The sequence below is a fragment of the Solanum lycopersicum genome, chromosome 12, assembly GCF_036512215.1.
Source record: "Solanum lycopersicum chromosome 12, SLM_r2.1".
Classification (NCBI taxonomy): domain Eukaryota; kingdom Viridiplantae; phylum Streptophyta; class Magnoliopsida; order Solanales; family Solanaceae; genus Solanum; species Solanum lycopersicum.
The window spans coordinates 42,216,108-42,288,196 of record NC_090811.1 but is presented as its reverse complement, the minus strand read 5'-3'; the positions used below and the strand labels follow the sequence as shown (position 1 = coordinate 42,288,196).

At 35.0% G+C, this 72,089-nt stretch overlaps 3 protein-coding genes across 11 annotated transcripts; 1 reads left to right on the top strand and 2 right to left on the bottom strand.

Annotated features, from left to right (window-relative positions):
• Window positions 1–21,037: 21,037 nt before the first annotated feature.
• LOC138340738 (uncharacterized) lies at window positions 21,038–22,708 on the bottom strand. The gene is made up of 2 exons (XM_069292762.1): window positions 21,600–22,708; window positions 21,038–21,249 (listed from the first exon to the last, which is right to left on the bottom strand). The coding sequence occupies exons 1-2, from the start codon at window positions 22,558–22,560 to the stop codon at window positions 21,215–21,217; spliced, it is 996 nt and encodes a 331-aa protein (XP_069148863.1). The 5' UTR covers window positions 22,561–22,708; the 3' UTR covers window positions 21,038–21,214.
• Window positions 22,709–23,453: 745 nt separating this feature from the next.
• LOC101055567 (calmodulin-binding transcription factor SR2) lies at window positions 23,454–48,355 on the bottom strand. 9 transcript variants are annotated; one of them, XR_738803.4, is made up of 14 exons: window positions 48,128–48,310; window positions 43,009–43,134; window positions 42,717–42,832; window positions 42,393–42,481; window positions 42,110–42,155; window positions 41,302–41,737; window positions 40,412–40,542; window positions 39,951–40,041; window positions 39,599–39,819; window positions 38,344–39,029; window positions 31,492–32,077; window positions 30,975–31,265; window positions 27,172–27,308; window positions 23,454–23,817 (listed from the first exon to the last, which is right to left on the bottom strand). XR_738803.4 is itself a non-coding variant. In XM_069291809.1 (14 exons), exons 2-14 carry the CDS (start codon window positions 48,138–48,140, stop codon window positions 23,728–23,730), a joined length of 2,922 nt encoding a protein of 973 aa, XP_069147910.1. In that variant the 5' UTR covers window positions 48,141–48,230; window positions 48,310–48,355; the 3' UTR covers window positions 23,454–23,727.
• A 10,857-nt stretch (window positions 48,356–59,212) lies between these two features.
• Window positions 59,213–60,260, top strand: LOC104645046 (uncharacterized). The gene is made up of 2 exons (XM_010316058.2): window positions 59,213–59,860; window positions 60,096–60,260. Exons 1-2 carry the CDS (start codon window positions 59,213–59,215, stop codon window positions 60,258–60,260), a joined length of 813 nt encoding a protein of 270 aa, XP_010314360.2.
• The last annotated feature ends 11,829 nt before the right edge of the window (window positions 60,261–72,089 follow it).

Genomic DNA, 72,089 nt, shown 5'->3' with positions numbered 1-72,089 from the left:
AAAGCGTAACCCTAAGGAGAAATCACTATTGCCAAATTCATAGAGGCAATTAGGATGCTGAGTCAAGTTGTTGAAAATCAAGTTGGTAAGCAAAGAGGAGCTCGACAGAAAAGGGGCAGACACTTGAAGGATTCATAGTTCTTGAGAATGAGTCCCCCAAATTTCACTGGTCGAGCACTACTGAGGATCCAGAAAACTTCACTAAGGAACTGAAAAGGTGTTAGAAGTGACGCATGTTGCTCTCAACTCAATGGTATTGCTTGAACTTGGTTCGATCAGTAGAAAGAGGGTAGAGATAACGATGCACCACCTTTTTAGGTCTTGCTTTGAGGAGGCCTTTTTGGGGCATTTCTTTCCCCAAAAATTGAAAGAGGTCAAGGCACGTGAGTTCCTCACACTTAAGCAAGATTCTCTCAGTGTGCATGATTATGGATTGAAGTTCACCCAACTATCTCTTTATGCTCCGAATATGGTTAAGGACATGAAGAGTATGATGAATTTGTTTGTTGTTGCATTGGGTCGTTCTTCAAGCAAAGAGGGACGGGAATCAATGCTTACTGAGGACATGGACATTTCGTGATTGATGATCTATGTGAAGTAGGTAGAGGAGGAAAAGCTAAGAGACAGAGAGGAGTTCAAGAATAAGAGATCTAAGACACGAAATGAGTTCGGGCAGTATAAGAGTAATGTCAATTGGTCATCTTTCCAACAGAAACAGAAGGGTCCTTCTCCATCATCTGCTAGTGCAACTGCACCTAAGAACAAACGTGAGTACTATGGTAAGAATTTCATAGTTAAACCTTCATATTCACAAGTTAGTGTGTCGCAATAGGTAGTAAGCCTCCTCCATAAGCCAAGTGTCATATAAAATACTCTGGTGTTTGCCGTGAGGGCTCCACATGTTGTTTCAAGTGCAGTCAGGCCGGGCATTAAATGAGAGAGTGTACAAAGAATGAGCAAGGAGTGGTAATGGGGGAAATATAGCTAGTCTTTATTCAGTTGCTCCACCAGACAGGGTTGCACCTTGAGAAGCTACATCCAGTACTGACGGGGAAACAAATCATTTGTATTCTCTCAACAAGATTAGCCAGATGTTGTCACTAGTCTGATTAGTCCTTGGCTTTACTGCTTATGCATTGCTAGACCCAGCAGCGTGTTTTTCTTTTGTAACTCAATATGTTTCCATGAAGTTTGATATTATTCTTGAGCAACTTGGTGAACCATTCTGTGTTTCTACACCAGTTGGTAAGTCCATTCTAGTAGAGAGAGTTGATCGCGATTGTCTCATTTCTATCAATTACAAAAGTACTACTGCTGATTTAATTGACTTAGACATGGTAGACATTGATGTAATTCGTGGTATGGACTGACTTCATGTCTGTTATGCCTTAACTGATTTTAGAACTCGAGTATTGAAGTTTTAGTTTCCAAATGTTCCAGTCTTACAGTGGAAAAGCAATCCAGTAGTACCTAAGGACTTTCATTTTGTACCTTAAGGTGAGGAAGTTAGTTTCTAAGGGGTGTGTCTATCACTTAGTTCGAGTTAATGACTCAAGTGTTAATATACCTCCTAGTCAATCAGTTCCATTTGTAAAAAAGTTTCCAAGGGTTTTTCTGTATTATCTACTAAGAGTCCCTCCTGAGAGAGAAATAGACTTCGATATTGACCTCATTCCAAATATTCATCCTATATCTATTCCGCCATATAGAATTGTACCAGCAGAGTTGAAAGAGTTGAAAGATCTGATAGATAAGGGCTTCATTTGACCAAGTGTCTCACCTTGGGGAGCTCCAGTCATATTTGTGAGAAAGAAAAATGGTTCCCTAAGGATGTGTATATATTACCGCCAATTTAATAAGGTTACCATTAAGAATAAATATCCTTTTCCAAGGATTAATAATCTTTTTGACTGGCTTCAGGGTGCTTCATGCTCCTCAAAAATTGATCTTTGATTAGGCTACCATCAATTAAGAGGGAATATGACATTCCAAAGACAGCTTTCAGAACAAGATATGGGCATTATGAGTTTTTGGTCATGTATTTTAGGTTAACCAACGAACCAACAACATTAATGACCCTTATGAATAAAATTTTCAAACCTTATTTAGATATTCTTGTTGTCGTCTTCATTGATGACATACTAATCTATTCAAGGAATGAAGAAAAGCATGCTAGTAATCTCAGAATAGTTCTTTAGACTTTGAAGGATAGTGAGTTGTATGCTAGGTTCTCTAAGTGTGAGTTTGTACTGATTATGTGGCATTCCTGGGTTACATAGTCTCTGGTGATGGTATTAGAGTGGATAACTAGAAAATTGAGGCAGTGCAGAATAAGCCTAGACATACATCTCCAATGATATTTGGAGTTTCTTGGGTTGGCTACCTACTTTAGGATATTTGTAAAAGGTTTTTCGTCTATTTCATCTTTTTTGTTTGTGGTGTATTTTATGCATCTAGAGTAGGTTTGAGTTGTTTTTTAATGCAGAATGAAAAAGTTATAGCTTAGGCCTCTAGACAGTTGAAAGTGCAAGAGAAGAATTATCAACCCATGATCTAGAGTTGGTTGTTGTAGTTTTTGCCTTGAAGATATGGCATCACTATCTGTATGGTGTTCATGTTGATGTCTTCAATGATCATAATATCCTACAATATGTGTTCACTCATAAAGAGCTTAATCTCAAACAAAGAAGTAGAATTTTCAAGGATTATGACATGAGAATTCCTTAAAACCTAGGTAAGGCTACTTTGGTTCATGATGCCTTAAACGGGTTTTCTATGGGTATTACCACCCATATTGAGGAAGAGAATAATGAACTAGAAAAAGATGTGCATAGGCTTGCATGATTAAGAGTCCAACTCATGGATTCCACAAACGAGGAATAGTGGTGACAAATGGGGTTGAATCTTCTTTAGATCAGAAGTGAAAAAAAAGCAAGACTAAGACCCATTTTTTCTTGAATTGAAATCAAATGTTCATATACAAAGAGTATTAGATTTTGAACAAGGGGAAGATGTTGTATTGAGATATCAAGGTAGATTTTGTGTACCTATGGTGGATAGACTTAAAGAGAGGGTCATGGAGGAAACTCATAGCTCTAGATATTCCATTCATTCGGGTGCCACAATAATGTAGTGTGATTTGAGAGAAGTATATTGGTGGAATGGTACAAAGAAGGGCATTGCTAAATTTGTTTCCAAGTGCCCAAATTGCCAACAAGTTAAAGTAGAGCACCAAAGGCCTCGAGGTTTGGCTCTGAATATAATACTTCCAGAATGGAAATAGGAGATGGTTAATATGGATTTCATCACGGTTTACCCATATCTCACAAGCAGCGTGATTATATTTGGGTGATTGTCGATAAAATGACAAAATCAGCTCACTTCTTGCCAGTAAAGAATACTCATTCGGCAGAGGATTATGCTAAGATGTACATTCAAGAGGTGGTAAGACTTCATGGAGTTTCTGTCTCCATTATTTCAGATAAAGGTGTACAATCTACTGCATAGTTCTGGAAATCTTTTCAGAAATGTTTAGGTTCAAATGTGAATTCAAACTCTAAAGAATATGTTGAGGTCATATATAAATGACTTCAAAAGGAATTAGGATGATCACCTAGCTCTCATTATATTTACATACAACATACCGATACCACTCTAGCATCCAAGTGACTCCTTATGAACTTGTTTATGGGAGAAGATGTATATCTCATATTGGATGGTTTAAAGTTGTTGAAGCAGGATTGGTAGGACAAGATTTAGTTCACCAAGCTATGGATAAGGTGAAGGTGATTACATAGAGATAGAAAATTGCACAAACTCGTCTAAATACTACACTAATATTAGGAGGAGGTTGTTTGAGTTCGAAGTAGATGATTGGGGTATCAAAAATTTTTACCCATGAAAGGTATTATGAGGTTTGGTAAGAAGGGGAAGCTCAGTACCTCGTATATTGGACCTTATTGCATAGCCAAGAGGACTGACAGTGTAGTTTATGAATTAGAGCTACCCCAAGATTTAACAAAATTACATCCGTTATTTCACATCTCTATGTTGATGAACTGCATGAGTGATCCTTCATTGATCATTCCAACTGAAAATATTATATTAATGATTGTCTATCTTATGAAGAGATTCCGGTTAAGATCTTAGATTGCCAAGTTTGCAAGTTGAGAACAAAAGAGGTAGCATCAGTCAAGGTCCTTTGGAGGAACCAATTTATTGAAGAAGCTACTTGGGAAGCTGAAAAGGACATGAATAAGATATATCCACATCTCTTTGAATCTGGAGAAATTTCATACCAAGGTAATAATTTTCTTCTTAGTACTCTTTAAGTTATGAGTAAGCATGTTATTGTTTCACTTGATTGTTAGGTGTTTGAACTTAATGTTACAACCCTTAGCCTAGTGTGAATACCTTAATTCGAGGAAGAATGTTCCCAAGAGGAAAATATTGCAACATCTCGTAACTAGAAATAACGAGAAAGGAGTTTAAAATCTCAAAAATTTATCTAAGCTAGGAAAGTGAATTTTGGTCATCTTCAAACGACCATAACTCCTAACTCTGGATGACTTAGGGTTTGTTCCGATATGGTTTTAAATCCCTTGGAATAACTCCATCGATTTTGTGCGATTCCAAGTTTGAACGAGTGAATTATGTCTTTTTGAAGTTGGGTTGTTGGATTAAATAAGTGCCCAATTCTTGGATATTAAAGGGTATTTAAGTATTTTCACTACCCTATTAGTTTCATACATTTTTATGAGTTTAAGAAGGGTCAAGAAAGAATTTATTAAATTTTAGAAGTTGAGAATTTTTACGCTAGGGCTAAGGAGAAAGTAGAAGGGAAGAGAAGAAGGAGAAGAGAAAGATTCGCCACAATCGTCAAATCAACTTGTGGATTTCACTAAGGGTGATCCCTAAAAAGGTATGTGGGTCAATCTCAACAATGGGTTCATTCACCCACGTGCTAAGCACGTATGATTCAGCGTTTTTTCATTCTAAAATAAATTGATTTTGAATGTTCTTGAATGTGGTTTCTTGAAATGCTTTTGTTCTTGAACATGAGTTGAGATTTAGACTTCTTTTATGATCTAAGTGTTTTTCTTGAACTTATTGGGTTAGATCCTTGTATATATGACGTGGGTACCTTAAATCTAAGTGAATTTGAGAAAAGAAATTGAAAAAGAATGATTTAACAAGTTTAGAAATTCATCGGGCATCACCTAGGCAAAGGTAGGCGCAGCACACCCCATCTGCGCCAGAGAGCCTGAGGTGGGTTTCCATCTTTGTGCCTCAGTCAACTAGGGTTGGCGCGTTCGGGGAATTAACATTTTTCGCCTAGTTTTTTAATTCAGTCTAAATAAAACTTTCTAAAGTGTTTTAACACTTCCTAACGATTATAACTATTCTAAATGACTTCTAATCATACAGAAATCATCCAAAAACATGAATTACAACCTTGAATCCATAACTTAAAATTCATGGAAAGTTTAGAGTCAAGTCTACAAAGTTCTTAGAGTCCTTTCAAGAAATATTTTACAAATGCTTTATAAACTTTATTTTCATACTTAAAGATCAGGTTGAGCAAAGAGTATAAATAAGAACAACAAGTTCATATCAACTTCTAGAAGTCTTTCAAAAACGTTTTAATGTCATTTTAAGATTAAAGTTTGAGTCAATTCAAAGTAAAGTGAAATCTTTTCTTCAAAGCAGTATATGGAGACTAAGTATTCCCAATGTAGTGAAAAAAATGTTTTTCACATTTAACGAATTGAAACTGAAATTTCCAAAGAGCCTTTAGGCTAGTTTTCAATAAAAGAGCAATAGCTTTCTAAATGAAGCACGGAAACTATGATTTCCAAGATAACCTCTAAGCTATGTTTTTGAAAATTTATCTCAAATCAGAAAACCAGTATGTTTTAATAACATAAGAGCCAGTATATTTTGGGATTAGTATTGAGCACCGATAGATGGGGGAGAGTTTAGACAACTCAGAGCCTCCATAAGACATATAGACACCATGGGTAGAACAGGGTCATACATTTTAGATGAACCCTTTTCACAGTATACTAGTTGATCCATTAGACAATTCAGATCTTATACCTTTGGCCGAGTATAGAATGCGCTGGCAACGTGAGGTAGATCGTTGTATAATCACTATAGCTTTTAAGTGATCGTTGTCAGTTAGAGAAACTCCCACAAAAGTTAAATGTATTTATATACATATATAATTTTATTATATTTTGACATACATGTTAGATTTAATTGTATCCTTGTATACATTTAGAGTTTACAACATGTTTTCAAATAGCTTTTCTTCATATTTGTTATGACCCTCAAAATGAAATAGGATGAACTAGACACTCACGTGAGTTTTATGAGTTAATAACTTATTAAAATAATGAAGAATACCCTTTTTATTCAGTTTCAAAAAGTTTGTATGTCAAACATCAAGGGACGACCAAGACGTTTGAAAACTATTCTTTTATGTGTTGGTGTGTTCTAGTAGGTTGTTCGTGTTTTGATGTGTTGTTTGGAGTCTAAAATCAGTGGAGGTGACCCTAGTGTCTTAATAATCGTGTTTAGAGTCAAAAAATATGGGTACAACTCCTCAAGGACCAACCACAGGGTCCTTCAGCGTGCAAGTAGTAGCTTGAGGGAGGCAATCCACGTTGCAGACATGCTCCAAGTAGGAAAAAAAATGTGCATCCGCGTCGTTGAACCTTCTGTCCGAAAATTAATTTTCAAAGTCATCAGGGAATCCCTCCGCGTGGTGGACAGGTTTAACAATGATGATTTTGCAATAAAAGTCAAGTTGGACGCTATTTTAAGGGTCCAACTAGTGTAGGGGCGTTTTGGGTACTTTGAGGATTTATTATAAGCGGTTTTTCTACCTATTAAAGGTTATTTAAAGAATATTTAAACTTAGAAACCCCAAATTAGAATTCATTCTTCAAAAATTAAATACTTCGATCCCAAAATAGATTCTCTCAAAACTCCATTGGAGGACAAGCTCAAGATCAAGCTAGGAGATGGGTTTTCAACTGATTTGTTTCTTCAGTTTTTGTGAGTATTCAATCTATAAGGTATGGTGCCTCTTGATTCATTAATAACCTTTCATGCAAGGAGTTCTACCAAAGATTTTCAAGAGTTATTCAAAGACCAAAATTCCCAATTTTTAATCAAAACATGGTTTCCTTGTCAAACGATTTTCTAAGTCATTATACTGATGAATTAAGGTTTAATAAAGGTTTTCAAGATGTCTTTTTAATGAAATTCCTCTAAGAACTCATGATCTCCTTAAACTCTCAATCTAGCCTATAAAGTGGATTTTGTGATCTTGATTGGATGTTAATTGAATTAAGCTTATATTGATATGTATTATTGAATGTTATTTTTATCATTAGCTATTGATTAAGAATTTTTGAGAATTGATATATGTTGATCATGTCATAGAGTATTAGTAAGTTGACTTAACTTTTTGTCTATAGTATTTGAATGGTTGTCGTATGGTTTGATCCACTTATGGTGGAGGTATTACTTCTTGTCTATCTATACATGTTGTGATCATTGACTTGAGGGTAATATATGTAAAGTGATTTCTTATTATGATTATTATGAGTATTAAGGTGTGCAATGAAGGTTATGTATGTGGTCCTCAATGTTAGTATCATGATTAATGTATATTGATAATGTGAAGTATAAGATGAATGAGAATGCTAGGGTAAGGTATGTTCTACATGATTGGTTATCTTAAGTACTACTGTGGAATGAACCTACTATGTGAGCCCTATATGAATGTGTGATCTTATACATGCTAGGATTTGCCTATTCAATGTTGAATGTGATTATGTCTCAAAAGTGTGGGTGTATGGTCTAGAATCCCTAAAGGCTTTATATGTAATTTTTTCATAACTTGGGGATATAGTAAATGTGGAATACCTTAAAGTGAAGTTCCCTTAATGATAATGTTGTTTCTATTATGCCATTACGATGACCAATATGTACACACACTTCCCAAATCGGTGACCCCCTAAACTTGGAATGAACTTTCACTTGGGCATCTCAACTGGTGGGTTTTCATTTTGAACACCTAACGTAGGGTCCCTGTGTGTCACTTAAACACTTTTTTCACTAACATATATAGACCATAGGTGCGTGCAGCACAACCCGTTCTACGTGGATTAAGTTACCAATTATATTATGCCAGTGTTAAACTTATTTACACGTAATTTTAATTAAAATTACTAGACAAATTAAATCATATAAAAGAAAAAGGAAAATCAATTCATCTTTCCATAATGTTCATTCAATTTCCTTCGTAGTTTCTCCATTTCTCCTTCTTCTCCAACGAAAACCCTAGGTCAATGACTCTTCCTTTGCATGTTTTGCATTTTTTTCCTTCAATTTATTTTTAGTAATGACCATTGTTGTATTTTGTGTCAACATTTGAAGGTTTAAGGTTGTATTGACGAGGTATCGGGCTGTATGACATAAGTTGACGAGGTACTGCGATGTCACCATTTTGTCTTTTACTTCTATTTTTTCATTGTAGAAGGTGTATTTTGTTGTTGATTCTGCTTTATTCCCATTTTTAATCTAGGTTTTGGTCTTAGTAGTGCTGATAAAGTAAGGGGCTTTTTGGGCATTTCTTTTTGTTGGGGGTGGGTCTCCTTGTTGGGATATGAACAACTATATTTTAACATGTTTTCATCATGGGGGTGTGTTGTTTCAAACCCTTAATGTACTTACCAACGAGAAGTAGATGTATATGGTGTCGTCGTAGATAAAGACTATTTTAGTCTTGTCGAGTTTCTTTCCTACACTAAAGAACTTGGGTACACAAATGTTAAGGAATCTTTCTTTGAAGATGGTGATGAATTAGTTTAAGTTACTTCTGATACTCAACTACTATAATTTCTGAAAGACTTGGTAGATGGTGATGAGTTTCATGTGTATGTGGTCCATGAAGTTGATGAATTAGAAGAAGAATTACCTGCTCCCCGTTCTCTTTTACCATGGTGAAACTGTTGATGAATCTATGGGTATTAATGTTGAGGGGAGTGTGGACAATGATTCAAATTTGAATGGAGGTGATACAAATCATAAGGAAGCTGAATTAGATCTGCATAGAAGTGATTCAGATGTAGATGATATTCTAGATGAAGATGATTCAGATGTTTATGAAGAACTGAGATCCCTTAGGGCTGAAAGGAGAAACAAAAGAAATCCTAATCTTAGGAAGAAAAAACATAGGAAGACAAAAACAGTAACTGGAGAAGTGTCAATAAGTGAGGTAGGTGTAGATAGAGGCTTTGAAGATATTGGAGTCAACAACAAAGATAAATAAGTTGGCAGATTTGGAGGGGATGAAAAGTACATTGATAGCTCATAATGTGATAGTGATGATAGCATTGATATCCTAGATGTAGAAGTTGTTGGAGGTGTTTATCTACAAGGTAGAAGAAAGAGCAAAAAGGTCAGGTATGATGATGAATGTCGTGTTGCTATTTTTGAACTTGGAATAGTTTTTGAGAATGTTAAGGAATTTTTAAATGCTCTAGCTAAATATGTTGTTGAAAAAAATTAACAGATTAAGTTCAGGCCTAATGAAGCTCATAGCGCGAGCTAAATGTAAATTCCAAGAAAAATGCAAATGGTTGTGCTATGGTGCTATTGATAGGGATTCTGGTAACTTTATGATTTAAAATTACCATCCTATACACAAATGTTTACCATAAGAACAAAATGTGTACAATTAAGTTCCTAGCAAACTAATTCAAGGATGAAATAACTAAACAACCATCTTTGAAGATTTGGGAAATACAAGAATTATGCAGGGAGGAGTTAGGACTGCATGTGGGTAAAATAATTTGTTACAAGGCAAAAATGATTATTCTTAGATAAAACTTGGGTGACTCGAATATGGAATTTGCAAGGTTATGTGATTATGTTGAAGTTATAAAATAAACCAATCCTGGTGGTTCTGTTTGGATAAGAATGGATAGGAAAATTGTACCAGGAAAACATTTATTTGTGTAGTTCTATGTATGCTTAGATGCATTGAAGAAGGGGTGGAAGGAAGAATGTAGAAGAATAATAGGATTTGATGGATGTTTCCTAAAGGGAGCTTGTAAGGGTGAACTTCTTGTAGCAGTTGGCAGGAATTGAAGCAATCAGATGTTTCCTATAGCTTGGTCAATTGTGGACAAAGAGACTAAACACAGTTGGAGCTTCTTTATCAACTGCTTGAAAGATGACTTGCAGTTGGGCACTGTACAGGGTCTTACTGGTAATGTTAGATATACAAAAGGTAATAAATTGTCTATTACTTTTATAATTGTAGATTTGTAAAATATGTTTTCTTTCTTGAATTATATTTAATTGTATTTGTAGGGTCTTCAAGGAGCTGTTGCTGAACTGCTGCCAAAATGTTGAAGTTAGAATGTGTGATAGACACATCTGGTCTAACTGGAGTAAAATATGGAAGGGGGAGAAAAGGAGAAAACAATTTTGGAGATGTTCGAAGGCAACTTTTAAAGTTAAGTACACTGAGGAGCTTTACAAACTGAGAAAACTTGGTAATGAAATTATTAATGAAGATCTATTACATTATCCAAGAGTATCATGGGTTAGAACTTTCTTTCAAGAGCACACCAAATGTGATGCAGTTGAAAATTACATGTCTGAAACCTTTAACTCATGGATATAATCTTGTAGACACAAATCTATAATAACCATTTTGGAGGAAATTAGGAGAAAATTAATGACTAGAACTGTGGATATGGTTAACTTCGCTGACACCTGGATATGTGATATTGCACCTATGGCTAGACTTATGTTACTGATGAATAAGGAAAACTATAGTGCATGCAAGGTGCTTTGGAATGCTTATGTTGGGTTTGAGGTTGGAGAAGGGTAGTATAGGCATACAATCAACTTGAGTAATAAAGTTTGTAGCTATATAACTTGGTAGTTGAGAGGCATTCCATGCCAACATGATATTTCTGCATTGTACCACATATGTTAGGAACCTGAACCACTTGTGGAGAATTGGTATAGGAAGGATACATTCTTAATGGCTTATAGTCATTTCATTCAACAATTTCCAAATATGAAGATGTGGCCTGAAACTAACAATCCAAGGATTGAGCCACCTGAGCCTAAACAAATTCCTGGTAGACCTCCAAGAAATAGAAGAAAGAGTACAGATCAAACCAAGAAAAAAGTATGGAAGGATGTCCAAACAAGGGGTGAAAATTACTTGTTCCCAGTGTAAACAACCAGGCCACAACAAGAAATATTGCAAGGTAAAATAATTAATTATTTGTTTGTGCCATTTTAGAAGTCTTGTTGAATAATATGAACATACTTTATGTTTTATATTTAGGTTGGTGTTCATACTTCACAACCAGCTAGCCATAATTTATACTTCACTGCTGCTCAAAGTTCACAACGAAGTAGCCACCCTGATAAAACAAGCTCCTATCAACCTGGACCAACAACATCAAACAATCGTGCTTCTTTAACAACAGTTTGTGACGATACCAGTAGAGTTAAAAGGGGAAGGGAAACTGCAAAAACAAGCCAAACACCACTGGTTGGGGATAAAAGTATTCCTGTTACAAGAGGAATAACAAGTCAACTACCTCCAAGGACAAGACAAACTGCTAGACAAAAAACAGGAAACTTTGGAACTGGAGAAGATTCTTCAAGAGGGGGACCAAAGAGGCAAACTAAAGGTGGATAAATTAATGTTGTATTTGGAATTTACACAAGTGCAAGTGGAACCCAAATAAACGTAAGTGTGTCACTAGCTGTCTCTTAAATGAATGAAAATTTATATATTAATTTTGATTTGTTCTTCAAAAATAGCCTGGGACTTCAAGTCAAAGAATTCTACCAACAGGTTCAAGTTACAAGGATGCAAGTATAACGGGTATAGATTGTGGCTTTAATCCTAGAGTCTTAAGATGGAAAAAGAAGGATGTTGTCACCACTTCCAAATTGCAGCAAATGACAAATAAAAAGAAGAAGTAACACCAATTGTCGTATGTTTTTGGAGTATGCTAGCTTTATTTTGGTACTAGTAAACACTTTTGTGAAGGTTGTATGTATCTTTTGTTTGCGCTAGCTTTATTTTGGGACCTTATTTTGGTACACTTTTTTGGGTTGTATCCTTGAATATTATATAGCATAATGCTAACTTTTAGCTCATTATGGAGCATTCAATATAACTTCTACGTATTGTGTAATTTGGATGATACATTGTGACAATTATGATAATTGTTTATAGCTTATGCATTTGCTTTTGATACTACAGTAATAAAAAGATCAGAATACTAATATAACTTAGAATTTCAATGGATTCAAAAAGACAATTACATAAAAAAATTTACAACAACAACAGCATCTAAAATACTACTACATCGAACACCGTTTGGCTCATCAAAATAGTACTAGATCGAACACCTCAAGAATATTAACAATTAGGCTTCATTTTCCATATTCCAAACATAACCAACCCAGTAGTTACGACACCAATAATAAAAAATATTTCTTGCTCGCTTTAACTTTTCATCAGAAGCATCGACTTTCTTCAACAATCCCCACATTACCTTGTTTGCTTGTGGAGGATGTCGATCTTCATACCAAAGAAAATAGTCACAACCACCCATTTTCTATAAAACCAAACAAACAGAATTAGACGTAAATGAATTGATCGTCTAATTGACCTGAAAAATGTAAGGGAAACAAGAATTTTACTTTTGAAAAACCTACAAGTCAAAAACCTTTGCCCTAGATTTAATTGGGTCCATGAAGTCTTTAGTAATGCGTCATTACCACACCTAAAATTTTGACCTTCATCCACAGATGCCATGGAAGAATTAAAGAAGCTTGACATGAAAGGCTGAAGAAGAGAGAAATTGAAAAAAAGGAAGAAATTGGAAAAGAAGAGAAATTGGGGTTTAAATTAGGGTATAATTGGAATAACATCAATATAAATAAATGATGTGGAGTAATATTACGGTTGGGGACTCCACATCAGATAAAATTTCATGTTTACGCACCTAGCATGAGTGAAATTCACGCGGCAATCCAGTTGTGCAAAAAGTGTTTAAGTGACACATAGGGACCCTAAGTTAGGTGTTTAAAATGAAAACCCACCAGTTGAGTTGCCCAAGTGAAAGTTCGTGCCAAGTTTTGGGGGCCACCGATGGGTTACCTCTTATGAATATGATATGTTTATGGTGTCAATTTGAAGAATGATTCTCATATGCACCTTTAAATCTTATTATACTTGAAAAGTATATAAATATCAAGGTATGAACATGTGTTGCATAAAGGTGTTTATGTTAAAGAATTTCTCACATATGTACAAACACATGAATATATGAATGACTAAGGTTAATGATAAGCTAGTGAAAGAGAGTCTCTTGAAAGGATTCCTCAATTGTACTCTAAGCTAGACTATGTTATGAATATGGTATGATAATGTGAAGGGTCATTCTCACATAATGTAGGTTCTATGATGAAAGATCATTCTCACATTAGAAACCTTTGAGCTATTTGATATATGAGGGATTAAGTCCCTAAAGCCTACTTTATGATCTAATGTTAAATAATAGATTAAAGATGTTTTAAAAGGGAGTTTGATCTTAGCACAGATTAAACATGAATAATGAGAGTTTGGTGGTCTCATGTCTACTTTCCACAAGAGAACCCTCACATTTAGAAAGTCTGGTTCCCAATATAGATGTTGTCTCATGAGATGAAAACCTCCACGTCTAGAAAGTTTTGGTTTCTAATAGCAATCTCCTTGTTCCTTAACTGCGTGCCCCCATAGGTCTTAGCTTAGTGAATCCACTTAGATAGCTATTATGTATGTAGGTGCTACCTTGTAAATTGGTACCCCCTCTTTTCGGTGTGGTGGTAGAACACCGGATTTCATGTAGCTCACATGTTATATACCGGTTAAGGAAATGTCTCCCTAAATTAAAGAAAATGAACTAAGATAAGAAGGTGAGCTATAGTCATGACTTCTTGAAGAGTTACTTAGTGCAGGTAGGACAATGGACATTACTTACGCATCGCACAAGTGGACTTTAAGGGAAGCTATGATTAGGTTTTTTTATGTAATAAGGATTATGGTTTATGTATGTTGATATTAATGCATGTTAAAGTTGCATTTACTTATGCCAAGACATGAATTGTGATTATGAATATGAATTACACTTATGACTTCTTATGGTTTTGTCTAAGATGATATGAACGAATGAGCTATTATATGACTATTAATGAAGTTTGTTGGTCTTATGTCTATTGTTAAATGAAGATGTCGTGACTTGGTGAATGTGATGTGCCTAGTCTAGGGTGGCTTCCTAGGAACACTTGGTGTGAGTAATATTAAGGGATACTACTTGCACATTGCACTAGTGTGACTTTGGGGTTGTCTTAGGTGACATGACTTGGAAACTTGTCTTATGTGGTCTATGTTATACCTATTGTATCAACGTTTATAAAGTTTCTCTAAAATGACATGACGCGTGGTTTCTAACTAAAATGACATGATGCATGGTCATCATACAAAATGTAGGTTGAGGTGACTCGAGGATCTTTCCTTGAATAAAGGGCTTGGATTGCTATTCCAAATCTTGAGTGTGTCCTTGGAGATTCGGACTCTTATATTAGAAGTTTCTTTTAATTCATGTATTAGTCAGATAATAGTTTCTTTTGAATTGTAAGGGTCGTGTCCCTATTGTGTTGAAGTCATTTTTAAGATTGGTTAAAGAGGCTTAGTCTTCCACTTGCTTATTAAAGTTTTAAATGATATGACTTTTTAGTCTTCTTTTTTCAAATAAAATTTTTTTAAATGCTTCATTATTTTATGTTTATGCGATGAAAGTATGCTAAGAGCTTGTATAAGACCTCCGAGAGGTCGAATACGTCGAATTACGACTAGGGGTGCTCCCGGGTCGTTATAATATTGCACTTGATTTAAAAAATTTTATATCGAAATGAGTCAATTATATGGAGTTATATTATTCACGAGTTGAGCAGAGCAAAGGTAAGTTTTCCTGCTTACTCTTTTCAAGCTTAAGTTGTTTTAGAATTCCAACTCGCATACTCGTACATTCAATGTACTTATGTCAGTTGGCTTATGTCGTATCATGATGCAGACGCAGGTAACGAGGATCGGTATCCGCAACACCGTTGATCCAGTTGAGCAATCCAGTGTCAGTTGGTAAGTCTCCTTGCATCTCGGAGGATGCCTTTTATTGTTTTTTTTCCAGTATTTTCTTTATAAGTATGTTTTGGGGTCTGCCCCAATATTCATTTCAGTTTAGGAAAGCTTCATAGATAGACAATCAAATGTTAGTCCTTTAGTCTTTCCATGTCTTTTTATTTGTTAAGACTTGGCTTGCCACTTTTTTCTAGATGTATGCTTAAACATTTACAACATTCTCAGTTAGTATGTCTTATCAGTTCATTTAAGTTTGATCATTATAGTTATTGATTATTATCTTCCGCTGTGTTAAGCAAGCCAAACCAAGGGTCCGCTCGATGCCAATAATGGTCTTTTGAGTGTTCCACACCTAGTGTGTAGGCTAGGGCGTGAGAGAGTATCACATCGATTTTTTGAAGTTTGTAATGCCTCTCAATTAATATCAATGTTATTCCATAACCCAAATATAAATTATTAGTGATTCTTTATTATTACATGAATTTTAATTTTTTTTAATATAAATATACAATTGCTATACTTAGGAAGAATCAACGTAAAATAAAAATATTAGTTTTATACATATAGGAAAATAATGATTATAAAGGTATTTTTTTCAAAAATGACTTTTGAATGTAATTTTTATTATAAATAATATGATTAGAACTAAACAAAATATATTGACCTATAGAGATCAGTATTATATATAAATTTAATGAAAAATTAAATAATACCGAGTTCTAAAACAATTTATTTAAATTAATTTATTTTTTATTTTACATAAGATTGAAAACAATTAAATAAATGTACAATATTGAATTCTTCTAGTCATTATATAAACATTTTAATGAAGTTTAATTATATGAATTTTAATTTTACCGACTTCTAAAGGTCGATATTATGATATATTTAAGTTTTTTACATCACAACAAAACTGTCCCCCAGAGGGTGGTTTAATTATATATATATATATATATATATATATATATATATATATATATATATATATATATATATATATATATATATATATATATATATATATTTAAAATGTGATAAAATGAAATAATATTATTTAAAATTAAATTCAAGACCAACTATAGGAGATCATTTTTTATTTAATTCATTTCTTTCTTGTAAAATTTTCCACCCCTAGAGGTCGGTATATTGTTTTCTTGCATCTTTTGTGTATAAATACCGACTTCTTGAAGTCTGTTTTCATAAATTTTTTTATTTGTTATACTAATTGTTATTAGAAATCAGTAAATTTTAAGTTGGTATTACCTATTCTTTTTAGTAGTGGAAAAAGATGAAAAATAGTCATGAGCTAAATCCCAAAAAGCATTTGGAGTTGAGTGGGGCGGCAAACAAGTTGATTTCAAAAGTTTTTACTTTTGTGTATAGGCCACATGTGCATTGTATGTTTGTCTGGGATAAATTATATTAGCATGAATCATTCATTCATATATCATCATCATCTTCTTTACTATCAGTGTTTATGAGAATCTCTAGTTCGTTCTCCTTTTAGTGTTAGCACTTATGTTCCTCTCTTATTTATAGTCTCTTTTTAAGCTGGATTGGCCTATGGTGCCTATTAAGTACCAACGTTTCGGTACTCATGTTGCACTTCTACATCTTTTTCTGATGCAACAAGCTATATGAGCCACCTTTGTTGATTTCACATTTCTTGAGGTCATTGTTGTTGGATCATGGTGAACTATTAGACATATCTTTTGTATATAATCCTTTTTTGTACTTAAGACACTTTTGTACTAGGGACACCAGTTCTAGAGGTGGGTTCGTTATATATATGTCTTCTCTATTGGCTCTTTGGCCTTTATTTATATATTTTATATAATTATGTACACATTACTTCTAGTTTTATTTATCACATGTTATTTTATTATTGTTACTATTTAAAGTTATCAAATTTGTATTCTTCCTATTAAATTAAATATAAATCTATATATCCATAAAGGAAGGATGCTTAAAAATAACATTATTAAAAAATAATATTATTTAAGACCACTTCTCTTAAATTTCTCTCCAAACTCCTACCTTGACTGAAACTTAGGCAACTCACACCGATCTACACGCAGATTTAAATTATTTTTCTTATTATTTTAGTTAGAATTTAATTTTACAAAATTAATAGATAAAATATGTAATAATAATCATTTTTAGTGACACCCAATAAATATATGGTAATTATTTAGCTAATAGTTAGTTATTCTTTGTATTTAATCTTTACCCTTTTAAAAAAAACATCAAATTTTTATTGTTACCGTAGCTTTTTACCTGTTTTAAAAATTCAATTATTTTGCTTAAAAGACAAAAAGAAGAATTTTTAAACTATAATATTGGATTATTTGTAGTTATTTAGACTTAAACATAGTTGCTTAATTAGAAGCACTTTTCATTGTTAAAAATTGTTTTTGCTTTAAAACACTCAAAATAAAGTAATTTAAACATGGTTTAAGATATTAAAAGATGCTATTAAAATAAAGTAATTTAAACATCGTAAAATAAATTCAAAAAAAGGATAAAGATAACTTAGAGTGATGAAATCGTCAATACAAGATGATGAAGCCAGCAATTCAAGCTGGAAGCTGGAAGCTAATCTCATTCCTCCATTAATGGAGGTTGAGCTTCTGATAGTGTGAAGGAAGAAGAGGGAATTTTCTGTATTGGAATGCATACGTAAAACAGTACATTAGATGTGTATATATACACATCAATGAGTAGTAACTAATCAAAAACAGAAATACAAAACATGTGATCTATAACTAACTACCCATGTGAAATATAACTAACTATAACTAACTACTTGAAAGTTGAGTAATGACTAACTAACTAACTAACAAATTGATAACTAACTCACACTAAACAAGTTAGTTTTATCACCCCCCCTCAAGTTGGAAGTGAGCCTTTCACAGACAACTTGTTCATCAGATGAGAATGTTTAACACCAGTCAATGCCTTAGTGAAAACATCAGCTAGCTGGGATTCTGTTGAGACATATTGGAGTGTAATCAATCCTTCTTGGAGCTTTGTCCTGACAAAATGGCAATCAACTTCTATGTGTTTGGTTCGTTCATGAAATACTGGATTCTTAGCAATGTGTACTGCTGCTTGGCTGTCACAAAATACTTGTATAGGCAAAGGTATTGTTATTGAGAGTTCACCAAGTAGTCTTTCTAGCCACACTACTTCTCCTACTACCTGTCTTATGGCCCTGTATTCTGCTTCTGCTGAAGATAATGACACTGTAGGCTGTTTCTTGGACTTCCAACTGATAGGGCTATCTCCCATGAGGACCAAATAACCACTCACTGACTTCCTTGAATCAAGACAAGAGGCCCAATCTGAGTCACAGTAGGCACTGATGGTGATATCAGGTTTATTACTGATAAAAACTCCCAATGTAGGATCATTTTGTAGGTATCTGAGTACATGGTAAGCTGCCTTTAAATGAGGTTCTCTAGGAGACTGCATGAATTGACTGAGATGTTGGACACTATATGCTATATCCATTCTTGTATTAGCAAGAAAATTAAGCTTGCCTACTAATTTTCTGTAGTAAGTAGGATCTGGTAGTAACTTCCCTTCTGTAAGTCTTAGTTTCTCAGTAGGATCTAATGGTGAAGTAGTAGCCTTGTAGTTTATAGACTCAAATTCCTTCAAGAGATCAAGAGTAAACTTCCTTTGTAAAACAAGGACACCATCCTGCTTGTACAGTATCTCCAATCCAAGAAAGTAATGCAGCCTTCCTAAATCTTTTATTCTAAATTTCTCATGCAAGAAGAGTTTCAAAGATTCAATGTCCTTCATATCAGTACCAGTCAAGATAATGTCATCAACATATACAGCCACAAATACTAAGGAGTGACCATTTTTCTTGTAAAATAGTGAGTAATCACTGTCTGAATCAGTATAACCCTTTGAGCAAAGACTATCAGCTAGTTTCTCATACCACTGTCTACTAGCTTGTTTCAGACCATATAAGGACTTCTTCAATTTGCATACCATATCATTGCTGTCCACTACCATTCCTGGAGGTAAAGCCATGTATACTTCTTCATTCAAATCACCATATAGGAAGGCATTATTTACATCCAATTGATACAAGTCCCAGCCCTTCTTAACTGCTAATGAGATTAGTGTTCTGACTGTAGTCATCTTTACCACAGTGAGAAGATTTCATTATAGTGTATTCCTGCTTGTTGAGTGTATCCTTTTACCACCAGTCTAGCTTTGAACCTCTCTATGCTTCCATCTACCTTATGTTTAATCTTATACACCCATTTACATCCAATAACATTCTTTTCTTTTGGCAACTTAACTAGCTCCCAAGTATTATTAGTGTGCAGTGCATCAAACTCTTGTTTGATTGCTGCTTGCCAGGCTGGATTCAAGCTTGCCTCTTCATAAGATGTAGGCTCAATATCATGTGAAACATTATGGATCAACTGCTGACTTTCAGAACATAGTGTAGAGAAGCATATATGATCAGGATGATTTGTGAAAGATGTGAGTGAATGTTGAGAATCAGTGACATTATTTATAGGTGAAGAGGAGTGTAGTTTAGGTAATGAATAGCTATAGTCTTTTAAGTAGTTTGGAGGATGACATGATCTAGTTGTCCTTCTAGGTGTAAGAACAGATGCATTTGGTCCAGTAGGTGCTGTGACAGGTATATTTGGCTCAGTAGAAGGTGTTGTAGATTCTGTTACAGGTATATTTTCAGGTATGGAAACTTGATCATAAGTGACTTCATCCAGTGTGTGTTGACTCAACATCTCATCATCAATAAAGGTATTTGTTTTACTAGACATACAAGGCAACTTATCAGAGTGATGAACAAAACATTGCAATATGAAGTCAAAATTAGAACCAGCAGGAGTAATGACAAAAGGAAGAATATTTTCATAGAAAGAGACATCTCTAGACACATGAATCCTCTTGGTAGCCAAGTTTAAGACCTTGTACCCTTTTGTGTTAAAGGGATATCCAACAAAAATATGAGGTACAGTTCTAGGCTCAAACTTATCCTTATGAGTTTTTAAAGTAGTTGGAAAACAAAGACATCCAAAATTTTTAAGATGTGAGTAGAAAGGTTTCTTCTGATACAACAGTTCATATGGAGACTTCCCTTAAAGTAGTTTAGTGGGCAATCAATTAACCAAATAAGTGGCAGTTAATACACACTCTCCCCAATACCTCATAGGTATTTTTGATTGAAATAACAGTGCCCTTGCTGTCTCAAGAAGGTACTTGTGTTTCCTCTCTACTACCCCATTTTGTTGTGGTGTGTAGGGACAAGATTTCTGGTGTATTATGCCTTTTTCTTGGAAGAAACATGTTGCCTCAGTACTAGAAAATTCTAATCCATTATCAGACCTGATAGTTTTCAATCTAGTGTGGAACTGATTTTCTATTAGGGATATGAAGGCTTTTATAGTACAAAGAGCATTGCTTTTACACCTAATAAGTTGTGTCCAAGTAGCTCTACTGTAATAGTCTACCATAGTCAAGAAATAGTGATATCCATCACGTGTTGGTACATTATAGGGTCCCCACAAATCAACATGCAACAACTCAAATATTGAACTGGTCATAGTAACACTTTCTGGAAATGGCATTCTAGTTTGTCTAGCCATTGGACAAATTGTACAAGTGAAAGGTTGTTTGTTGGAAAACTTTAGAGGTATGGTAGATATGCTCTTCATTTTCACAAATGGTACATGTCCTAGCCTAGCATGCCATAAGAATTCATTGTCTGGATTGAAAGAAAAATGAGCAGCTGAGTTAGAAATCTTACCAGTGGAACAAACCTTTTCATTGATTGTATGAGAATGTTTTGTATTGGGTAGTGATGGTGCTTTACAGTAGTTCATAAAGGAAACAGATTGAAACTTCTGTTGGGAACCAGTATCATCATTTACAGATGGAATGTGACACTTTGAACAAAAAAGATACAAACCACTCCTTGCTTTACCAAGTGCCAGAGGGCTCTTCAGAGAAGGGCCCTGCAGTAAACAAGAACTATTGTTAAAACTGACTATCCCTCTGAGTTGGTTAGCTAAACAATAGACTGATATTAGATTGAACTTGAAGCTAGGTATATACAATACTTTATACAGAGTTAATGTTGAATTCAAACACACATCACCAATTTCAGTCACTTTAACCTTGTATCCATTTGGTAAAGTGATTAAGAAGGGATAAGGTAGAGGCTTAAGGTTTATGAGATTGTGTTTTGTGTAGGTCATATGGTGAGATGCTCCTGAGTCAATGATCCAAGAGCCAACAGTTAATCTTTCACATTTACATGACATATCACATATCTTACTTATAGGAGAATGACAAGCAAGTATACCTGCTAGACTTGCAGCTCCACTTGACACATTGTTTGAATATTCAAACTCATTTCCAAGCAAATTGAGCAATTGCTCATATTGACTCTTTGATAGATTCACTGGCATTTGTTTTCCCTGCTCAAAACTCTCTTCACATTTGTAACTATCAGCCTCAGAGGTATGTACATTTGCTGCAGATCCTCTTCCTCTTCCTCTTGGATTTCTTGTGTTGGTTGGATAGCCATGAAGTTTGTAGCATCTATCTTTGACATGTCCAGTTCGTTTACAATACTCACAGAACATATTTGATCTGTTACCAGCATTAGAGTTTCCCCTATAGGCATTAGTGTTGTTGAAATTTCCAGCATTGTTATTGTTAAAACTGCCAGTGTTGTTGTAACTTCCATTTCCCCTACCTATGCCTCCTTTATAAGAACTAGAATTTGTTGAATTACTTTGAGACAACACAGATGCATTAAGTGAAGTGGACTCCAAAGCCATATGATTTGAAGGCTTCATTTCTCTCTGCCTCTCTTCCTGTGACAGGATAACAAATGCCTGTGCCATTGTAGGCAAAGTAGACATCATGAGGATGTTCCCTCGCACAGCAGTGTACATCTCATTTAAGCCCATCAAGAAGTGTATAAGTCTTCTGTCCTGCTCGGCTTTATACAGTTTTATCTTTCCTCCACAAGTACACACACAACTACATTGTGAATTCACATCAATTGCACTCATTTCCTCCCACAATTTCTTCATCTTTGTATAATAACCTGTGATGTCTAGACTGCCTTGCATCAAATCATTTATCTCCTTCTGCAACTGATATAGCTTACAGCCATTAGTCTGATCATATCTATCCTCCAATTCCTCCCACAATTCCTTAGCATTGTTAACATATTGCAGACTATCTCGTAGCTCTGGGGAGAGGGAGTTTAGAACCCAAGATGTCACCATATCATCACACCTCTCCCACTGCATGAATGATGGATCTGTAAAGCTTGGTTTCACGATTTTACCATTGATGAATCCAGTTTTATTCTTAACGGACAATGCTCTAAGGGCTGCTCTTCTCCATTATCTGTAACTAGTCCCATCAAACACCATAGGAACCAAGGTAGAAGTAGCATTTTCAGAGGGATGCAGATAGAAAGGGCTGTTAAAATCTGGTCGTTTTAAGGAGTTACTAGTATTCACATCAGTTGAAGTATCACCCATGAAGAATGAATTGATATTCAACAAATGGAAAATCTATGAATCAGCAACAAGTAACTAACCAAATCAAACAAAAACAGAGAACAAAAGAGGATAAAAAGAGAACAGAAGAGAAGAACAAACAAGTATGATCAGTGAGTCGATTAATCAATTAGATCGAAAAAGAAATCTAGTATGAGTAACCTTGCTCTAATACCATGATGAAATCGTCAATACAAGATGATGAAGCCAGCAATTCAAGCTGGAAGCTGGAAGCTAATCTCATTCCTCCATTAATGGAGGTTGAGCTTCTGATAGTGTGAAGGAAGAAGAGGGAATTTTCTGTATTGGAATGCATACGTAAAACAGTACATTAGATGTGTATATATACACATCAATGAGTAGTAACTAATCAAAAACAGAAATACAAAACATGTGATCTATAACTAACTACCCATGTGAAATATAACTAACTATAACTAACTACTTGAAAGTTGAGTAATGACTAACTAACTAACTAACAAATTGATAACTAACTCACACTAAACAAGTTAGTTTTATCATAGAGAATTCACAAGTTATCATAAAAGCATATATATATAGCTATAAAAATTTAATTAATCTATTATATCCTGTCAAGGTGCTAAATGCAAACATTCTTCTATATAAGCTTTACAATATTATTTTATAAATAATATTTAAACTTTGAAATTATCGATAAATCAATATTTACAAAAGTACCTATTAACTGACCGCGCAACGCGCGAATACGTATACTAGGTACCAGGTACAATATCAAAAGAAATTTCGAAGTCATCTGCGTGCATGCTCTAAATGAAGAATAAGGTTGTTTCAATTTTCTACCTTAATACAAATTATAACAAGCACCTACAAAATACATCACTCATAACAACATAAATACATTCACAAGCGAAGAGAATCACATTAGAATCTCTATGAATGATATACATCATTGTTTTCCACATTGGAGATGTCACTGTGTGCAGTGGATATTGCATCACTCTTCGCTCCTGCAACCTCAGCCTGCCGCATGGTGAACAAGATCATTTTTACATGATTTCAAAAGAAACCAAGAAAGGGATTTTAAAAAAAAGGTGTTCTAGGAACTATGCATGTGGTTTAAGCCAACCAGATGTAAATAATATTTTCTTTATAAAAAACGGGTGGGGGTATGGGGGGGGGGATGCTCGGGGAACTAGCTTTACTATGCCTGGGTTTAGGTCAGTCAGTTGTAATTGAAGTTGAAGTTATGTGCTCCGTGGGTAAGTGCAAAACCAGGCAATCTAACAGTAGCGATCTAAGTTGCGGACTTTTTACTTTTGACATTTTTTGAAGAGTCCGAGCAACATATATTACACTTATTGTCAGTACAGAATGGATATCATATTGGACAAAATGCATCACTCATGATGTATAAGTTCAGATATATAGCAAATTAAAAGGAAAATAGAGAGTAAACAAGCGAATCTCGAATTTTAAGGTTGTGGGTGCTCCCTTAGCTACCAATCACGAAATATAAATAATATTTTGGATGATAGAAAAGTTTTTTTATTTTTATAAAACTTTTTTTTAAGGAAAAATTAGCAAAAAAGAGATGAAAAAGTGAAAAAGAGATAAAAGAACAATCAGCACAAGGAGATAATAATAAAAGAAAGTCTAAATAATATAAATAAGTAAGAAGAATACAAATAAGTAAGAAGAGAAGAGTTTTGTATTAAAATTTTAAAAAATGTCATAGTGGGAATCGTACCCGAATGCAGCAGATGCAATATACAATTTTGAGCAGACACAAAGGATCGCTGCAACAATCAACTACTTGATGGCTGGGTGCTTACTATTTGATTTTATACGATTCATTTCATTTTCCATATAAATATATACAGTTCGATACGAGATTAATGGGTGCTCGAGTACCCTAAAGCTTCAATGTGGACACCCCTAGGAGTAAAAGTCTGATACACAAGAACATTGATGGATTTAATTTAACATGAAATGATCTATGGCCTAGAAAATCAAATGTTTCATTTTTCATTTTTGACATTTTCCCTATTTTTCTTCACGTATGTGCTACTTAGAAAAAATCTCTAATAATTACTCAATATTAACTATCATTTATTGTATTTCCCTCTCATTAATAACCTTTAACACCTCTTAACTTATTAAAAAAATATATAAAACTGCCAAACAATTAATCTATTAAAATAATACGTCGGGTGGCCAAGTGGTTTGGGCTTGGGACTTTCATGTTGGAGGTCTCAAGTTCGAAACACCTTGTCGGCGAAAGCAAGAGATTTATCTTCTGGGTCGAGCTCTTCTCACCGAGCTTGCCTAGTGCGAGTTACCTCTCCTATGTGGTTTGCGAGATATTGCATAATAAAGGGAGGGGGTTTACCCTATGTGCACCCAAAGAATAGTTGTACGAGTCTCCCTTGTTATAAAAAACCAATTAATCTATTAAAATGGAAAAGACGTCCCACAAAATGAAAGATGAAACTACAATCTTCTAAACCTTCATTTTCCAAAACTGCATACATGTTTTCTATAACTCATGCCTTATTATTTTTCCTACTTGATGAAGAACAAAAAGGTCTTGCCTTCTTGTAAGAGGATCATGCTAAAGCGTTTCGAGCATAGATTTTGTTTTGGTAATGTGATTATGAAGGGAAAAGGCGGCTAGCTGTACTGATCATGAAGGTTTTGGAATTTTCTGGAAAATTATCATTTTATCCCTTCTCATAGTTGCTCGAACTGTGTTTGATAAGCATTTGAGAATTGCTTTGAAGCCGGATCATAAAGATAGGCTTTTTGAAAATTTTGGAGGTTTGGAATGAAATTCCGTTAGTTCCATAAGCTTTGGAACATGTCTTTTGGGGTTAGCAAGGCTACAGGCTCAGGTTTTGAGGTATTTAGAACAGTTCTCGAAAAGTTTGTGTTTTGAAAGTTGAAAGCATAACATAGTTGACCAAACTCGACATTTGGTGATAGCAAGCTCAGAATGGAATTCCATCAGTTCCATTAGCTTCGGAATGTGGTTTTTGAACTAGATGTAATATTTTAGAAAGGAAGAATAGGTATCTCATTGAGACTACTTGCACTCTCCTCATTGAATCTCATGTTCCCCTGTGTTTTTTGTGTGATGCAGTCGTTGCATCTTGTTATTTAATTAATAGAATGCCCTAATCTTCTATTAAAATCAAATTCCACATTGCATGTTGTTTCCTCACTTATCTTTACTCTAGACCTCTCGTGTCTTTAGGAACATATGCTTTGTTCATAATTTATCCACAGGTAAATAAAAATTAGCTCCTCGTGCTCTCAAATGTGTCTTTCTTGATTACTCTCGAGTTCAAAAAGGGTATTGCTGCTATTAATCCGATCTTCGTCGATATCATATGTTTGTTGATGTCACATTCTTTGAATCTCAACCTTACAATACATCTTCTGATCATTCTGAGGTCTTATCCATACCTCAAGTCTTACTCGTATCAACTTTTGAGGAAATCTACAGTTTCTTCCACATATCCACTTGTAGTGCCACCAGTCTTGACTTATCATCAGGGTCAACACCTTGCGGTAGTCCCAGATGATTTATATCATGCGCTAGACCCTGCTCCTACTACGCACTTGCTTCCTTCTAGCAAACCGATTGCACTTCAAAATGGCATACGATCCACTAGAAATGTCAACCCACATTTCTTGAGTTATCATAGTCTCTAATCACCCCATTATGCCTTTGAATAATTTTGGTCCTCTATTTTCATTAGGCGAAATGGTCTGGTGGACCGTTCTACTTGTATGAGTTTGTGTTGTGAACCCTTTTAAGGCATCCTATGTGACAGCTGATATCAGAGAGCGTGTGATACACATATTAGGAGCGTAAGACCCTTCGAAAGGGGTCTAAAAGTAACATGAGGGCATTATAAAGCTATCATCTTCTCATTTACATCTAACACTATTGTGGGACAAAATTTCAGGTTTTTCGATCTTATACCCCCAGATTTCTTCTCTATTTTTTCTCGTCATTACATTGCTCTCTTTATCATGCATTTTCACCTACTTTTTTCTTCAACATTGGTTGATATTGTTGTATTTCTCTTCATCACCATGAAAATCGTTTTTGTTAGAATCCTATAATCTAATCAAAATCATAAAACACGCCATTGAAGGCATACCACTGCTACAAAAACATCTTACACTAACATTAGGCACAAAACAAAGAAAACTCCCAATTTTTTCCCAATAAAATCAATGTAATCGACTAAACCCCAAAATCAAACAAAGACACAAATAGCAGATGAAATCTAAACTAGATGACAAGGAATTGAAAATCCCACATTGATAAGTTGAAAATCAAACAAACCAACAAAAGAAACTCACATAACTTCCACCAATTGACCCCTTTTCAGTCCTAAACCAAACCCAACTTCATTGTCTTCTTTTCCTCCTCCGCACCTTCTCCGATTGAGCCAATTTCTTGCTCACCATCTCCAACAAGCTTCAATCAGCAACTATAACTGAGAGCCAACCAAAAAAAAAATCAAACCAACACCACCAACAAACCTCGATCTTTACAACAACACCAGCCATAAAATTCGGCAAGATTGTGAACAATCAAACTGCCCAACAGATCCCCACTCTTCCTCAACGCCACGAGTCACCACTTTTATTCCAACCCAATAGAATTCAAAATCAACTCCAAGCTCCAAGGAGATTGTGAATAACAAGAAATCATTTCGACATTTTTTCTTCAATGAAAAAAGTAGAAAAGTTGGGAAAGAAAAAATGCAAGGAAGATAAGAGAGAAATGAAATGAGATTGTGATTTGTAGGAATGGAGTTGGCTATGACAGAGGCAAATAAAAATTGAATAAAAAAGTACAGATGCATTATTCAAACTATCATAAAATGAAAGGATGACATGGAGGGGCTATATATACACTTGTCAATTTATAATAATATGTGTCAGTTTATAATTATTTTTAATATTATGTCTCAAGCGTTTGTGATACACAGTTGGGTAGAAAAAAAATGGGTTTAAAATGTTGTGTTTATATGACAGAAGGATAAGTAGAAGGGTTCACAATACAAACATATACAGGTAGAAGGGTCCATCAGACCATTTTGCCTTTCCATAACTAAGACTATAGGTGAAGTACTTTCTCATTCTGGATAGAGCTGTCAAAATGGGTTTGGCCCGCCCAACCAACTCTTGAATTAAGTGGGATTGAGCTTAATTTTTTCAGCCCATTCAGGAGAAAAGCTTTTTAGCGCAACCTCATTTGGCCCCCTAGCCTCAAAGGTCAGCCATGGGCTTTGAATTTTAAAAATATTATATATATATATATATATATATATATATATATATATATATATATATATATATATATATATATAATATTTTTAAAATTCAAAGCCCATGGCTGAATATATATATATATATATATATATATATATGCCCATGGCTGACCTCTGAGGCTAGGGGGCCAAATGAGGCTGCGCTAAAAAGCTTTGCTCCTGAATGGGCTGAAAAAATTAAGCTCAATCCCAAATATATATATATATATATATATATATATATATATATATATACATATATATATCTTAAGCAGTGTTCTACTTGTTAAGATTTTGTCAATAAATATTTTAAAATTATCAATATAAGTTCTCTAAGTTTTTTTCATATCTTTTACATTTTAGTTCATTAGTCCACTAAATTTTCTTACTAGCCCAAACTCATTATTCTATTAAAACTATGAATCTTATTTTTATTTTTTTTTTTGAGAAGGTAACAACTTGTATTCTATTCCCAAAAAAAACCCTACAATTAACAAGTTTCCTAATTACAATTGAGGAGGAGTATCCAGAAGATCTTCAACCCTTTTAACAAAAATTTACAAAGATCCTAAGACATCCATAATTGATTCTAGATCTTCCCTATACTACTGTTTACACCAAATGAAACAAAACTAAGCACTTCATCTTCATCTTCTGGATATTGTTGCTCTTGTTCTTATGGCACTTGAGGTTTCTTTCTGTCCAAGCATCCCACCATATGCAAGCTAGTATAATTTTCCACCTGTCCTTATGGTCTGACATGTTAGCATAACTGCTCCAGATCTTCAAGGTCTAATCTATTCTCCTTGGCATTACCCAGTTAAAGCCCTTCTTACTTAGAAACATTTCCCATAGTTGAAAGGTAATCCTGTAGTGTATAAAAAGGTGGGTTACAGTCTCAGCCTTTTCTTCACAAAAAAAAAACACCTAGGGGCTCGATGTATCCTCCTTTTCATGAGATTTTCCTCGGTTAAAACAACTTGTTTAGCCACAAGCCAAGTGAAGCGAGAAATATTACATAAGGTCAGTCCTCAATCTGATTATCATAAGAATTAAATTTTTTATAGGCCCCTCTCAAATTGAAACTACCTTACCTATGGCCCTTCCGGTCCAATCTAATCTTGGTCACTTGAAGTTCCCTTGAATTGATCCAATTTGCTGTAGAACTCAACTAACCACAAAATATCACTATCATTAGAAGGTCTTCTAAAGCTCAAATTCCATCCCTGATTTGAGCAAACTTCAGCCATAATGACCCTTTGTTGTTGGTTTAGGGTGTAAATATCATTAAAGGTATCCTTAGGGGGGCTTGATCTAACCATTTGTCTTCCCTGAAAAGTACCTTCCTGCCATCTTCTAAGCTTGGCCACATGTTTCTGATGGACCTCCAAAGATTGATCCCATAAGTGTCAGTGACCATTTTCGTGGTCCAAAGATCTGCCATTTCATACTTCAACTGGATTACTTCTTTCGAGAGAGCTATCACACTAGAAGCAAATCTCGAGAGCCATTTCATCATAATACATTGGTTCTGAGTTTTTAAGTTCCTCACCTCCATACCCCGTTTTTGTTTACTCCCAATCGATGCATCCCAGTCCCAGAGAAAATTTCTTCTTAGAACATCCAATCTCTCAATGACCCCATCAGAGATAGGGAAAAAGGACATCATATAGGTAGGTGTTGAGTCCAAAATACTATTGATTAGTGTTAGTGTTCCTCCTAAGGGGAGATGTTGACTTTCCAGTTCCCCAGCCTCTTCTCACACTTCTCTATCACCCCACCATATATCTATAGACCTATTCAGATCACCCAATGGCACCTCTTCTACTTTTTTGTTTTATGCCTAATTTTCCGCTTCTCATTTATTGTCTTGTTTATGAAAATAGTGATCTTGTAATGTTTTTTGCTCGGATGAATCTTATTAATGTTGTATCTGCCTAATCAAGCATAGTCTGCCTCCATCCAGAATTAGAGCTGTCAAAATGGCCCGACTCAACCCAACCCTAACGATCTAGAGAGTTAAATGGGTAGGATGGACTGACCCTTTTAGTTAAAAGGCCTATAAAATAGCAGTCCAACACACCCTAAGCGGGCCACGGGTTGAGACGAGTTGGCCTTTCAACCAAGAAATGGAAAATACTGGCCTCTGATAGAGAGTATCGAACATTGATGTATGATGAACACGACATCAATACATACCGAAATCCATTGATGAATTACATGTGAATACTTACAAAACAAAAACATAATAGCCAAGATACAACATTAATAAGATTCATCCAAATAAAAATCTTACATAATCACTTTTTTCATAAACAAGACAATAAAGGAGAAGCGAAAAATTAGGCATATATAACGGAGTAATAAGTTTGGGCTGATAAGAAAATTTAGGGTCAATGGCCCTAAAATGTAAAATATATGCAAAAAAGTTACTTGATTTAATATTGATAATTTAAAAATATTTTTTGACAAAATCTTAACAAATAAAACACTGCTTAAGATATATATATATATAATGAATATTTTTAAAATTCAAAGTCAAAGGCTGGCCTCTGAGGCTTGCCGGTTGGGCCTATGAGGCTAAGGAGCTAAATGAGGTTGGGTTAAAGAGCCTCGTTCCTAGATTGACTGAAAAAATTAAGCTCAACCCCAGTTAATTCAAGGGTTGTGTTGGGCCGGCCTAGCAGGCCAAACCCATTTTGACCGCTTTACCCTCATGCTTGTAACACACCTATTTAATATATAAATGTTGTTTATTAACCAAAAAAAATGTTGTTGAAGTCAGCGGATCAAGTAGATTTAACTATTTTTATACTATGATCGATGCTAGATGGATGATTGACTGACCTTAGCTTGCCGATACTTTTCAAGAATGCGACGATATTGCTGGCGTGCTTCTGGAGAGTCAACCATCGATAGCACTCTAGAGACAGCCTCATTAATAGCAGCATCCACTTTCTGTTTGCGGAACAACTTGAGAATGTCTTCATTCTCACTTTCCTCGATGGGTTCATCTTCTAGTCGGAATCCCCGAAGACCAACACCCCGTCGACGCCACCTTAGCACCACCTTCTCTAAAATACCCACAGCCCAACATACCTTGTATTCCTTTCTAACCTGATATCCTCGTACATGAGCCTGCCATGGTAATCACAAAGGTCAGAACCTCTTTTTGCCTTGCAGATTATTGTCTAATCTGCAATATCCTCTCAACCCCACTCAATAAAAATGAGGGCAGCTAAAAGATGTAACATCTAAATTGGTGACATATTTCAATAAAAGATTGTCTTCTTTAGTTTCTCAAAGATAGGATGTTACAAATGAGGTTCGGAATGTCTATACTGCTTTGAAACAAATAAAGCACCTGTATCTTCACTACTTTCTGACGAAATACTAGGAAGTCTTTCCGGCCTTTCCATCCCCGATATTTCCTCTGAATAGATAATGCTGCTGAGTTATAGTCCCGCACATTACGGAATGCCAACTTTGAGGCAGCTGAAAGCCCAAGAACATCGTTTGAGAGGATACAATATTCATCTCTGCAAGTGGTAGCAACATGCGCAGCTTCTCTCAGTCGTCTCTTCCTGAATGAATGTGCTCGGAATGCAGATTGTATGCGAGCAGCAGCCTGAGCTGCATTGCGGACTGCATCTAAAGTGTCCTTTAGAGAAAGTTGATCCTCGTGTGTGACAGGACTCGTGGTTGTTATATTACTGATAGTTTGTTCTGCTTCAATATCAGCAGTCCCCTTTGAGACGTCACATTCCTCTAATGTGAGGGACGTCAAATGGCTGGTGAGAGCCACCTCTGAAAGATAGCCTGCAACTCCCTTGTGACCACAGCTAGAAGCAATTGATGCAGCAGTTTTCCCAAACGGATCTTGTGATGACGGATCAGTAACAGCTCCAGCAAATGCACCAGATGCTATGAGTGATGCAACCATTTTTTCCCTAACACAAGTAAGCAGTTAGAATAGAGTTGGCTTATTATTAATGCATCAGACACTGCAAGGAATAACCGTAGCAACTGCACTGCACATGCAAACAGAAACACAAAGAGACAAGAAGACAGACATCTAATAGAGACCGTTCTAACAGACAAACAAATATTATAATTACTAAGCTATGGTAGTGAAGAACAAAACAAATATAAGAACAAGTAATCCTATCAGGCAGGCTTCTCTCTGCACTTCTCCAAAACATTGCAAGAAAGCTATAGGGTTAAGCAACAAATCCCTCATTTTTCCCCCCAGAACATTCAGCAGAGTTCACCGCTGTTCCTGGAGGCAGTATAGAGACCAAGCATGGAAACCTAGCAAAACACGGTAGACATTAGCATTTCATGTTTGGCCACATCAGGGGTTCTCATCAAAATCCGTGCAATAAAGTACTTCAAACCTATTCTTTTCATGTTATCAATAAATCACAACGAATATGAAAGTGCAAATTCTGCATGAATGCACGCATTTTGTAGACTTACAGATTAATATGGTAATTATTCTTCACATAAAGACGTTTACCAAGAGATTGAGTCCAACAACCTTCATCTTTATTTTTCCTATAGAATCTTTTTTTTTTTTTGGCAAAATTGACCAATTTTCTTTATTAACACTTCAAGATGTATAACAACTCATAAGAAACTTCATATTTATTTTTCCTAAGCACTCTTTTGTCGACAACACCATTTTCATTCAATAAATACTGTAAGAAGTATCATAAGGAAATAGAGTAAGATACAACTTTTTTTCCAGGTCAAAAAAGTCATTATATTCTTAATTTACAATGTTAACGGATTTACATGAACCAATACATCTTTTTCACCTAGTCTTTCTAGGATTAGTCCTTATATTTGGGTGTATAGGTCTTACTTCCATATCCAATTATTCTGTCTTTTGCCAGGGGATTGATTCTCGTTTTAGGTTATAATGGGAATGGTCTCTGTGGTGGACAAGATGAGGGAAGTGAGACTAATATAATTTTGAACATGTGAAGAGGAGAGTTGTAGACGCACCAGTGAGGAGGTGCGAGGGGTTGTGTTATAAAGGGTAGGGGAAGAGCCAGAGGTAGATTGTTAGGACCTCTTTAGTCTACCAACGGTTGACACATGGTAGATTTAAGGAAATGAGTTAGTAGATTACTTTAGCTTATAAGTTATTTACTTTTTATTTATGTGTAGAAGTTGTTTGTAGTAGATTACTAAAACTTTAAGTTGCTCCCTCTTGGCTCTGTCCCAATATATACGACACATTTCATTGTTCGAGAGTCAAACAATTCAAGTTTGACAATTTACAAGTTCTTTGAAATAAAATTTATATATTTGTAAAGTACGTAAAAAGTAACGTCACAATAATTGACACTCCAAAATATTTAAAAGATATATGAAAAATTTACGATCAAAGATAGACTTGTTTGAATCTCAAAATCTGAAATGTGTCACATAAATTGGGACAGAGGAAGGATTTATTTTTCCTATTTTTGTGTAGCAGTTGTTGCGGTAAGGAGGTTATTTCCCCATTTTCTCATTTCAGTTGTAGTAGGAAGTTATTATCTTGTTTTTAGATGAGTAGTTAATCCACTCGTGTTGTATTTAGTGTTATTTGAATTCAATGATGTGATAAGCAAAAAATTAGTCAAGTTTTTGGGTAATTCAAACCCAAGAGATTCTCAATTCTCTTTTAACAAACAACATCATAGATCATAGGAAAAAAACATCAAATTTCATATTGCAGCATTCAATAACTAGATCTTTAAAACTGGACCGTACCAACTTGGTACTGGAGACAGGATTGTTTTCTGAGAATTGGTAAACATTGTATTCTTTAGCAATAAGGATATGCTTGGGACCTTAAGAAAATCAGAAAGAAATAAACATAGAGCAAAATACTTACAAGGATCCTAAGAATTCTAAGAGTTGATCAAAAAGTTGATCTGGATCCTCTAGTCATATCTCTTTACACCAAAAATATAGAGATACAATCCAATTCCACTTAACCTTGTGAATGGAGAGACAGGAGTTATGGGGAGACCAAAATCAACATCAACTAGCACAATATGTGAGCTTGTTCAAAGAAGAATATCGTCAATTTAGCCAGACATGAAGCAACAAATGTTCCCTTGGATGCACTCTAAAAGGATTTAGCAAATTCAAAGGTCAATTAAACTGAACATACAAGAATCGCGGTTGGAAGGGTAAAAGGGTCTGGGACAGAAGAAGGATGAAGTTTCATCGCTCCTCGACACGCGAAAATGGATTTCCAATAATTTAATGGTCAAGAGGACCATTTATAATGGTTGAGCAGATGTGAACACTTCTTTTGACACCAACAAACTCCGAACGAAGGAAGTGTTGGACTTACTTCTTTTCATTTAAGAGGGCAATGCATAGCTTTGGTTTCTGTTAGAGTAGGAATATATATATATAAATATATAAAATCCTTCTTAGAATAGAAAAAGGAATCAAAAAAGTAATAGGAATAGTAAGTCATTTACTACTTGGTAAAAGATTGTATTGTACTGTCTATAAAAAGGTTCTATATATAATAATGTTAGATACAACAATTCAATAATATTCTTTTCCAATATTTCTCACATGGTACCAGAGTCAATTCATGATGGAGCCAGGTTCAGCGGTTCAAAACAATTAAATTCATATTTCTATTTAGATATTTATACTTTTACTTGAAAAAAAAACTTAATAAATATTATAAACACAATTTTATTTTTGGATTTGATTAAAAAGTAATAACATTAACATCATGTTATATTGTTTTGTCGATATTTATGATAATATTTTTAAATTATAATTTAATTTAATAATTTTCTAAAAATAATATAATTTCTTAAAAAATGGGCTGGCCCGACAAGCCTGTAGTCCACGTAATTGTGGGTTGGGCCGGTCGTTTTCTGGCCCACACCAAAAAAGGACTACCCTGACGTGGCCCGTAAAATGTCAAAACCTTCATGGGTTAGCCCGGATGGGGTGGGCTAGCCCATATTGAGAGCTCTAGCGCGTGCAGTTTAGTCATGACCTAGTTGAAAATAATGAAGATTTGTTGTAGTTAGAGCACTTTTTGTCGACGATGGAGTGTGAAGAAGTCCATATGGAGCAAGTACCTAATTTTGTGTGAAGAAGTCCATATGGAGCAAGTACCTAATTTTGTTGCTCAGGCAGAGTTTAGTATCCTTGTATGTCGATTACGTAAGTCACTCTATGGAATGCAAAAAAATTTTCAAGCTTAGTTTGGGAAGTTCAACACTATATTTCATGAATTTATCACTCTGTGTTTTATTGATATTGTGCATCAAATCTGGTATTTCATGAGAAGACCAATCACGTTAAAATTAATTGACATTATGCATCAAATTCAATATTTCATGAGAAGATTAAGCACATTGAGATTAACTATCAATTTTGTGAAGTCTAAGGCCATCTCCGACCCACACCAAATCCAATATTTGGTGTAAAATTTGGTGTTTTTAACTCAAACCCACACACATTTTTACACAAAATTTGGTGTGTGAATAGTGGTACACCAAATTGGTGTAACACTATTCATCACACCAAATCAATTTTTGAATATTTTAATATGATCTCATTACACAAACTTTTAATCAAACATTAGATAAACGATATATTATAATTAAATCTCGATATTAATTAATTTTTATGTAATATTTTTATAATATTAATTTTAGATATAAAATTTAGCTTTTTTATAAATTAATTTTTCTATATATTACTTTAAAAAAAATTATGTTAATTCTACTATAAATTATAATTGGACATAAAAGAAAATAATATGAATTATATATAATGAATGTTTTAGAAAGAATTTATTTTATGATAAATGAAATTATAAATAATAATATAATAATGAAGAGAGAGAAAAATATTCCTTTTAGTGTAATAAGTTGGACTTGATTACACCAAAAATAGTGCTCACACCAAATTTAGTGTTAAATCTGGTGTTTTGGGTGGGATATACCCTAATGATGATGGTAGATATCTCACCAAGCCCCTCAACGACCCTCATATTAATTATGTGTACCAAGCTAGGTACATATTACTAGAGGGGAAGTCCGAATTTTCAATAAGGGGGTTCAAAATCTGTAGAAATAGACACATGAAGTAGCCGAAGGGAGTTCGAAAATCTACTATATATACATATAAAATTATTGTAATCATGTATAAATAATATAATTTTGCGCCGAAAGGGGTTCGACCCCTGCATATGACATGTATGCACCAGCTTGAGGGGGAATGATAGAATAGGAATAGGTATACATAATCTTACTTAAAATAGAAATAAGAAGAGAAAAAGTAATAGAGTAGGAATAGGAATAGTAAGTCGTTTCATACTTGGTGAAGGATTGTAGTGTCTATAAATAGGGTTTCTATGTAATAATGTAATACAACAATTCAATAATATTTTCTTTCAATATTTCTCACAGTTTCTTTAACAAGAGACAGATATGCCTCGGCCATCTTGGGGTGAATACAAACGTAATTATAACCTTCGTTTTGGGCCACCAATCATAAGTCGGAAATTGAGAGAACTAGCTAAGTTACACTCGATCGAGTCTGTGGCAGATTACTAAGAAAAGTTTTAGTAGTCAATTTTGTGGTCTAGTACACTTACAATCGCAAAAATAGAATTGTATATCAGTGGTCTAGTGATTATATAACATTTGGGGTTTAGCTGAATAACCCTCCAAATTTGGCGACGTCAATGAGTTTATCCCGCCTTTATGAACGCAAGTAACAACCCATTTCTTCACAATTGTTAGATGCTTGAGATTAAAGACAATAGATCTCTCACCTCAACAACATGTCAAATTTGTGAAGAAACTGACTAAATCAGAAATGGAGGAAAGACAACTTAAGAGACTTTGTTTCAACTTGTAATGAACCATTTACTCGAGGTAATCAATGCAAGAAATTATTTTTGGATTGACTCTATATACGATGAAGAAGAACTTTTCAGAAAAGAGGGAACTACACTATCCACACTTCACGCTTAACGGCTTAAGGAAATTAAAAGTAGATTACTTCAGCTTATAAGTTTTTTAGTTTTTATTTCTCTGTAGCAGTTTTGTTTGCAGTAGATTACTATAGCTTTTAAGTTATTTATTTTTCCTATTCCTATGTAGCAATTGTTGCAGTAAGAAGGTTATTCCTCCACTTTCTCATTTCAGTTGTTGTAGGAAGTTATTTTCTTGTTTTTTAGAAGGGTGGCTAATCCACCAGCTATGTTGCTCTAACTCTTCAAAAATGTCAAAGGATGCGTGTCGGATTCACCAAAAGTAGTGTATTCTTGGAGAACCCGACACATGTGCGGCAAGTGTGGCAACAGAAGTGAAGAGTCCGTGTTAGTCGACCAGTGTTGTATTTAGAGTTATTTGAATTCACTTAAATGATAAGTAGAAATAATTCAAGTCTTTGAGTACTTCTAACTCAAGAAATTGCAAGTTCTCTTAAAAAACCAGAATCATAGGTTGTAGGAAGAAACATCTAATTTCATATTGTTGCATCTGATAACTAGATCCTTAACATGGCACCATGACAACCTGGTAACAAAGACGATAGTAATGGGAGACCAAATTCAACAAAAGACTGTAACATAGACTAAAGAAATATCGGGGAAAAGTGATTAGACAGGATATGACACATCTTAAGGTTCCCAAGGATATGACCTTAGATAATAGGGTGTGGATGATACGTATTAGGCTAGAAAGTTAGTAGGTAGTGTAGTATAGTTTTGTTTTTCTTGGGGTGGCTAGTGTTTGCCATGGTACTAGTTGGATTATTGTAGTCCGTGTTTTATATTTTTATCATTACCTATTATTGATTTAAATAATCTATCCTAGTATGTCGTTTATTTTGTTTTGATTATCACATTATTTTTTTGTTGCTTTTGGCTCCTTTCTGGTAGACGTTGCAGTGTTACTTTGCTATATTTTCTTCACTTTTTCCTTCTTTATACCTAGATTTGTTGCACTTGAGCCGACCGTCTTTCAGAAACAGCCTCTACGTTCATGACGTAGTAATAAGGTCTGCTATTTTCACGAGGTAGTTGTAAGGTCTGCACACATTCCATTCTTGGACCTTGTGGGATTTCACTGGGTATGTTGTTGTTTATTTTGTTAATTGAGTACCAAGCATATAACGGACAGCGAAGCCAGCAGTTAGTCAAACAAAAAAATGCTATTTTAGTTACCTTCCAAAGCGTGCAGCCCAGTGCAGGGCAGTCCAGCCACGAATATCACGGAAGTTAGCACTTACTCCAGCATTTAAAACTGGGTGCAAAGCCCACTCAAACCCCAGGCCAGCAATCATGTGCACTATTCCTTGATCTTTCCTGGACAAGGAATAAACCATTTCGTTATTTTTTACTTGCAATTTGGATGAAAGCCACTGTTGCAACTTGTTTTTCAAAAGCTCTTGTAGAAGCCAATCAATGGTTACGGTTGATGTTGAAGTGCCAAATAAAAGAGATTCAATAACTTGGCTCCATGAATCTTCGCTTGCTTTGGACTTCTCCAAGATATCATTGCTCAACTCAGAACCATCTCCTATCTGCACTGATGAGTCAGATAGAAGCATCTGCACAAATCTGACAAGTAGCAACAGTTCCTCCGAACTCTTAGAAGCTCCTCCGACTTCAGGTACGACATTTTGACCACGATCATCAAACTTAGCACGGTATTCAAACTCTCTTACTTCACTGCAAGGTGTCCTATTGCCAGTAGTAACACAAAGTGCGACTTTACCTGGCAAGTGAGGAGGCGCCTGGCAGCGGATGGCACCGTCCTTAATGATCTGAACAGGAACTTCAGTATCACCAAACATACAAGTCCACGTGTACTCTGATGGATTGCAGAGATACGATCCAATTATAACTACCTGCACCAAAGAGATTGAAGTTCAAATAACTGGATAATGAAACATCCTGACAAAATTAAACTTTCACAACATCCTAAACGGAACATCTGATTTCCCAGGACTTTCAGGATATTCAGAAGAATAAGGTACCCAGAAGTGGAGTTGGAAGAGCTTTCATCAAAACACAAATTTCAGATATGCCAGATCTTTTGACAATGAAGACAATTTATTTACAAGTTTGATCTCTACAAATGAAGTCAAACATCATGGAGCTTGAGATTGCACATCTCTAAGGTTAACAAATTATATTTGACTTAGTCACCGTGATTTGGTTACCAAAGCTGGTTAAATATTTCAAGCATTTGTAAGCAATGGAGAGAAAAAAGATTGTCCGCAGTAATAATGGAATTAACTTGCTGGAAAACAACTCATGAACTTCAAGCATTGCTTTGTTAGAGCATAAAACTAAACTAAAATTATTGCAATGGCCTAAAATGTATATAAGGAGGCAGATCAACACGACAAAAAATTGGACAGTTAATATGTTCAACATTAACCACGTAAAAGAATCACTAAATCCTGAAGCATACCTTTGTTGCATCAGATGCATAACCCCAATCAGGAGATATATCATGAATAGTAAATTTCTGCTTCTGGACAATTGTTAAGCTCATATTAGTTTCAGAAGAAATTCCAATCTGATCTTGGTCAAATATTGTTGTACACTGGTCAGGATAGGATCCAAAAACATTTATTTGTGCACATCCAATATACTTGAAATCGTCGACTTGCTTAAGATTTGTCACAGAACCTACGAAGGAACAGGGGCTTCTTTTCTGAGATTAAGATATAATGCAAGATTCTAGGTAGAAGATATAATTAATCATCTGAATTTTCCAACTTATCGAGAAAGAATCATCTGGATTTTCAAAGGGAGCTTACATTTCAGAGCTTCCTTTCCACCAATTATAGGCCACCTATCGCTTTTTATTGCTTCTATTGGTTCACTTCCTGACGAAGTTTGTAGCATTCCCTGAGTGAGTGGAGACGTTAGCCAGAAGATAGAGAATGAAGCTAATATTGAATTACATGGTTATCAAAGGCAGAAGAATTATTGGGGAAGGCCAAGAAATATTATCATATATGGTTTATATATTTATTGAGCCACTTTGAGCACATGAACACTTCAGTAATCTTACACAGCATCATCTGCAGTGACAAGAAGCAAGGACTCAATAGTCCTAATGACACATGGGTGCAAGTGACCATGCAAATAAAAGAACAGGCATAATATATAAAAGTTAAATCCAAAGACACTTCCTCACATTCTCGTCCAACTTTTCAAACGCAAATAAAAGAACAGGCATAATATATAAAAGTTGATTACAAAGACACTTCCTCACATTCTCGTCCAACTTTTCAAAACATTTGGCTTGTGGCTGAGAAGCCGGAGAGCTCCTGCAGTGATCCAGCATCTCTTTCCACATGCTATTATCCAGGTTCAAAAGCTGATCCCGAGATTCACTGCTCTCACCTATAAATGACACTACTATTATCAGTATTCCTTAGTATTTTTCTGCTTCTAAATTAGAAATACATGAGTTCTTAGTACTTGCTGCTACTAATTTAGAATGCATGAGTGCTCAAGAAAAGGCAGATAGAAAGTCTTGGATATAGCAGTATATGTCAATGTCCAGCAACAGCATCTTGTCACCGCTGATGATGCTATCCGAAACCAAAAAGGTTTCACTTAAAGAATTACTTGTAGATAACTAAAAACAAATAAAACTTTAGAAAAAAGAGGTACACTTCATTGATTTGCTATCTTCCAAAAATTATGATAAGTCATATGTTCAAAAAGCATTTTCACAACCACGAGGGAACAGTCTAGGAAACAACTAAACGGCCTCAGTTATCTAACTCGTGACTAAGTTGGCAGAACAAATTATCAGTCAATACTCATCAGAAATATAATAACTAGGAAAAATAAAAGGTGGAGGAATTCTTTTGAGGACTACTTCTCAAACAAGCTATCAAAAGGACTAGAATTCAAACTTAAGACTCTCAATCGGGTATTGAGTCAAAACAGTTTCAAGTATAAGAACACGAAAACCTAGTGCAGTAACCAAATTAACAAAATATTCACCTTGTTCGCATCAAAGCACTAGCAAAAAAGAAATCTCTGAATGTCGAGTTTGCATGATTAAAACAAGAATTCAATGTAGAGACATATAATATAAGATGTATATCTGCATCTAATAATAATCTCGAGGAGCGAAAAATGACAGAAAACCTGAATGAGGCAGGAACAGAAAATTATTTGAATTGTCCTGGATCTGGACAAGTGAACTTTTGTCATGCACGACATTTTCAGCATCATTTGAGTTCTCAATCTCACTATAGAGTGAATAAATATCCGACGAGCTGTCATCATTTAAATTTAACTGCTCCTCAAGTCTTCGCAATGCTTGACTTATCTCAACCTTCGGTGAGTTGCTCACCCCCTCCATCATCCTGGTGATGTCCGAGACATTCATCCCATTACTATGGATAACTGCATCAGAACAAATTTCTCCATATCCAGGTCTAGATTCATCCTGGTATTGTTGATAAGATTCAGTACCAGGAACATTGAAGCCTGGATGTTGAGTAGAATATAAGCTGGGACTCAGAGGGAAAGTAGAGGAAATTGGAGATGACTGTGACATGAATGCTGCAATCTGCCTCCCCTAGGGCCATAAGTGAAACTAGTGCTGGTAAGGCTGATCAAATAACTTAACAAACTAGATCCTGATGTATTCCAACTGTAGCTAACAAACTGCGTAATTACGCTACACCAAACAAGTATAAGTTTCCTAGTATAGCATTGCAATGCCGAAAGCAATTACAGAAACTTCACCAGTCCAGTGTCAAATCGTTAGCAGCTTTGACATGAAAACATATAGAACAATTAAAAAGAAGCAAAGCTTGAAACTAAGATACTAAAGGTTAACTTAGCAGGAAGCCATTCATTGTTGTCTTGATGAAAATAGAGTTAAATTAGTAGCAAGAGTCATGTCAGGAAATGGGATATTTGTACAATTGGATTCCTGAAGACTGACCTCAGTTATATCTCTGTAGTGAACCAGAACAATGTGCTCGTAGGCACTGCAAAACATGTAAAGTAGATCAAATAAAGGAAAAACAATCAGTTCCCGGTCCCACTTATGTAAAAGAGAGAGAGATGAAAGTAAAGGTGTCCCTTAAATTTTAGTAAAATTGCTCATGTGTGCTCCTTATGAATTCAGGTGCCCCAAACTCCCAAGGAGTTTGAACATCTTACTTAAACTGATCCAGCGAAAGAAGCATGTGACTATATAACAGATCTACAGCAAGTAAACTCACGGATCCAATATCCAATAGCTGCGCCTCTGGAAATTAGAGTTCTTCTCACCATGTGCATAATAACAATTTAGGGCTTCAGCGTTTCCAACCTACAGCAGAAGAGAGAAACACAAAACTTCTCACCTAATGACAAATATCAGGGAGACTAAAACATGAACATAATAGGCTTATTCTCTTTCTTTTCTTGTTTTTCAAGAGTTCATTAAGAGAATCAACCAACAAAAAATTCCCTAGCTCAGGTGACTCACACATCCCTCCACGTGAAATATTACAACAAATTTTTTGCATTGTTCAATAAACATGACATTGTCAATCAATTGTTACCTTAAGCCGCTCATGTGCCTCTCCTACAGTCCTTCCATCCTTCTTTTTACGCCAACTATGACCATCTTTACGGAAGTACCTGAGGACCCTCTTATTAAAGAGAAACATAGATCCACCTGTTGATAACAGCACTTCTGTAAGATAGCAGTGGGAGAAGAAGATAACACAGCGTTATTCTGACGCAAGAAGCTTACCACTAGATATGTTTTTTTAGAAAATGAGTCATTATTATGAATAGATAGTGTTCATCTTAATGAAATGGGAGCAAAAATATAAAGAGTGAGGAGACTACTAGCTGGCTTTTGAGGTGGTTGATGCGCAAGTTGGCGATCGTCATGATTCTGTAGTATGAAGAGCACCTCTGCAGGTCTTAACCACCTAAAACGTCCTTCCTGAACCAAATCATTTGTGTTGTATCCTGGGACATGAAATAGAAACAGTTGTTAAAATCTTCCAGTGCAGCAATTACGGCTCCTCAGAACCAATGTTCGAAGTGCGCAGAACATATAAGCACACATCAATAATTTCTGAAGAAAAAAACTATTTTTAGGAAGAACCTATTTAAAGTGTTATGATAAACTTTCACAGAATTGGTGGACGACAGTAAAGGCAACAGGATATGGGTTTTCTGTGTGTTGCTAAAGTAAAACCTTCTCAGCCTAAAAACAAGAACTTGTAACCTCATGTTCATGCAGATCTCTGAAATTCATACCATGAGATACATATTTTTCTTAAACTAAAGAAGGTAAAGAAGACTGCTTCTCAGTGATATGTGTGTATCCTTAAAGTTTGCAAACTAAGAAAAGGTTGTTACCAAACAGTAGCAGTTAGGTCCACACAGGGATGGAACTTGACTTTCAGAAGACTGATATAAGACTGGGAAATAGACACTCGGGCATATTTCCATGGCACATCAGATCAATACAATGGAATACAGGTAAAAGGGAAGACACACTCAGGTGGAGTATTCAGTTAAGGTATTTTTTACAGTATGCTCTGCTAACAAAGATCTGAATCAAGTGGAATTAATATGGAGTGTAAAACTACACTTCTACTTGGTGATGAATGACTCAGTTTCAACTCAGATCCCAAGGAGAAGGGGAATTCATTTCTCCTCAAGACGTTATTTTTGTAGGCAAAATCCAGAGACAGTCGAACATCTGTTTCTACATTACAAGATGACCAGCAGATTATGGAATTCATTCATAAGGTTTAGAGGTCTTAGGTGGACACTGCCAGGTAGAATATCTGATGCACTGATGAGCTGGAACTTAAAAGGGGAATAGCAGCACAAACAAAGATAAATGGAGAATTGTCCCAATAGCAATTTGGTGGACAATATAGAAGGGAAGGAATTCCAGATGTTTTGAAGATAGTAGTTGTTCCTAACAAAGGATGAAGATGAATCGTATTCTTGTATCTGTTATTGGTGCAAATTAGCATGTATAGATGATCCAATTTCTGTTATAGACACCCTAGGGTTCTTATAAGATGATATAGGACTTAGTTGTTTTGTTTTTGGCTTTTAACACTTCGTGTTGATGATTTATAGACTGTTACTTACCCTGTAAAAAAAGAGATTGGATGAAATCTGAATTTTTCATGTGTAATGTAGGAAATTTTATAAACTGTAAATACATTAAGAAACCGATTCCACCTTTAGCTTCCTTTCCAGAAAGAATAGACAATAGTGATACTACTGTGTTTTACTTTCTTTATCTCCCTTTTTTCTTCATTCCCTATCCTCTACAAGATCCAAAAGAAGATATGTTCAATCGAAGAGAGATGGAAGCATACCAAAAGAAGCATTTTCTAGTAATTCCTCACTATCTAATGATGCGTAGCTTCAAATGTTATGCTTCAAGATTTAAACATAAGCTGCTAGAAGTAGAAATATTAGTAAGTACTAAGTTGATCAAATTGCAGTTAGTTCCTACCATTAGGTCTAGTTATTTATCTGCTTATTTTTCACAGTGAGATGTTTTTCAGGTGTCAATATTTCTCCTTATGTTCCTGATATATGTTTCCAAGAGTTGAGGGATATTAACTGCTAAATCTTTTTATAAAGGATAACAGAAAAGGGAAAATATGGCCCTCCCTAATTTAGGATCTGTAGGACCACAAGGTGGCATTTTTTTGTAAATACTACTGATCACAAAGCTATTAAATGCTGTTGACACCCAATTTTGACCAATCTTTAACCATTTTAGGACTATATTCGATTAAATACACATTTTTAAAATTTACTTAAAGTTTTGAAGTTTTAGTCGATTTTTCTCAAAATTATATATTTTAGTATCGTTTACTTTATAAAATATCGTAAATATTATAATATTTTAAAATTATTAATGAATTTCAAATGTTTTAAAATTTAAATGATTTTCTCAATTAAAATGTTTTGGCTCTTATTTATTAAAGTAAAAGAATATTGTCTTCCTTACTTTACTCTTACTCATCTATTTCTTTTAGTAATGAAATATTAAATAAAAAAAAATCTGATTTGTCTTTCCTTATTTAAGATAAATAATAATAATATTTCTCTTCCTAATTTATTCTTGCTTATATTTGGAAGTGATATATTTTTATTTTGGCTGATTTGAATCTCCTTTTTAATAAGGAAAATAATATATTTAATTGACTCCTTTAAATATCTTTTTTCCTTATTTGTTTCCCCTTCATTACTCAGACACTCATTCACTCTCTATCAAAAATTCTCTCATCACTCTCTCTTCTGTCATTGCTCTCTTGCTACTCTAACAGTACATTAATAATCCGGTTTCAAACTTGAAATTCAAGTTGAAGATTAATTGAAGAAAGATTTATTTGTTTATTTGAATGTATATATATTTTATTTTTTGCCTATTTTATTTATTCGAATGTTGTAACAATTGTAAATCTAAAGATCATATATATATATTTATTTGGGGGGTCGTTTAGGGGAGGGGGATTTATATACTTACTTGTTCATTATAAATTTTTAGAAATCATGCCTATAGGTTTGTCTTTAACCACCTAGAATTATTATTTGTAGGTATTATAATCCAATCAATTGTTTGATGCTTTGTTAATAAGTCTAAAAAATAATAAACTAGATTTCATTAATTTTTAATGTTAAAAACAAATCATAATAATTTAGTAGGCTGATCAGGTGTTTTAACAATGTTATAACTTTTAGCATCATCTTGTCATGTAGAAACTATGCCTAAGGTTTAATTTGTTCATATCATTTAGATTCACAAAAGCATGCATATGTGTTACTCCTTCTTTTAAACACCTAGAAATTCATGTCTATAGGCTTGAAAATAACTTTTAACATATCCGTAAAAAATAAAATTTGTTTGTGCATATTTGTGCCCTTCCCCCAAAATTGGTTAATATTATTAGTAATCTTATTTGTCTTTTGCATTCATGATGCAATATTTTTTTTTTAATAACACTAAATTAGAATCATTTCATGCATTTGGCAAATTACATGGCTTTAAAAAATATTTCATATCAAAATCTTGCAACATAATTTTTTTAAAAAAGTCCTTATTCAATCTTTCAAACTTTGGATTGATTATGACATTGTTTATTTTGAAAAAATAATTATAAGCACTATCTCCTAACCTATCGTTAGTGGGAAAGTCAAAAGAACTATGAGGTCTAATTCCAATTTTTTTTAAACCCGACGCATCCCCGAAAGTACAATCTATCCATGGATTTCAACAGAAATTATGTGCATTTATATGTAAATGTTTATGTGCCTACGTGTGAACTAAATCTTTTAAATCATTTTTTCAAAAACACAAACTATTTTTTAGACCGACCTCAAATCAAAATTGTTTCTATGGTGGAGGAGTGCGATCAACAATATCGTGGCATCATCCCTATAAAGAAACAAACATTTTTTTTAAATAAAAATTCATATTCAAAACTTGCTCAATTTTCAAAACTTTACTTTCTCACATATTAATTGCTTAATATTACAAACTTTGTTTATAACATAGTATCACATGCTTAAATAAAAATAAAACTTGATTGTTTATTTATTGCTATCACCTACCTTGCATGCTCAAATTAATGAAAATAGTATTAATTTTTTTTGTATTTGTTATCACTTAGCGAGTTTAAATAAATTAACAAATGAAGTGACATATTTGCTACTGGTAACCCCCACATAGATTGCATGAGATACGGCCAGGACCCACACTTGTGGACCTCGAGGGATGCCTAACACCTTCCCCTCGAGGTAATTAGAACCCTTACCCTAATCTCTGGCTCGTTGACCTTAGTTAGACTTAATTAGGTTAGATAGGTGCCCTAACGCGCCTTAATTCGTTAGGTGGCGACTTCAAACTCAAAAATCCCAAAAGAGTTGTTAGGTCGTGCACAAGACTCGTTTTCTGCGAAAATGGGGCGCGACAAATGCCAAATTACGATAACAAGGAATAAATTCTCAGTAGTTGGTGTAGCACTTATTACTCCATTGTCCAATCACCTCCAAATTGCGGACAGCAGATTTGGACATATTTGGGTTAAACAAGATGTTAAAGACATTCTTCTCAGCTGAAAATTCAGATAACGAAGCTTCAAGATTGCTCTCCTTGTATCACCTTCAAGAATTTTCCTCTTGACCAATATTTTTTCCACATAATACCTTGTATGTTTTCCTCATAATGTCTCACTACTTAAGACATATAACTCTATTTTTAAATATCTGAATCATTTTTAGCCAAAACCCTGGCACTCGTATCCGTACTTGGAGGTCTATCAACTGATTTAGGAGAGTTTCCCTTTTTGCCTATATATTATCCAAAAACTGCATATGAATCCAAAATTGTTCAGAAAACTCAAGCACATACAAGTTATTAGGTTAACAGATCTTTTTCACCAATACAAGAAACAAGTAAGTTATACAAGTGACTAGGTGATATGGTCCACTCATTCTAGGCATGGTAATTGGTCCTCTAAGTACGAAAGGCAGATGTCTTCAACCCTATTGGCTCGACCAACCACGTACACACTCTGCGTATGTAAAAAAATCACGAAAAATGTTTATATAGGTAATAGCACAATTTAGACTCATAGACTCTAAACCTCTATCTGTATGTTGCAACTTACTATTTATAAGTACAAACCTTCGAAGGGAATCAGACCTGAAAACAGTAGCCCAACATATTAAAATCTAAACTCCGACAGAAGTGAAGTATAAAACACTAACGAAACCATCAAATCTGCAATTCCAACAAACAAGATTGTAGGACTGACAATTAAAACGCAACAGCTACATCGTTAAACAACTCCACAAATGTCAAAACACGCTAATTATCCAAAGCCATAAGCAACAAAGGTATTCATTAGAAAAATAAAAAAAAAACTAGGAGTAGTAGTAGTATATTAAAAAGGAGTTTAGTATAATCAATTCTTACCTGATTCTGCCATACTTGTGATTCGCCGTCATGAAGAATTACAGTAAAAACTGTGTCATCTCAAATTTGCATATTTCGGTGGCAAGAGATAAGAAATTGTGTCCTTTGACATAATCACGGCATAAGATACTTGTCTATTACTGAAGATAGCAAAATAGCAAAATAAAATGAGGGGTTCTTACCAACTCTAGAGCAAAAAAAGTCAAAACAGAAAAGCGCATACCCACTAAGACACAAGTCATGAAAAATTAGTGATATAATCACTAATTATGACATCACCCATGTCCCTACTTGGAACTTACAAAAGAGCTCACTAAGTTTTCATATCTCCACTTTGATCATCCTTCTTTTCCAACAAATGGAAAGTAATATATCTATTTTCAATGTTAAAATTTATATTAGAAAAAAAAAAGTCTCTCCAACGGGAAACAATCAGCTCATTTGTAGTGTTGTCGATTTCTGACGAGTTTTTCGATCATAATATCCATTTCCAATGTAAAATCATCATCTCTTACTCCATTTTCTTTCAAATATTAGACTTCTAAATTATTTTTCTGCCATTTAGAAATTTGAGAAAGCTTCCAAAATGATTGATAACTCAATAATAGATACGTTTTAGTAATTGAAAAGCATTTAAAATATGTTTTACCATTGCAAGAGCTAAATTTTGAATCCGGATCTCATACTGTCGCATTTTGTAGGGATGTCATACCTCATCGATCGTTAAAGACATATATTGTAATCTAGTATCGTAGTCCATAATACTAGTAGTGAAATTGTTACTGCTGGTGGTGATTATATTGGGAGTATGGGAGTAGACTCCCAAAAGGTTGAATCAGAAATCTTTTAATAAGAAAAATGTACCCATTGCATTGCGTCTCAATGGTTCATATGACGATAAGATTGCAAGTGTAGTTGATGTCGGTGAGTTAATTTGCGAGTCAAATGACTTGGTCAATAGCTATCAAATGAATAGGAGGGGAAAATACATCCCACATTCATAAAAAATGATAGGCACAAGAACTTCTACATGTTAGATATTGGTATTGATGGCTTTAGGACTACATTGAGGAAAAACAACAATGTAAGGCCTCCAATTGAACCAACGAATTCATTTAACGATGACAATGATTCGATTAGAAATGAAAGATTGAGCGATCATTCAAACTAAAGCTTAATTAGTGATAATTCAAATGAGAGTTTGGGTGATTATTCAATGAATATACATGATGATCCGATTAATGTGGAATATCATCCATTAGATGCGGAAGATTCTGAACCCGAACATTGTGAAAAATACAGGGCGAAGGGGAATTGGGATCACAATCTAACCACTCCTTCCTCGACGAAACTAATTTATGCATAAATCAAACTTCCAGTAACAAGAATGAGTTGCAATTGTTATTAGCCAAAGCGGCGGCAATTAAGTCTTTTGATTTTACTATTGTGAAGAGTTGTACCAAATACTTAAATGTGAAATGTATGTCGCACAATTGTGCATAGATATTGCGGGCGAGGAACATGAGCGTTCAAATAGATTTCGTATCTACAAGTATAGTGGTGAAAATCGTTATGGCATTGAACATGCCAACAGTAGCCATAGAAAAAAATTCAATCAAAGTCATTATTTTACTTTGTGGAAATATATATCATGATGGCAAGAATCCAAATGTTAAAGAAATTAAATGATATATACTTGATTATTTTCTTTGTAGTCTAAGTTATTGGAAATGTTGGAAGGGAGGTGTGGTTGCCAAGGAAATGGTCTGAGGGATAGCGAAGAACGAATATGCATGCTTACCAGCTTTTTCTTACATGTTCGAGACTGTTAATGTTGATTCTAGCTATAGTATCACGGTAAACAAGGATAGTTATAGGTTCATATATTATTCTTGGACTTTGGTGCTTGCATTAAGGGGATTTTCCCACATGAGAAAGGTAATTCTGGTTGGTGGCTCTCATTTACATGGTAAATACAAGGGTGTGTTGTTGAGAGTTGTTGTGCAAGATACAGAGAATCATGTTTATCCAATTGCCTTTTGTGTCAGGGACAACGAGAATGATGCATCTTGGACATTCTCCTTTGAGTAGTTGAAGGAGATTGTAGTCGATGAAACAAATTTGTGCATTATCTCTAACAGACACAAGAGCATCGCCTGTGAATGTTTATAACCATTCTCACCGTGTGTCATGACCCTAGAGCATCCCCAAGTCGTAACATGATGTACTTTCCCCGAAGGTCTCTCAAAAGACCTTAGCATATTAATAACATAAGACATCATAAAATGTGGAAGAATTTAAAACTTTAAGATATACAATCTAAATCATTTTCATAAATTGCAAACGGAAGACTTTTCTAAATCTTTTGTCTCAAAGCATCTAACTTGACATGAATATTAAACTTTGGGACGCAGCCCATACAAAGTCTTAAACATAAAAGTAAATGTAAAGGTAAGTGGATGTTGTCCTCGAAGCTATGAGGACTCACCAAGATCTTCAATCTTCCTTAGATCCTTGAAAGTCTAGCCTCCAATAGCAACTCAAATCTCCAACCCTACATTTGGTTAAAAGGTAGGCAATATGCGTTAGTACAAAGGGTACTAAGTATGAAAGCTAGCACAACATCATAAGAGCATCTCAAATAGTTAGTCAACATAAGACATAAGCATAAAACTTGATCACATAGTCATAACATAAACATTATAATCATAGCATAGTCTCAAACATAAGCTTTATATGAATATAACTCAACATAAGACATAGTTGATGAGCATATGCGATAATTCATAATAATATCAACATAACTGACCCTTGGTCATCCGTTTCATGATAACACCGTTCTCAAGTAACTTCAAAAGTATAAAAGTGCAAAGCAAGAATAGCATCCCATAATACTATCCAAGCCAAGTATCCTTTTTAGTCATCTTAATCATAGTATACATGCATGGCTAACTCTAAAGTTTTTCTATGCCATAAGGGTACCATACTTCTAAGTAACCCCAAGACTCACTTGTGGAATGCATGAAAGGCATGCCATACTACCCTCAACACTAATCATTGACTTGAAGTCATACTAGTCATATCCACAATATTTTGGCCTCATTATTAACTTCACTCTCTTTACTAAAGGAATCTCTTACCTTTAGTCAACTATAACTAGGAAAGGTAACTCTAGTCCTATCCTATCTCAAGTTTTCTCTATAATGATCGAAAGTCATACTTTGTGCAATGCACTCATAGCATCCCATAATACTAATCATGTAAAGTATTACTTTTAGATCCACTTACTAGTACTTCTTGTGTTGGAACCTAGCTCCTCTCTTTATATTTAAAAACCTATGAGGTACTCTCTCTTAAAAACATCTTAGTTAATTACTTAGTTGAACCTCAAGAGACACTTCTTTAAGTATGTATAAGTTCCTTCTTCTCATGGACCATATGAGATACTATTTTAAGTATGTTTAAGTCCACCTACCCTTTTGAATAATAAGATATACCACTTTTGGTATGTCTAAGTTCATCTAAACTTTTTAACACTATGAGTTACTCCCTTAAGTAAGTCTTAGTTATTTATGATTTGAACACTATGAGATGATTCTCAAGCATTTCTTAGTTCATAGGATATGGATATCTCTACTAGGAAACTTAACTCAACCATATGAAGGATCCCATCTCATGAGACCTAACTTTGGGAAAACCACACTCTACTACATAAGAGTTCCCCCTTTAACTTGGATGGTGCTCACATCAACTAGGTGTGTCTCTCCTTTCTTCTTGGAGTCCGGACCCTATCTTGTGTTACAGTCTATATCATTTACAATATCCACTTATAGCTAAGCATACACCCCTAGGCTTACTTGTTAACCTTTGCTTAACACTCATCTTGCACAGAAGTATGTCCTTGACAATCAATCCATGTTCTAGTGATTCTATCAATTTTATCTAGCAAGTATTCCTAGTTAGGTGAGGTTAGCATATACCTTTAACCACAATCCAACCTATTAGAGTTCTAGTCTATTTATACATTACTCTCACAGCCTTAGCATCACTAAGAAATCAGATTATCCGCACCCTAAAGCCCCAGCCATCGTGATCACAAACCCTACTCTCAATGTTTCTTTCTCAATCTCTTCTCTATACCTGGGTTTCATTGTAATTTGATCACATCATTCATTACTAGGTTATTCAAGTCTCAATTGATCATAAAGGTTAAATTATAACTTTACAAGGCGATATACTTCCTAGTCGATCAAGTCTAGGTCAATTCATATTTATATGATGAATTAGTATTCAAGACAATTGAAATATGAAGATCACATTAGAACCTTCAACATTACCTCTATTGGCATAAATCCAAAAATACCACCTTCATCAACTTATATTAGGTGATCATCAAAAAAACATAATTCAAACAGTTGAATTCTATCCACTAGATTGGAGTCACAATCAAGCCCTACTCATAATGCAATCATAACCCTAGCTAGATTGGGGTATTTGGATTCACAATTGGGGTAAACTATGGGGGCTCCATGGGTGAAAGAGCCCATGGATGAATAAGCTTCACATACCTTGGATAAATGCTCTAACCAAAACTTGTATAAAATAAATAATCAACCTAAATGCTCCCCCTCTTCTTTCTCTTCTTCTTCAATTCTAGAAAGATGATGTTTGGATAGAGTTTTGGGGTCTTTAGGTGAGTTAGTTAGAATGGTTATTTAAGGGTTTTAAGATTATATAAGTGGATAAATAACCTATTAACAAACCTACATTAACCCTTAATTAATAACTAAACCAACCCCTAACTTCTAACTTAAAACTATGATGTTGAAAACTGGCAGCACCTACGAGACCTATCTACGGACCGTAGATGGGTCTATTGAACGTAGATTGGTCTCGTGGTTTGGATCAGAGACTCAAAACTTCCAGGGTGTTGCAGGCCAGGCCTGACCTAATCCCACGATCTATGGGGAGTAGGATGATCTACTGAGCGTAGATTGCAACCGTAGGTCACCAAATTGGCAGTTTTAGGGACTATTTTTGGGGTTCCCTTCAAGGACCCCTTGGGTTGTCCTTGGGGGGGGGGGGGGAGGTACATATAAGGACGTTTTAACCCTAATTATGTACATCTAAGTATAGGAACCATTTTTCTTAATCTTAACATTTGTATAACACTTCAAAAGTCCACTACAATACCCTCAACACACTAGTTCATGTCACTAGTTCAACTTACTAATTTCTAGGCATCATGGTTGTTTCTTGACGTTTGACCTATTAAATCACCAAACAAACTTAAATATCCATTTATCATTTAAAAAGTTGTTAACTATAAACTCACGTGTGAGGCTCTAGTTTCACCTACTTAATTCCATTAGACAATACCTAGGTCTAACTTGGTTCTATGGGGTATTTTTATCCCATACTTGGGAACACTCGTCCTCGAATGAAACTCTTAGAACTTTATTAAGTATAAAATCTAACTTTTCATCCCATTATGCATGAATTACATCTAATGCACATATTCAAGGAATAACTTAAATTCAAGATAGACACATACAATGCAACACAAGGGAGTAAGACCTACTTCTACCAACCCAAAAAGCATCAAGTTCTATATCTACTCATTCTCAAGGAGGAACTAACATTTCCTAGGTAAAATATCCTCAACATATACACTTGGAGCCTAAAATGCAAATTACTACTTATAGGGCATTTATTAATTAAGAAAATCTTTCAACTCAAAACTAGGTCATGCTCATCGCCCAACTCATGAAGTCTATATGCAAGTCTACAAGTGCAATACAACATGAGCTAAACTATTCATATAAATCATTTCTAACAATATCCAAGCACTTTCATGATCACGTATTCAAAGAAATCATCGAACACAAAAGGCACAAAATAGCCTATTAGATAGGCACCCTATCCTCGACTTAGGTGTAAGCATATACCAACTTCTGTAAACATAATATTGGCTAAAATAACATTAAAATCCAACATAACAAGTCATAATGACAAGAAATCTAAAAATTTAGGATGAAACACATACGAGAAAGGGACATGAGGAGATCACTCTTGATCTTCTCTTGATTGGAGAGCATAAATCCTATTCTTCTTTCTAGAATTATCATCCAGACCACTAGAGGCAACTTTCTTATCTTATCTTCCCTTAGCCTTAAGAATCAGACAATCTCTCATTTTATGCCCATCCTTCCCACACACATAGCAACGATCCATGACGACTCGACACTTACCATAATGACTCCTCCCACACTTGGAGCAAGTAGACTTGGGAAATGGAGACCCACTACCCTCTCTTTTTCAAACATATAGGTGTTGGAAGAATCTTGGCCGGATTATCTTGGTTTAGTTCTAGGCGTATCTTGCCCCTCGGACTTAACATGAAAGGACTTATCACTGCCCAACCTAGACCTCTTCTTTTCTCTATCCCTCTGTTTCTTGGGTTTTAACTCCTTTATTTGTTGGCAAACACCATAAGACGTGATATATCCATGTTATCACGTAGCATTGCCGCACGACATTCTTCCTTAACCATCTAGTACACTCCCGACATAAGCCTATTCATCAAATCCCTTGGACTAGATACGAAGCTTGGAAATACTTAGACATAAGAGAAAATTTCAAAGATTAATCCTTTACACTCATAGTACCTTGCTTAAGGTTGATGAATTCTCCCAATTTGGCTTCCCTCAACTCCCGAGGGAAAAACCTATCAGCCTACTATCTTTCCATTGCTCATACCAAATTTGGGAAACGTCTTTCAAATGATAGGAGGCTAGATACACTTTATCAAGAAAGACACTCCCATTATGCATGAACCTTATAAGCTTATATATGAACCTATTTGGATCTTCCTCAACCTTGGAGCCATAGAACTCCAAGGGTTTCATTCTCAAGAACACTCTCACCCTAGAAACATCCATTCCTCCTATAGGGATTTCTGAAGCCACCACCTCTCTATTGGATCACACCGCCAAGGCTTGAACCAATAATTTAATAGAAGCCCTAAGCTCACAAAGAGTAGCATTCCCAATTGGAGGGTCATTTGAAGGTTGAGTAGGTATTTTATGTTGATCATGAGAAGGATCTTTGTTTGGAACTGGGGGAGGAATATTTTGGTCCTCTTCAACTTCCTCAACTCTCCAAGAATTGTCTCTACTATTTTCCATAACCTGAAAAATCATAGGAAAGCATTAAATGAAAGACCTAGTATAGCTAAACTTGTAGCGCTCTGGACGTTCCATGAATTAGTCTAGAGTTTCAGCTATTGAATAATGATTAAAATGATGTTTCCAGACCTATATTAATGTATTAAACTCAATTAGAAAAGGTTAGAGCAAAAATTATAAAGAAAGACCTTGCATCCGAAAACAAGCAACACTGAATTAGCAGACGTCTTTATGTTTGGTGAAGGGTTTGAAGTGTCAAATGAAGTCCAGAAATTGTAAAAAAAGACTTAAAATAGATAACATAAAGTAGAGAGGATCCAAAAGTACAGTAACGACTCACCAAGGACCACCTGAAGGGTCTTTGAAAAGGACCCGAACATAGGCAAGCAGGCTGCCAAAGCAGCCTGACGCAGCCAAGAAAATGGAGGATGTTGTGCGATGCGTAGCCAATACATGGAGGCCAAAAAGTTGCCTCGCGATATGGGGACTCCATCAGGACTTTTACCTCAACCCACATTTCAAAAATAAAATATGAAATTGACCCCGCGACGCATAACAACTTCCCAGATTCATCCGCATCATTTTTAGGTCAAAATAATTTCACAAGAAGATCCATTTAAGTGAGGTATCTTTGGGTATTTTAGGGAGTGAGTTTATAATGATTTTAAATCAGTTTTATACAACTTTCACGCACTTCAAATCAGAAAAAACAAATCCCTCTTATCTCTCTCGAAAACTCTCTATTTTCAACCTCCATTGAAGAACAAGAAAAGCTTAAGGAAGAAGACGAAGACTTCAAGATTTTCATTCAAAATTCATGGCATAATCATCAATAAGGTATGAGTTCTTCACTCCTGGTATTCCTTTCCCCAATAGGTCCTTTTAAATATGATTTCCAAAAATTCAATTCCTAGTGTTTTAACTCTACAAATGGGTTTCTTTCCAAACTTGAGATTTATGACTAATGATGAAAAACTATGATTTTCTATGGTTAATTAAGTATGTATTTGTGGGATAATTGTTATGTAATGTTTGGTTTTTGTGTAAATCATGTTCCTCCTTTACTACTTAATGTCATGTAAATGTTAAAATTGGAACTATAGCTCGAACGAACTCCTAAATGACTCTTTCGCTTACCCCAAATTTTGAATTCGTCTTGTGAATGAATAAAGTGGTTGTGATTGGTTATGTTATTGATTATTTCGCTATGTTATTGGATGATTGTTATAAATTAGTGTAAGTTCTTGATGAAGATTCTTGGAAGCAATAGGTAAGTCTTCTAAAGTCATGATTTCTCTATTATGTTGATGTTGACCTATAATTGATGTATCTATGAAATTTAAGTATGCATGATGTTTTTATGCATATATATTGGCCTATGAATATATTAAATATGGGATCATGGTAAGGATATGATAATGCAAATTGATGATGTTTATCTTGTATGACTTACGCAGTATGATTATAATATGTTAATCCCACAAATGAAGGGTTGTGATGAAAGGAAATTCGCATCCTAAACCTAAAGAGCTTAGGATCAAGTTTATACAAGGAGTTAATTTCCTATGACCTATGATAAGATTTATGAATAAATTATGACTTGAAGGTTATTCACAAAGGGACTTTAGCTTAGCACCGATGAACTAGATCCGAGAGATGTCCCTTTCCTAGTTGGAAGGTAGGTTCACAATGACTCTCATGAGATAGAGGTTGCCATGTAATGTGGAACTATGGGTTTCTAATATGTCTCCTAGTTCTTGAACTATGTTGCCATTATAGGAATACTAGCTTGTGGATCCACCTAGAATGATATGTTCATGTTTTGGTTCTACTTTAGCCAGTAGACCACCTTCTTTCGGTATGGAGTTTCATGACACCAAATTTCATGTTTATCTCACACGATCCAATGTCGGTTAAGGCGATTGTTCCCTCAAGTAAAATGAAGGACAAGTAAATGGACATTGACTAGGGTAACTTGAGGAGTCTACTTAGTATAGATATGGGTATGGGTCTCTACTTCGACATTGCACATGTTGACTCTAAAGGAAGTCTTAGGAGATTGTTCTTATGTATATGATAACATGAAATGTATAATTCTTATGATATATGATGTTACTATTATATGATGTTTGTTATGTTGATGAACATGTTATTGGTCTATATTGCTATATGGGGTAATGACTACCTATAATATAAGTTGTATGAAACAAAGCTTTACTTATGGTCTTCTATCTTGTTTACTTGATTATGTGGGGTTTTGGGGATTCACATGATCATTGCAGTTGTAGATTTGGGATGAAATCATTGGCAAGTGTTTTGTATGTTAAGTTGATATGCACTATTGAACATGAAATGTTAATATGATTTTATGATGTTATGTCTTTGGTTATGATCATGCTTTATGTTGTTGTGATCCTTATCCTTTATATGCTCTCTTGTATGTGCATTAAAGATTTTCAAATGTTTTAGCATACTTTCTAAAGAAATGGTCCTTTTCATGCATCTGCTTTAATGTTTATGTGCATATACCTATACTTACTAACCCCTTACTTTTTATTACTACAAATGTATTGTCTAGACATTGAAGATTAAGAAGGTCGATTGAAGAAGCTTGGAACTCTTTCTCTAAGTGTTGGTAGGTCCTCATGTTCGGGGATGCTATCTTTTCATTATTTTAGCTTATGAAGACCGTGGTAGTGCTAAGAGATACTCTTCAATTCGTTTTTTTTATGTTCTTTGGATTCTCTTATAGTAAGGCCTATATGACATATTTTATTGGCTAAGCCCAACTCATATTCTTTAGGTGGTTTTTATGTGAGACAAGTTTTAGAATATTGTATGTATGTTATCATGTTGTTAAAAGAGAAGCCTAAGTAAGCTTCTATGTGAAAGGTCTATGTATACCTCAATATATATTAAGCATGAAGTGTAAGTACACTTCATACAATATGCAAAAGTTTTTAATTTTTCCGCATTTTTAACTGATGACATGTTATGATGGACGCTAAGGGCTTGTTTGAGTCCTCTGAGAGGATGACGCCGCCGGTTGCATCTGGGGGGTGCTCTCCGGATGTGACAAACTTGGTATCAGAGCATGAGGTAGAATATCCTGAGGATCACTGTCCCACTAAACCACATTATATAGTGTCTTTTTCATGGTTGTGAAGCGTGCCACAATTATGAATAAAAGGCTATATGATGAGTAGAAAAATTCTCTTTTCTTGGTAAACCTATGTTGTGCCTCTAGAGTTTTGACACTATGTGTCTTTTAGCATCTAGTTTGTTTCTTGTGGTTATAGGCGATCAACACAAGAAGGACAACCGCGAGAAGAGTAGGAGAAGAGATTGTGAATGTGGGAGCTACTCCCTAAGGCAATCAAGTTCCTCCTTAAGTGCAAGCTGTTGCTAATGATCAAGTTTCAGTTAATCCTTTGACCATGATAAATAGTGAGGTGAGGGAGTCTCTGTTCCAAATGTCCCAAGCATTCACCACTCAAGATAAATCCATCACGACACAAACTAACAGGGAGGTTGTTCCTCGAGAGAACCAACATGCTAGTACTATGTCTAGCCGTCTAAGGGATTTTACGAGAATGAATCCTCCTATATACCTTGGATTAAAATTTGATGAAGACCCTTAAGATTTTCTTAATTAGGTCTATAATATCTTGTTTTCTATGGGAGTGATTACTACTGAAAAGGCCGAGCTTGCTGCCTATCAACTCAAGGACGTGGTCTAGACATGGTACAATCAATGGAAGGATAGTCCGGCTTTAGGAGGGGTCATGTGACTTGGGAGATTTTCAAAAAGGCCTTTCTTGACAGATTCTTCCCAAGAGAGCAACGGGAAGCTAAGGTAGAGGATTTCATAAACCTTCGCCAAGGAGGTAGGAGTATCATGGAATACTTTGTAAAGTTTATTAAGCCTTCCAAATATGCTTCCTTTTTGGTTTCCAATGCTAGGGATGAAATGAGTTGTTATGTAACGGGCGTGTCCGAAGATCTTGAAGAAGAATGTCGTGCAACTATGCTTCATGAAAATATGGATATTTCTAGGTTGATGGTTCATGCTCAACAAGTAGAGGAGAGTCGTCTAAGGAAGAGGAATAGGGAATCTAAGAAGGAAAGATCTTTTGAAAGTGGTTCTTCCAAGAGTAGGCTTGACATTCAAGACAAGCCTAAGTTCAAGAAGAGGTTTTCAAACCAGGTTCCTTCAAATATCTCCAAGACTTGCAATGATAGGATGTCTAATTCTGAACCTCAAAAGGGGATAGATTTTGATCCACCACGAGAAATACCAACTTGTGGTAGGTATGGTAAGAAACATGTGGGTGAATGCCTTATTGGAACTAATAGTTGCTATGGTTGTGGCAAAGGTGGACATTTGTTGAAAGATCGTCCCAATGTGAGGAGTCAAGGAAATGGTAGTATCCGATGTCAATCAAGCGATCCTATCTCTGAAGCTCAAAAAAGGAACCATTTTTATGCACTCAAGGCTAGGGGTGAACAAGAGAGCTCCCCCGATGTTGTGATTGGTATGTTACATGTAACACCCTGTAATTTCCATGACCTATACTAGATCCTCATATGTTTAACAATTATGATTTTTACCTAAAATAGTGTAAATAACTTGTTTGAGAAGTATTGGAGCCATAGGATTAAAGAAAAGCCTTAACGTCTGGAAACTAGATAAATTCAACTAGTTGACGTCCCTATGTTTGGTGAAGGTTTCGGAGGGTCATATGAAGTTAAAAGCTTTTAAAAAGACTTTGAATATGTAGAATGTAGTATATAGGGTCAAAACATACAGTTACTACACCCCAAGGACCACCGGAAGGTTCCTTGGGGAGGACCCAAAGTTGGGTAATAAAGCTGCCAAGGCAACTTGCGTGCAGGCAGATTCTGGTCGTTGCTGCGCTTCGCACAGCCATAACGTGGGAATATGAATTTTTCCTCGCGATGATGGGATGACACAGAGCCTAATTCCTCATCTCAAAATATGAAAATAAATTGGGGAATTAGACTCACGACGTGCACCTACTTCCAAGATATCGTAAGTCGTATTTTCAGTTCTTTGACCTCTCAAATAAACCCATTTAAGTGAGCGGTCTTTTGGGTAATTTAATGGGTGACTATATAATTTCTTAGGTTAAATTTTAGGTCAATTTTATCACTCAAAGCAAGTCTCACAAGATGAACTCAAAAATCTCTCTCTCCCAAATTCTCTCTTCCTCCAAAACTCCATTGAAGACCAATAGAGCTCCAAGAAGAAGATCAAGACTTCAAGTTTTTCAAATCAATGTAATGGATTAATATTCATTATGGTATGATTTATTTCACTCTTGGGATTCCTTTCCCCAAGAGGTCCTTTAAAAGATGATTTGTAAATCCCCCAATACAAGGGTTTTTCTCCTCACGCGAGTCTTCTTTAACGAAATTATGAGTTAATTGTGATGAACTATGATGAATTAATGTTTTTAAGTATTAATTTATGGTAAATTTATGAATTCATATGAGTTTTTCAATTGACTCATGTATTTCCCCCAAATCTTTAATTTCTTAGATCGATAAAGGTGAATTGTTGAGGGTGCTGAACATGCACTTGTTTACTTTGAGTTTAGGTATGTTAATTCATGAATTGACCTATTTAATATATTGGTTGTGAGTTATTGTTCATTGAAGTATGATGTCCCATGAAGGGCAATGGGGTATGATCTTGATTCTCATTTGATCTCAATTACGCAAGGTGAAATTTACTTATGTGATAATGATGCTATATCTAATTGTGTTGTTGTGATGTTGGTGACAAGGATCTGTTATCCCTAACCCTAGATCTATGAATTGGCTATGAAGTGTATGAAAATTTTATGATGTGATCATTTTATGGTTGAATGTAGTTTCTTATGGTTATAATGTTTTGTGTAAAGTGAAAGGATAGTTCTCACTTGTGATCACCTATGAGCTATTACAATAAGATGTTTACTTAAAGGTCTAGAATAGACTAATGTGAACTTGTATGATGAAATAATATGAATACTAAGGGAATAATTGCTTAGCACTAAAAGGGCATGTAAATGATGAGGTCTCACGTTAGTGAGTACGGCCTCCATCATGGGTTTCCTCACGCTAGTAAGTCCAGATTCCCTAGTTATGTGTTGTCTCATGAGATGGAAACCTGCACGTTAGTAAGTCAAAGTTTCTGGAAACAATTTTCTTGACCTTTAGATAATGTGCCCACATAGGACTCTAGCTTAGTGGATCTACCTAGGTAGCTATGTATGAATGGTTGCACCTTAGGCAACCGTCTTTTTGCGGTGTGGGAGTAGAAAACCGAATTCCATGTAGCTCACATGGTATCATGTCAATTATTGCACTTCTTTTCCTATTGTAAAAGTAAGTGAATAAGTTAAGTATGTGGACTCTTATTAGGGTTGTCTCAAAGGATACTACATAGGGTGAGGGAGGGTATGAGACTTCTCTTACTCATTGCACATGTGGGATCCTAAGAGATGGTTCTAGTAGTGTTTTTTATGATTATGATAATGGTTATGTTGATAAGCTATCAGTATGAAATAATGTATAAACATGTTATGAAGATATATTGTAAGTATGAAGTGGGTTGCTTAATGTGATACTTAGCCTTGGATGGGATTATGGGGTTCTACCTTTGGCAATGCACAAGTATTACTTCGGTGATCTAAAAGTTGGTTTGCTATTATGTTGAAATGACTTATTATGCTTCTTATATATGCATGTTGAGTTAATTGATAAAAAACACGATTTTGACTAAATTGTCCTTTTCTCATGCATAGATGATTTTCGTGCATAGGAGTCATACTTAGTACAAATGTTTTGTACTAACCCATATTTGTCCCTTTCCCCCCAAATATTTTAGGTTCGGTCCATTGAGGAAATTTGTGGTCATTGAAGAAGAAGACTTGGCTTTTTCCATAGTCAATTGGTGAGTCCTTATCAGTTCCAAGGATAGAACCACTTGTAAAACCTTATTAGTTTTGTCTATGTTTTGAGATAATTATTACATTCTCATGTTGAGACTTCATTGTAGCCTATATGGGCATATTGTAATAGACTAAGGGCTATGTCCAAACTATTGTGATTCATTCTTTAGATGGTTAAATGTGAGACGAATTATTAGACTATGTTGTTGTTAAATGTTTAGTGAGAACCTATGTATGCTTCCTATTTAGAGGTCTATGTAAATCTTATTACGTATATATATAATGTTTTAAATTTATCCGCGTTTTGACTTATGATATGTGATTACAAATGCTAAGATACTTGTCGTAGTCCTCTTCGAGGACGGGGATGCTGGTAACGACTAGGGTGTACTTTGGATCGTTATATTACAAGTCTTATGTATTAATGTTTATGCTTTTCTTGATCCAGTTGCTACCCTTTGTTTTGCTACACCTTTGCTAGCTAGGAAGTTTGATGTACTTCCCGATGTTTTAAATTGAACCCTTTTCGGTTTTTACCCTAATATGTGACTATGTAGTTGCAAAGAGAGTCTATAGGAAATGTCTTGTAATGCTGCCCAATAGAGTTAATCTTGTTGATTTGGTAGAACTTGACATGTTTGTTTTTTATATCATCTTGGGTATGGATTGACTTCGTGCTCGTTTTGCTTTCATAGATTGAAAAAAATGTTAGTGAAGTTTCAATGCCCAAATGAACCCATTTTAGAGTGGAAGGAGGGAAATTCTATGCCAAGGGGTCAAATAATTTCTTGCTTGAAGTCTTGTAAGATGATAGCCAACGGTTATACATACCATGTAGTAAGAGTTAAAAATCTAGAATGTGAAACTCCTTCTATTGAGTCGGTCTCTATAGTGAGGGAATTCCCAGAGGTTTTTTCTAATGACCTTCTAGGAGTTCCTCTCAAATGGGATATTGACTTTGGCATTGACTTGTTATCGGATATGAATCCCATTTCACATCCTCCTTATCGATGGCTCCTGCCGAATTGAAAGAGTTAAAGCTCCAATGCAAAGATTTACTAGACAAGGGTTTCATTCAACCTAGTATTTCTCCATGGGGTGATCCGGTCTTGTTTGTGAAGAAAAAGGATGGGTCCCTTAGAATGTGCATTGATTATCGCCAACTCAATGAGGTCACCATAAAGAACAAGTATTATCTCCCACGGAGCGATGATCTATTTGATAAACTCAATGCTAGATACTTTTCCAAGATTGACTTAACGTCGGGATATCACCAACTTAGGGTGAGAGGCCAAAATGTTCCCAAAATAGCTTTCTGAACAAGATATGGTCACTATGAACCTAGCAGAGTTTATGGACCTAATGAATAGAGTTTCCATGATTACATCAACTCATTTGTGATTGTGTTCATTGATGATATTTTGATATACTCCAAAAATTAAAATGAACATGAGAGTCACTTGAGGTTGGCCTTGCAAGTCCTCAAAGAACATCAACTTTATGCCAAATTTAGTACGTGTGAATTTTATTTGAGATCGGTTGTTTTTCTTGGCCATGTTATCTCCTGTAAGGGTGTAGATGTTGATTCGAACAAGACGGATGCGGTTATAAATTGGTCTAGACCTTTGACACCCACCGACATAAAGCTTCTTAGGTCTAGTCGGGTACTAAAGAAGGTTTTTTGATAGATTTTCGTCCATTGCTTCTTCTTTGACATCTTTGACCCAATAAAGGTGAAGTTTCAGTGGTCGGATCTAGTGAGAAATGTTTTTAAGAGTTGAAAGATAAGCTTACCTCCGCTCTGTGTTGACCTTACCAAAGGGTAATGAAGGCTTTGTAGTATATTGTGAGGCTTCCCGAGTGGGATTGGGATGTTTCCTCATGTAACATGGCAAGTTGAAAGCTTATTCTTCTAGGCAACTCAAAGTTCATGAGAAGAATTATCCAACTCATGACCTTGAGTTAGCTGTTATAGTTTTTGCCTTGAAAATACGGAGACATTATTTTTATGGTGTGCATGTTTATATGTTTACTGACCATAAAAGTCTTCAATATGTGTTCACCCAAATGGATTTGAATCTCAGACAAAGAAGATTGTTAGAACTTTTGAAGGATTACGACATGAGAGTCCTTTACCACCCTGGAAAAACCAACGTGGTTCCGGATGCTTTGAGATATATGACTATGGGTAATGTGTCTCATGTGGAAGAAGAGAATAATTAACTTGTGAAAGATGTTCATAAGTTGTCTTGTTTAGGTGTGCAGTTAAAAGATTCTCCCAGTGGTGGTTTTATGGTCCATCATAACTCCAACTCATCATTATTGGTTGAGGTGAAGTCTAAGCAACATCTTGATCCTCTATTGATAGAGTTGATGGAATAGGTACTTGGTAAGCTCAATGATTCATTCTCCCAAGGGGGGATGGTGTTCTTAGGTACCAAGGGATATCATGTGTACCGGATGTTGAGGATTTGAGAAATCAAATTCTAGAAGAAGGCCATGGTTTCCTTTATTCTTTTCACCCAGGTGACACCAAAATGTATCATTACCTTAGGGAGGTTTATTGGTGGGATGGTTTAAAAAGGGACATAGCGGAGTTTGTTGCTAAGTGTCCAAATTTCCAACAAGTTAAAGCTAAGCATCTTAAACCGGGTGGTTTAAAACAAATCATGAATGTTCCTACTAGGAAGTGGGAATCCATATATATGGACTTTGTTGTTCGGTTGCCTTGAACCCATCATAAAAATGATTCCATATATGTTATTATGGATAGGTTGACCAAATCTGCCCACTTTATTCCTGTTAAGTCTACTTATACTGCCAAAGATTATGCAAGAATATATATTAATGAGATTGTGAGTCTTCATGGGATTACTTTGTCCATCATTTCGAATAGTGGTGCCCAATTCACTTCTAATTTTATGAAAGCCTTTCAAAAGGGTTTAGGTACTCAAGGGAAACTTAGGAGCTTTTTTTAATCCGCAAATGGATGGGAAAGCGAAATGTACTATTCAAACCCTTGAAGATATGTTAAGAGCCCATGTCACTAATTTCAAAGGAAGTTGGGATGATCACCTACCATTGATTGAGTTCTCCTACAACAATAGTTACCATTCAAGTATCTCAATGGAGCCTTTTGAAGCTCTTTATGGTAGAAGATGTAGTTCTCTGGTTGGATGGTTTGAGGTTGGTAATTCCTCACTCATTCGTCTTGATATTATCTATAAGGTTATAGAGAAAGATTGAGTCATAAAATATAGATTGAAGACAACCTATAGTTGGCAAAAGTCTTATGCCGATAATATTAGAAGAGACCTTGATTTTGAAATAGGTGATCACGTCTATTTGAAGATTTCACCTATGAAAGTGGTGATGAGGTTTGGTAAGAGGGGGAAGTTAAGTCCCCAATATATTGGTCCCTATGAGGTTCTACAGCAGGTTGGAAAGGTTGCCCATGAGATGAAACTACCTAATGAACTAGCTTTGGTTCATCCGGTGTTTCATGTTTCTATGCTTCTATGCTCAAGAAATGTACTGGCATCCCGGTGTCTATTCTAACTATTGAAGGTTTAGGGGTGGATGAGAACCTCTCCTATGAAGAGGTTCTAGTTTAGATACTAGATCACCAAGTCAATAAGTTAAGGAACAAAGAGGTTGCCTCTGTAAAAGTTCTATGGAGGAACCATCTTGTTGAGGGTGCAATATGGGAGGCCAAAGCCGACATGAAGTCCTGCTACCATCATCTTTTTAGTCCTTTAGGTTAAACATTCCTCTTAATAGAGAAAATAATGACTAATATAAATTTGACTTGTTTTCTAAATAGGTGCATGTTTTGGTAAAAGTTGTACCAACTTGAGTATTAAGAAAATGCCTTCATACTCTATTCTTGTCCTAATATGAAATGTGTACGCATGAGATCTTCTTGAGATTTTGTTTTTTTGTTGTTGTCTTTAAAAGAATGATAACATGGTAACTCTTTGATATATTTTGAGCTCATGTTGATGTTGAGAAGGAAATTACTCATTATGTGTTATGAATTGTTGAAGTTTTTATATGTTGTGCATCATGAATGGAGTTGCTATGTATAATATTGTGGGATGTGTTGAAACGAGTTGTGAAGTACTCCTATGATTTGTGACTCATTATGATTATATGTTGTTGATTGGTTGGGCTGCTAGTATTGAGTCTATCCTTACCCTCCAAAAGATTTTAGTGTCATTTAGGGATAAATATTCCCATGGGGGATAATGTAACACTCAAGAAGTTCCACGAATCAGACTAGAGATTCACCTATAAAATAATGATCAAAATTATGTTTCTAGACCTATATTAATGTATTAAACACAATTAGAAAAGGTTAGACCCAAAACGATAAAGAAAGACCTTGACGTCCAAAAACTAGCTATATTGAACTAGTAGACATCCATATGTTTGGTGAAGGTTTCGGAGTGTCAAATGAAGTCCAAAACTTTTAAAAAGACTATAAATAGGTAATATGTATTAAAACAATGTTTAAAAGTCCAGTAACGACTCCCCAAGGACCACCCAAAGGGTCCTTGATGAGGACCCGAATATGGGCAAGCACAGCCTGCACGCAACCAAGAAAATGGAGGCTGCTGCACGACATACAGCTAACACGGGAGGCTAAAATTTTCTTGGCGACGCAGGGCCTCCACGAGGCTTACTGCCTCAATCCGAATTTCAAAAAAAAAATGTGAAATCGACCCTGCGACGCGCAACAACTTCTTAAATTCGTCCGCGTCATTTTGAAGTCAAATTAACTTCATCAAAAGGCCCATTTAATTGAGGGGTATTTAGGGGACGAGTTTATAATAATTTTTGGTCAGTTTTAGACCATTGTCATGCACCTCAAATCATGATAAACAAATCCGTCTCGTCTCTCTCAAAAACTCTCTTTTCAACCTCCATTGAAGAACAAGAAAAACTTAAGGAAGAAGATGAAGTCTTCAAGATTTTCATTCAAAATTCGTGGAATAATCGTCAATAAGGTATGGGTTATTAACTCTTGGGATTCCTTTCCCCAAGAGTTCCTTTCAAAGAGGATTTATGAAAATTCAATTCCTAGGGTTTTTACTCTACAAACGGGTTTTCTTCCAAACTTGAGATTTATGACTATTGATGAAAAACTACGATTTTCTATGGTTAATTAAGTATGTATTTGTTGGTAATTGATATGTAATGTTGGGTTTTAATGTGAATCATGTTCCTCCTTTAAATAATGGTTTTGATTATGTTGTATCCACTACTTAATGGCATGTAAATGTTGGGATTGGAACTATAGCTCGAATGAACTCCTAAATGACTCTTTTGCTTACCCCTAACTATGAATTCGTCTTGTGTATGACTAAAGTGGTTGGGATTGGTTATGTTATGGAGTATTTCACTGTATTATTGGATAATTGTTGTTAATTAAGTTTAAGTTGTTGATGAAGATTTTTGAAGCAATAGGTAATTCTTCTAAAGTCATTATTTCTCTATTATGTTGATATTGGGTTATAATTGATGTAGCTATGTAATTGAAGTATATTTGATGTTGCTATGCATATATATTGTCTTGTGAATATGTTAAATGTTGGATCATGGTAATGATAATAATGCAAGTTGATGATGTTTATCTTGTATGCCTTACACATATGATTATGATATGTTCATCCCACAAATGAAGGGTTGTGATGAAAGTAAATTCTCATCCTAAACCAAAAGATCTTATGATGATGTTTATACAAAAAGTTAATCTCCTATGACCTATGATAAGATTTATGAATAAATGATAAATATACACTCTACCACTGTAAAGTTTGTATATCAAAATACTTACTAGTTGTATAGGGGTGTATTAGGACCACCACAAAGTTTAAGTGTCTTTTTAAAAAAAGAGTCATAGTTTAATGGTTTTTTCATGTATTTTCTCTTATACAATCAACTTTCTTAGAACAATGTTTGAGAAAGTATAAGTGGACTCTTGCATGATCATTTAACTGATTTAAATTTATTTAATTGGATGAATTTCAATAATATAATTTATATTAATTAATTTTTGTCTTTTTATAATTCTACTAGTTCTGGTTTATACATAAGTGTCATATTCTAGTAGGTGCAGTATCGATAATGCTTTAAAGTAGATATAAACCCAAATATACTTACTAATTTCAAAGTGTAAATCTCATTGGTCATACATCCACCACACACATAGAGATGCATCGATTGTATAAGGGGTCTTTATTTTGACAACCAGTAAATATTTCGATATACAAATTTTACAACGGTAATAAAATTTCAAATGCTACTTTTCAACGATAATATTTGATAATAAAACGAAGACAATCCTTCATAAATGACTCAAACGCCTTTACTTTTAAAATGTCTCAAGCATCTCAAACATCCAATGCAAAAACATCTTACAATTGTCATTGTGGTAACTCAACTACGTTGAGGACATTACCTTCGATAAAAATTGAGGCTGACAATGTATCACCCCGTAATTTCCATGACCTAATCTAGAGACTCACATGAGTATCCAAGGCTTGAAACACTGTTGTAAGAACCAAAATAATGTTTATAAACCATTTAGGAAGTTTAGATTCAAGACGTCAAGAAACTTCCATGACGTCCGGAGACTAGTGAAATAGGGGCTAGTGTGCCTTGGCATGTTTCATGGGGTTTTAAGAGTTAAAATTCATTAAAATTTGGTTGGAAGGTGTCAAAAATGTATAAGAATATCTTTCAAGTCAAAACGTCCGGGTACGGCTCCCCAAGAACCACCCTAAGGTTCCTTGAGGAGGACCCTTCCAAATGACCAAAAAGCTGTTAATAGACAGTAGCCAACTATGGTTGCCAAACGACGAGCCATCATCTTGTTGATGGAGCATCGATGTCTTCGTAGCCCCTAGACTTATCCATTTTCTGAAAGTGGTCCAAAGGACCAATATCTGACACCATCGACGCAGGACGATAGGTGCAATGGTCGTCGACTGACCTATGGATCGTATGTCGGGGTCTCGTAGGTCAAGTCTTATTTTTGCTGGTGAGATTTAAGTGGGGTCATTTAATTAGTTAGTTAGTTAATTAGTTAATTAAGGGTTAACTCAGTTCTAATTAAGTTAATTAAAGGACTATATAATGACCAAAGCCTAAATAAACTAACCCAACACACCCACAATTCCAAAACCCACATCTCTCTAACCTCTCTCTTCCTAAACTCAAAACCTCCATTGAAGGAACACTAGGGCTCAAAGTTGAGGGCGAATTCACCAAGGATTTAATATCAATTAATGTTAATATCATCACCAAGGTATGGTTCCTTTTACTCTTTGGATTTCCCCAAGAGGCTCATTCAACTATGGTTTCAACTATACCAAGACTAGGGTTTCAATCTAGACATGAATTCTCTTTTGAAGCCAAAATTATTGTTTAATTGTAATGAATTATTGTCCTTTACATTTGATTTACTATGGAATTATGGCTATTTGTTCATAACTACTTAAGATTCCCCCTCGAACCCTGATTTTCCCTAAACTTATGAAAATTTTAAATTCTATGGTAATTAAGAAAGATGATGAGTATGTGGATTATGTAGATTGATATTAACCTTCTATTATTCATTGAATTTACCTTTATTATGTATTGGTTATGTTTTGTTGAGTAATGGAAGTATGAAGGATAATGAGAGGGCAATAAGGTATGAAGTTTGGTTCTTTCGTGGAGTCTATTATGAAGTATAAGTTACTTAGATAGTAATGCTTCTATGTCTAATGTGTGGTTGTGATGTTGAATTAGTCACGATTTATGTTTGCTTGTTATGATACAATTATTATATGATTAAAGTAGTTTGTTATGATTATACTAAAATGTTAAGTGAAAGGGTTACTCACTTGTGAGTGTTGTCTAAAGTGAAAGGATTGTTCTCACTTGTGATGACCTATGAGCTAATGTGATAATATTTTTACATAGGGGTACATAAGGGACCAATGTGAACTTGTATGATTAAATAAGATGATTAATAAAGGGAATAGATGCTTAGAACCGAAAGGGAATGTAGATGAGATGGAGGTCTCTGTTTAGCAAGTCTAGCCTCCCACATGGGTTTCTACATGTTTAGTAAGTTTGGATTCCCAAGTTATGTGTTGTGTCATGAGATGGGGATCCCAATGCTAGTAATTTAGAGTCACTAAGAAAATCCTGATCCTTAACTATGTTCCCATATAGGACTCTAGCTCAGTGGATCCACCTAGATAGCTATGTACGAAAGGTTGCACCTTAGGCAAGTGTTAACCCTCTCTTTTCGGTATGGGAGTAGAACACCTAATTACATATAGATCACATGGTATAATATCAGTCATTATACTTCTTTCCCAAATGTAAAAAGTAAATAAACAATGTTAAGTATGTGACCTCTTACTAGGGTTGTCTTAAAGTCTATTACATAGTGTGAGGGAGGGTATGGGACTTCTCTTTCACATTGCACATGTGGGATCCTAAGGGATGATTCTTGTAGTGTTCTTTTATAATTATGACTATGACTATGATTATGATTATGATTATGTTGGTAAACTATGAGTAGTAACGATGTATTAAGCATGGCATGATGAATTATGAAAATATGTTTGTAAGTATGAAGTAGGTTGCTTAATGTGAAACTTAGCTTTCGATAGGGTTATGAGATTCTATCTTTGGCATTGCACAAGTGTTGCTTAGGTGGTCTACATATCGGGTTGATATGATGTTAAATTGAATTACTATGTAAATTGATAAAAATCATGATTTTGCCTAAAATTTCCTTTTCTCATGCATTCATGATTTTTGTGAATAGAATCTATACTTACTACGTGTCTTGTACTAACCCATATTTCTCCCTTTTTCCCAATCATTTTAGATTCCGGTCGTTGAAGAATTCGTGGCCAATTTGCAAGGAAGACTTGGATCTTTTCCCAAGTCATTGGTGAGTCCTCATGTCATGGGATGTTGCCATGTTCTAATCTAGCTATGATACTGCTTTTTTTTAGAAACGTTCATCATTTCTTATATCGTTGAGCCAATTGATGTAAGCCTATAATGGCGAATTGTTCTTGTATTGTCTATGTCCAAATGTTTATCCTCTTGTAGATGGTTTATATGTGAGATGAGAATTTAGACTCTTATATGATTTGTTGCTAAAAGAGAAAACTATTTAAACTTCATATGTGCAGTCTATGTAAACTCCACATATAATATGCGAGAAGTCTAAGTATACTTCATTACGTAAATTTTTAAATTTTTCTGCACTTTTGACATGTGATGTGCTATGATGTATGCTAAGGGTTGGTCTTAGACCTCTTCATGGACGCCGTCGCCGGTAACGACTAGGTCGTCACAGACAATTCTTTAATTGTAAGGTTAACTTATACTCATATTTTAGGTGGCTTGAAAATGATTCATCAATGAGTAGACCATCGAATTTTCAAGGCGTTTCAAAATTTGAAATATTAATAATCTACGTGAATCCAAAGAAAATGGGAATTTGCTAATGAATTTCTTAAAAGAAGGTGAAGAGAAGAGGAATCACTGGAAAGTCTTGCTAAAAGATGTTTATATAGATAAAGATCACCTAAAAGAATGGTTGATGTTTACAGAAGAAAGGAAAAACGTCTAAAAATTATTTTGTGTGGTTTATTTTTGGTGTTCGTTTTTTTTGAAAATGTGTAACAAGAATGTAGTGTTGAATAAATAAAAGTATTTCTCTCTATTCATTGCACTCTTATATCTTTTATTATCAATAATGTCATAAATCAACAGTGATAGAAATATGTAGCATTAGTC

Bases quoted from the DNA above. Each gene is read 5' to 3' on its own strand.
- LOC104645046 (XM_010316058.2), top strand. From the start codon at position 59,213: ATGGAATACTTTGTAAAGTTTATTAAGCCTTCCAAATATGCTTCCTTT. The intron at 59,861-60,095 runs GTAACACCCTGT...TTGAATATGTAG, and splicing joins TTGTGATTGGTATGTTACAT to AATGTAGTATATAGGGTCAA.
- LOC138340738 (XM_069292762.1), bottom strand. From the start codon at position 22,560: ATGCAGTGGGAGAGGTGTGATGATATGGTGACATCTTGGGTTCTAAAC. The intron at 21,250-21,599 runs GTATACTTGCTT...TGTTTACTGCAG, and splicing joins TGGAGCTGCAAGTCTAGCAG to GGCCCTTCTCTGAAGAGCCC.
- LOC101055567 (XM_069291809.1), bottom strand. The intron at 42,482-42,716 runs GTAACAATTGAT...CTTCTGCTGTAG, and splicing joins AGGCACATGAGCGGCTTAAG to GTTGGAAACGCTGAAGCCCT. The intron at 39,030-39,598 runs GTATGCTTCAGG...TCTTTGGTGCAG, and splicing joins ATGCATCTGATGCAACAAAG to GTAGTTATAATTGGATCGTA.